The following is a 60,948-nucleotide window of genomic DNA, read 5'->3' on the forward strand; positions in this document are numbered from 1 at the left end:
TATATCATTATTTGTGATTATACAGTAACTCCTCACTTAAAGTCGTCCTAGTTAACATTGTTTCGTTGCTGCTCAATTAGGGAACATGCTCGTTTAAAGTTGTGCAATGCTCCCTTCTAACGTCCACCGCTTGCAGGAAGAGCAGCCTGTTGCAGCTAGCTGGTGGGGGGCTTGGAACCAGGGTGGACCAGCAGCTAGGGTTACCATATTTCAATACTGCAAAAAGAGGACACTCCACGGGGCCCTGGCCCCACCCCAACTCCACTCCTTCCCCGCCCCAACTCTGCCCCTTCCCCAAAGTCCCCGCCCCAACTCCACCGCCTCCCCTGAGCACCCCGCATTCCCCCTCCTCCCTCCCGCCCCCCAGCTGCTGCTGTGCTGGGGAAGTTGCTTCGGCCCCCGCTACGGTGGAGAGCGGCGGGAGCCGGGAAAGTTGGAGCCCAGGGAAGAGGCGGTCCCCTTACCATGCCTCCCTATTTTCCCGGACATGTCCGGCTTTTTGGAAATTCCTCCCGGACAGGGATTTGAGGACCAAAAAGCCGGACATGTCCGGGAAAATCTGGACGTATGGCAACACTACCCCAGAGCTGCCTGCCACCCGCCGGACCCCCCCAGGCCTCACCCCAGAGCCGCTTCCTCCCGCCCCCCAGACCCACCCCCAGGCCTCACCCCAGAGCTGCCTCCCGGCCGCCCAACCCCCCAGGCTTCACCCCAGAGCCGCCTCCTGCCCGCCTGCTGGACCCCCCCAGAGGTGCCTTCCACCCACCCACCGGACCCCCCAGGCCTCACCCCAGAGCCACCCGCTCTCCACAGGGCCCATCCTCAGCCTTCTCTAGCCTCAGTGCCCCCTCTCCTGACAGCCTGCCCTCCGCAGCCCCCCCACTCTCTACAGCCCCTGCCTCAGAGCACCCCACCCCCTCCCATAGCCCCCACCTTCCATAGCACCCCCACCTCAGTCCTCCCCTTCACCTCCCTCCATAACCCCTACCCTTCATTTCCCCACCTCCTCCCATAGCCCACCCCCTCCACAGCCCCTCACTCTCCACAGCCCCTGCCTCAGAGCCCCCCACCCCCTCCCATAGTCCCCTACCTTCAGAATCCCCCCCACCTCAGAGTCCCCCACCCCCTCCCATAGCCCCCACCTTCCATAGCACCCCCACCTCAGTCCTCCCCTTCACCTCCCTCCATAACCCCTACCCTTCATTTCCCCACCTCCTCCCATAGCCCACCCCCTCCACAGCCCCTCACTCTCCACAGCCCCTGCCTCAGAGCCCCCCACCCCCTCCCATATTCCCCTACCTTCAGAATCCCCCCCACCTCAGAGTCCCCCACCCTTCACCTCCCTCAGGGGAGCCTCCACCCCGCTCCCAGCCAGACCTGGCAAGGCTTCAGCAGCTCAAGCTGCAGGAGGCGCTGCAGCGCGGGCCCTTCCCGGGTCGGGGAGCTCGTGCTCCCGGGAGCCGCTGCCGCCGTGCGCCAAGAAACTTTCTCTGCGCCGCTTAACATTGTTTCGCTTAAAGTCGCATTTTTCAGAAACATAACTACAACGTTAAGCAAGGAGTTACTGTATTGTCAAAATAGCTTTTATGTTTTGTGTCCCAGATGTCCACTGTCCTCTGGTCTTTCTGATCTTATATTTGTCTGCATGCCTTTGCATTCAGAATTAAAACAAATATAATTTAAAAATAAAACAGTCACACTGAGACGAGATCTCCCTACTGTGATAAGCAGTGTATTTTTTTCTGTAGCTGTATAAACCCAGGGCAAAAAATAAGGCCTTCATAAATTCCTATATTTAACCTTTCCTCTTTATACCTATGCCCTCACACACACACTTTGCCATGAATTTCAAGGAAAATTCCAGTGATTCATTGTAGCGATTCAGGCTTATCTTTAAACCAATGGCAGCATATCTCCAAAGGGCATCATGCTTTGAGAGAGGGGAGGGAGTGGGCTGGGGATCATGCATCTGAATAGGCATACCACATGGTTGGCCCAAGATCTGCAAGGTTGGGGACTGGATTCAACACAGCTGGAAGGTTTCATCTCCGCTGAAACCCGATATACCTCATCCCTCAAGTGGGTGAAACTGCAGGATTTTTTCTATGGTTTAAAAGCCATATTTTTATTAGAGGAATCAAATTTCTGAAAACTGTGGTATCCTCCCAGTATTTTCAGGGTCAAATTCTGCTCTAACGTATACTGGTATACATCTAGAATAACACCATTCATTTCATTTTATTTTTATTATTACCCTGTACTCCTATGTAACAACAGTGGATAAACATAATCAGAGGCATCTACAGTTTACAGTTCTAAGATGCACAATCGGTATTAAAGATGAGTCTGATATTGGTTACCCTCCTTCAAATCATCCTTGCATTTCTTCTCTGTTTCCTTTGAAGTATTTGTAATTCAATTCATTCTGAAGGAAATATCTCATAATATTTATAGCATATTTTCTATTTTGAGGGTTCAGAATTCCTCCTCTGTGTTTATACATCACTTTTGTATCAAATCCTGACCTATCTCTATTTGCTGACCCTTTCTGATTACAGAATGGCAAAGTGATTCATAGAAAATTGGAATTCCAATGAAAAGACCATTTCATATTTCATCATGTTATTGTTTTGAGACAGGCAGTTTTTAAATGTGGATTGCTTTATCGTTACCAGAGGATGCTCAGTGCTACATGCTGTGTGCCCTCTGAGTCAGACTCCATGTAACTCATTATATTCAAAAACCTCAAAAACCACAGTACATGATGTTACTCAAGAATGGTGACACTAGATTTTTCTGATATCCAGTTTCTCCTGAAAAAAGAAGAACAGGAGTACTTGTGGCACCTTAGAGACTAACAAATTTATTAGAGCATAAGCTTTCGTGGACTACAGCCCACTTATCCGAAGAAGTGGGCTGTAGTCCACGAAAGCTTATGCTCTAATAAATTTGTTAGTCTCTAAGGTGCCACAAGTACTCCTGTTCTTCTTTTTGCGGATACAGACTAACACGGCTGCTACTCTGAAACCAGTTTCTCCTGAGATACTGTTGGCTCTATCTGTGTCATGAACCCATCTTCCACAAAGATCTCTGTGGCCTTAAAAGCTTAAGCCTAGAACATTTTTATTTACTTCATCCCCCTTTATTCGTTGTAATATTTCAGTTAAAATTTCTGGGCTGACAGCTTTTGACAATAATATGAGAGGAAGGTATTCTAGGAAATACATTACACTCTGCCCATATATGCATATACCCAAGCTTGATTCCTTTTATCCAGGTACTTTCATATTTGGAACTAACAGCTCCAAGAGGATCAAATGATGGTTTAGCACCAGCAATTAAGAATGTATAATGCTGAAGCCATTCTCTAAAGAATCATATTTGTATGCCCAGACATACATTTTCAAGAATGGCAACTGATTAAGAGTGCCCAACTTGAGATGCCTTGAGCTTGATTTGCAGAGCGCTTGATTTTAAGAGATATCTGCAACTCCCATTGACTGCAGTGGAGCTGTTGGTTCTGAGCTCTTCTGAGAAATCAGATCCATGGTAGTTGGCCATACAAAACACTGAAGCACCCAAAATCATTGGCCACTTTGGAAAATTTAGTTATTTGGGTTCCCTTGAAATCAGTTCTGCATAGGCTTGCAGGAGGGGTTCCCTCGAGCAAGCAGAAGGACCGCACTAGCTCTCCCAGATGGGAGAAGCAATTTAAATTTTTACTTTTTTAAACTAAAATACCACAAAAACAAAACATAATTGTGATTTTTCTAACTCCATCAGACAGATATCACCTTTGTGGTGAACTCAAGAGTGAGCAGAATGGTAATATTCATAGGCTGCAAAGGAAATAATGGATACATTACTCTTCTCACCGTCTACAGTACTAATCTTATCAGTGTTACCAATGGCTCCCAAGGGTCTCAACATGAAGTATATCAAATTCTCAGTCTGATTCAAACATACATCATTACTCCTAAAGGGTCAACTGCTATGGGGGCTTTTGTTAGGGCCTCAGGATCCATCCATTGCTTGTGAACTATCAAAAGAAAGGAAAGACAAAAACAAATTTAGAAGGAAAGAACCGTACATAATCAGGATTTAAACTGCAGTCCTGTGTTGATGCCACTGGGTATTTAAATTGCATGCTCTGGGGTTTCCTGCTAGTTCCCTGAATTTTGAGAAGGTTCCTTATGTTTCATATTCGCCCATCAGAAGCCCATGAAATCCACCTTCTATTTTGTAGCAAAAGGAGCAAACATAATCAGAAGAGGTGCCAAACATGCTCGGAAGTTCTATCCCTTCCTGCTTATATTCACATCACCAAAACAATCTGATCTGGCTCAGGCTGACAGCAGGGTTTGAAATCCAGGCTTTCAGTACTAAAAGCATAAGTGTCACAGCTTGTGCTAAATAACTAAGGGGCTGTTACGTGGTAGGGTTATGTGCACTACGGGGTTGCGATTTCTTAAGAGCATGAACGTGTTGCACATTAATTGGTCCATGCAGACCCTGCTGGAGTGCATGAAATCATACCTAATACACTTCAATGTAGCGCTCTTTGAAACTAGGGAACCTTTAGGGTACATCTACATAGGGATAAAAGACTCATGGCACAGCCGCGGCTGGCCTGGGCCAGCTGACTTGGACTCGTGAGCCCAGTCTGAGGAGCTAAAAATTGTGCTGGAATCTGAGCTCTGGGACACTCCACCCTCACAGAATCCCAGAACTCGGGCTCCAGCCCAAGCCTGAACGTCTACACAGCGAATTTTCAGACCTGGAGCCCAAACCAACTGACTTGGGCCAGCTGTAAGTTTTTTTATCCCTGTGTAAACATAACCTTAGTGAGCACTGGTAGGGTCTACGTGGACAAATTAATGTGCAACACATTAGTCCCACATTCATAGCGTGCATTACTCCACTGTGTAGACAAGTCCCAAGACTCTCAGCTGAAAACTTTAGCAAATTCATAAATCTTTTATGTGGATCAACTACTAAACGGAGACAAAGATCAATTCTCTCCTAGTATGGATTACATGAACAAGACTGAAGATTTCACAGGATCAACCACCTGGGGAGAAGCAATTGAACTCACAGATTTTGCACAAAGAAGTTTATGGGCCAGATCCTCAACCAATGGTGAACTGGTATCACTCCATTGATTCCAGTGGAGCTACAACAGTTTTATACTAGTTGAGGATCCAGTCTATGTATTAATAATAATGCATTACACTTAGATGGTGTTTCCATCCAAACATCTCAAAGTGCTTTACAAATATTAGTGAATTTAGCCTAATAACATCCCACTGAGATAAGCATGTAACGGTATCTTATTTTAATAAATAAGGAAACTGGTATACAGAAAGAGAAAGAGATTTGTTCAGAGTCACACAAGAAGCCTATAGCAGAGATGGGAATAGAAGCCAGATTTCTTGACTCCCAGTCCTGCGTCTTAAATCACAAAGCCATTCTTCCCCTTTCCCAGAACAAAGCAAGAGAAAGGAAATCTACACAAGTATTAAACCACCAAGGAAAAATAACTGGCTTTCTATAGAATCAAGTCAGTGAGGTCTTTTTGCTTAAAGCACAGTAGGACCATGCTAGAAAGGAAACTTGAGAAATTGGTCAATACAGTTCCTTCTTCTTGATCAGGTAGTCAAGGAGGATTGTCCTAATAAAGAGCATTAGTATGCATGTTCATATTGTAAGTTAAATATTATCTACAAATAGGTCAAAGGTGCTTATCTGGTTTCACATCTCCTTAGAGGAGCAGAGTTCCAGAAAAAAAAAATCTCATACAAGCACCCCAAAATTAAACAGGACAGATTTTGAAAACATGGGTATAGGAACAATCAAATACTGCACAGCATTGTGGAATTAAAACTGATACCTGGTGCATATATTCTAAATGCACAACCAGCATGTAATGACGTAGGCCATCTAGGAAGGATTAAGGATTAGTTATCATTTCAATCCAATGAAAGAATATCTATATTTTTCTTTTAGACATGTAATTCTCAGGAGAATAGTGCTTGCCAACATTCTGAAAAAATAATCTTTCAGAATTCCTGCAAGCTCAATGTGTTATGATTTCATCTCATGAAATATGACACCTTTACATTAAACCTCATAAAACTAAATCCTACTGGATCTCTTCCAGGTTCAGAGAATAAGCAGATATATTGGTGATGCTTAGAACAGTAAAACTTGGCCCACTGTTACATGCCATCTTCCCATTTACAAGGGGCCACAGGTCTGCAGGCAGCTAATTCACTTTATTACAAAATATTTACATATAATGAATTTCTCACATAACTGATCTAACAAATACTTCAAGAAATAAGAACACTTCACAAGGCTGTAGTGGAGATCTATTTCTATTGATACTCCTCCCCCCACCCCCAAAAAAATTAAATATGTGCAGAGCTGTCCTGCTTCTTAGTTTGCAGGAATTAATTTGGCTGTGCCTGGATTTCAGGTAATCAGGAGAGACAATACAAAAGGTTATTAATCTAACCATTTAGAACTACTGCTAGCTACATTCAGTGAGACCATACATCTTTTTTTAAATCTGATTACTTCTGCAATACAGACTGAAAAGTAAGACAGATTAGATTCAGTCTTGTCATTTCTTTCCAGGGTGAATGATGAGGGTATCATGGTACCCAGTATAGGCACAAGCACATTGTGCAACACAAACATGATACAAAAGCTATCTTCAAGTCATTCCAATCGGAAATTATTAGTAGTGTTCACTGCATGCAGCACATAGCCTAAGTGTAAATAATATTCTATTAGAAATACCCCCCCCTCCACACACACACACACACACACACACACACATATATATAACTGTATTGTAGCCCTAGAATCTGGAACGGCTCTGGCACATCTTAGTGTGAGATACGCAGCTATAGATATAGAAGTGCACACATCGCACATTCCTGAATTTTCAGATCAGATAGTGAGCTAATTCCATCTCAGACAAACCACAAGATAACTGAGAGACAAAGTGGGTGAGATAATATCTTTTAGTGGCCCAGCTTCTGTTGGTGAGAGAGACAGGCTTTCAAACTTACACAGAGCTCTTCTTCAGTTCCGTGTAAGCTCAAAAGCTTGTCTCTCTCACCAACAGAAGTTGGGCCATTAAAAGACATTACCTCACCCACCTTATCTCTCTAATATCCTGGGACCAACGTGGCTACAACAACACTGTATACACAAGATAATCTTCAATTTTGAGGCACAATCTGTTCAAGCACGAGGCAACACTAATGTTAACAGATACTGCGCTTCATCATATTCAGAAGTCTCTTAAGATTCCTTTCCAATGTTTCTACTTTGATCAGAGCAGAACATGGAAGAATGCAAAAGTCTTGAATTTTGCTTCTTATTACCTGGTGGGGGGCAATAGTTTTGTAAAATGTACATTGCTCTTGGCAGAACACACAAAAAAAGATCCTAAAGAGCAGACATGTACGATACAAGAGGCAACAGATAAGGCACACAGTGGGTGATCAATGCAAAAAGGGAAAGGAGGTTCCTGGGAGCCATGAATAAGGGCAACTTCACTGGAATAGATATAAAGGGAAAACTCCCTAGTAGTGAGATCAGTTAGATAATGGGACTGCAGGGCCAAGAGAAACAAAACAGCCAAACAAACAGATCTTCAGCCCACCTTCTGAGCTCAGTCCTCAGATCCTTCCGGGCTATCTTTAAGGCCTTCCCTGCTCTATCAGAGCACTGACTCCCAGGCTGCTTCCCTAGAGTCCCTCTGGCAGTCTACCTCTCGCTGAACTCTCCTGCTCTGCACCCCTACTCCCAGGCACTGCAGAGTTCTCTCTTTTTTTCTTTTAGGTAAGCACTGCCTCCCAGGGCTTTCTCCTTGGAGGCTCTTCTTCCTAGCAGGTTCCCACTGTCTCTGCTCCCTGGGGACTGTGGCAGCTTCTCCCAGGGACTGCTTTGCTTCTTGCAGACCATATCTCATGGGCCTCACACAGGGGCCTAACCTGCTTCTTGAAGTTCTTCCCGTAACTGGTAGTTAATTATGGTACACTGGGGCTCCATGAATAGGACTGGCTAGACTCCTGGCTGCTAAAGGGGCAGGCTGCCCTGTTATACTTATGTTTCAGTGTTGTCTATCTTTTCAGCCTGAGCACCTTCATTTCATGTAAGTGTATAATTTATTAGTCAGTAAACACTACACATGTGTGTGTAAACCAAGGTACCAATGTTTTCAATCTGTTTATATCACAAAGCTAAACAATGTAATTTCCCAATTCACTTGTTAAAGTAAATATTAATCCTAACCCAACAATAACATAGTTAATACAACTTTATTCAGTGGGAAGACAGTGATTTACAATCCAAAGTAAACCTCATGTGCCCTTAAGCTGTGGTTTGCAAAGTGTTCTGCATCTGAGGAATGTGAGAAAAGTGGAGAATTATATAGCCACCATCTTTTACACATAAATACATTTCATTTTTCATACGGCGAGAGCCCATCAAGACTGCACCATGCATTGACTGGGGATGTGGGTTATTGAAAAGCAATGCACCACACTTCCTGCCCTAGGAACTAATATACCGCCAACCACCCCAGGAAAGCAAGTGTAATTTAGACCTTAACATGATGTTACAAATCACTTTCACATTTCATCCTGAAGCATTTTCATATGACAAATAACTGTATTTAAATCTCAGAATAAAGGATAACAACACACTCTAGCCGTGTGCTGCCATTCCAGCTTATTGCAAGTTGATCTTGCAAGAAATAAGCTAAAGTGGAGACAGGAGAAAAACATATGATGCTTGCACTTTTTATAGATTACATCTGGGAAATACATAGGTCATCAAAGGAAGTCTTAGGTCAGCTCCCCAGCTGTGAATGTCTGTGGATATGTGCTCACACTCCCAGAGCAAGGGCTTCCAACGTAATCGTTCTGCTCTCTGAAATTTGTAAATGCTGGCTTAACATGTCAGAAGTACAAGGGAAACACTTAAAATAAAATAGAGAAAGTCACATTGGAAAGTTCATGACAACTACCTTAGAAACTAAAGAGTTTCTGGAAGCACAAGTTTATCCTTTCACAGTACATCTGTCGGGATCACCTTCTGAAAACCTTGTCAAGGTTTATTGATCTTATTAGCTTCTGCAATTCTTTCCCCCTTTCCTAGGCCTTGATACTACATGCATTTATGTATTTGAATAAAGTTAGACACATGAGCTAACACACTCTTCATTAGTAGAAAGCTCATTAGTGAAATCCTGGCCCTACTTAGGTCAATAGGAGTCTTTCCTATTGACTTTAGTGGGGCCAGGATTTCACCCAGTTTTTCTAGCAGGGCTGTGACATATAGGATGTTACAGCTGTGTCACTTTTATAAAGAGAAAAGATGACACTGCTTCAGGATTAAGAATTGCACACATCCTATTATTTTGTTACACTATCTCAGAGGTCGGCAACGTTCGGCACGCGGCTCGCCAGGGTCAGCACCCTGGCAGGCCGGGCCAGTTTTATTTACCTGCTGACGCGGCAGGTTCGGCCGATCGCAGTCCCCACTGGCCACGGTTCGCCGTCCTGGGCCAATGGGGGCGGCGAGAAGCGGCGCGGGTGAGCAATGTGCTGGCCGCGGCTTCTCACCGCCCAGATTGGCCCGGGACGGCGAACCGCGGCCAGTGGGGGCCGCGATCAGCTGAACCTGCCGCGTCAGCAGGTAACTAAAACTGGCCTGGCCCGCCAGGGTGCTTACGCTGGCGAGCCGCGTGCTGAACGTTGCCGACCCCTGCACTATCTTATCCATCCCACACCCCAACCTGCTTGTTTGTTTTAACCGTTGTGTCTTATCTTTTAGACTGTAAGCTCTGCAGGACAAGGCTGTCGTTTTCAATGTTATTAGAGTGCCTAGCACAACAGGGCCACAATCTGATTGGCCTTTAGGCACTACCACAATATAATTGTTTAAAAAAAAATTATGGTAACTGTCCATCTTGAAAGATGATGGTGTAAGTACCAAAGCAGTTCCGTTACTGTGTGTCACCTTCCAGCAATTCTCAACTGACAGTCCTTGCCACAAATGGGCATAAGGCGCAGGGCCAGAAGATGAAGCCAGGGCACTACTAGTGTTTGATGCCTACTTGTCTTCTTTAGACTGATAACTTGTGATGAATTCAGATTAACTAACACAAAGCTGCTATGAGCACTGCACCACGGGCAAAAATAAGTTATCTTTGCAGGTGTTTGACTTTGCTTTTTGCTCTTAGACATGCATCTGATCTTGTATGGGACATGTACATCCTCGGTGCTGGCTGAGAAAGCATGATGAAACAGCAGAGAAAAGAACATACCAGAGTGGTAGTGCCAAAATATTTCCTTGTTTGACACCACTGGGGGTTTCAAATCAGTCAGATTCATCACCATCACACTGGACTGTAGCCTTCATGCCATCATGGAAGGATCAAAGCAGACTGAGGAGGATTGGTGGGCAATCAATTCTCTCTTTTGCAACTGTAAAAGGCCCTTTCTGCTGAGCAGGTCAAAAGCCTTTGTAAGCTTTATGAAAGCCATGTAGAGAGGTTTCCTTTTCTTTTCTTGAATTGCTTTAATGCAAAGACCATCTCAATAGTTTACCTACCAGCATGGAAGCCACATTGACTCTGGATATACATGTTCAGTAAGGACTTGCAGTCTGTTGAGAAAGACCCGTGCAAATGTCTTGCCAGCAACATTAAGAAGAGAGATTCACCTGTAGTTGTTGCAATCACTTCAGTCGCCTTTATCTTTATGCAATGTTATGATGATGGCATCCTTCATGTCTTGCAGTATCCCTTCTTCCCTCCACCAGGCAAGCAAAACGTTGTGCAGATGTTTAAGCACAACCTGTGCTCCTTGTCCCATCTTTTCCTGTGCCTTTCCTTGTTGTATGGAAGGGACTGCCTTTTCAAACTCATTTTTAGATGGTTCTATAAATAAGGGAGGTTGTGAAATCTCCGTCATTGGGGGTTTTTAAGATCAGGTTAGAGAAACACCTGTCAGGAATAGTGTAGCTAGGTATTATATTGTCCTGCGTTGAGTACAGGGGACTGGACTAGATGACCTACTGAGGTCCCTTGTATCAAGCTCTTTAGTATTCAGGAGCCTGGGAATTATATTTAGGGCTGCTTCAGAAAGAGTGGCTTTGCGTGAACAGAGTTTGTGGCAGTGTTTCACCCAGCATTGTATCTGTTTGTATCATCTGTCAGTGATGATATCTCCATTAAGAGATTTGACTGGGGCAGACTTTACTGAAGAGTCAATTGTTTTTTTGAGTCCATGATACGTACCTCTTAGATCTCCATGTCCAAAGGACATTTATATCGTCTCTTGCAGATCGAGCTACTATGATTGAGTACATTGCCTTGCTGTTTGTTGCAACATGTTCTTGGCTTCTCTGAGGTTAGCACACCCAGGAGAGGGGTTCATATTGTACTGGAGGTGTTGTCACTTCAGTAACTGAAAGCATTTCTTCAGGAGTATGATCTAAACCAGTCTTTATCTCATACAGTCTTTTACTAAAAGCTAAGGTTGATGCTATATGGATATTCATTCTGAGTGTGTTCCATGCTGCATCAACATTCAAGGGAAGTTGCAATCGATGACATACCGGGGGGGGGAGGCTATTTATAGTGAATTGGAGACATCTTCCTTGGTCTTTTGGGCTGTTGATGTCAATGTGTGGACAAGAGCTTTGTTTGGTATGATGGAATTTATGTGGTAAAAGCTTTATTTTGCACCATACAAGTATGTAGTCTATGTCACAGTCTGCGCTGTTGAAAACTGGAAGTATGGAGAATCTCTTATAGGTGCTTTTTATCCAGTTGGTGCCACTGTCCAGACATGGGATGTTTCCATGAGCACCTTAGAAGCAGCTGTTGGTAATCCACAGTCCTTGTTGGGTGCAGAGCTCTATTAGTCTTTGCCCATTGTCATTCACTTTTCTCACTTCATGGTGGCTAATGCTTAGCAGCCACATCTCGTGATCTTGGCTGACTCTAGCATTGGAGTCCCCCAGGAGACAGAGTAACTGTCCAAATGTTAGTTTACATATGAGATTGTCAGGTTGCTGATAGAACAAGTTCTTCTCTTCAGAGAAGGAGGAAAGTGTTAGGCTCCATGTACTGATGATGTTGGCAAAACTACCTGTGATAGATATTCTTAGTAATATAGAATCATAGAAACGTAGGACTGGAAGGGACCTCAGCTGCCTGCACTGAGGCAGGACTAAGTATTATCTAGACCATCCCTGACAGGTGTTCCTCTAACTTGCTCTTAAAAACCTCCAGTGATGGAGATTTCACAACCTCCATAGGTAATTTGTTCCAGTGCTTAACTACCCTGGCAATTACAAAGCGTTTCCTAACATCTAACCTAAATCTCCCTTTCTGCAATTTAAGCCCATTATGTCTTATCCTATCCTCAGTGAATAAGGAGAACAATTTATCACCCTCATCTTTATAACAATCTTTTGCATACTTGAATACTATTATCATGTCCCTCCCCCCTCATTCTTCTCTTCTCGAGACTAAACAAACTTAAGTTTTTCAATCTTTCTTCATAGGTAATGTTTTATAGACTTTGAATCATTTTTGTTGCTCTCCTCTGGACTTTCTCCAATTTGTCCACATCTTTCCTGGTGTAATGCCCAGAACTGGACATAGTGTTCCAGTTAAGACCTTATCAGTGCTGAGTAGTGTAGAAGAATTACTTCTTGTGTCTTGATTACAACACTCCTGATAATACATCCCAGATTTATGTTCACTTTTTTGCAAAAATATTATATTGTTGACTCATATTTAGTTTGTGGTTTACTATAACACCCAGATTCTTTCTGCAGTACTCCTTCTCAGGCAGTCATTTCCCATTTTGTATTTGTGTAACTGATTATTTCTTTTTAAGTGGAGTACTTTGCATTTGTCCTTCTTGAACATTATCCTATTTATTTCAGACCAATTCTCTAGTTTGTCAAGATCATTTTGAATTCTAATTCTGTCCTCCAAACCCCTTGCAACCCTCCCAGCTTGGTATTGTTCACAAACTTTATCAGTGTACTTTCTATGCCATTATCCAAATCATTTATGAAGATATTGAATAGAACTGGACCCAGGACAGATTCCTGCAGGATGTAATTTGACGCGCCCTTCCAGCTTCACAGTGAGCCATTGATAACTACTGTTTTCCAACCAGTTGTGCACCCACTTATACTTTATACGTACATTCTGATGTTATAGTGGGACATTTGACCTTGGATGCTAATGAGTTTTTGACTGCATAACGCACTATGTTTTCATGGCAGTCTTGTTTTCTTCTTCCATGCCAGAAAAACATATAATGCTTCTTGTATAGAGACTCCGTGTCATCAGTCTGCTTCAGAGAGAGCAGCTATATTGATTTCAGAGTTCTCCAGCTCTCTGTCAATGATGGCAGCTTTCTAGGATCACTGACTTTCTGTAGATCATGACACAGCAGTGCACATTGTCCTCACATTCCAACAAGAAAGTTTGAAAAGGGTGACCATTATACCCATATCTTTTACATATACACCTAGGCAGAAAAAATGAGGGATAGGCTTGCCTTAAGACCAAATTCCCCCTCTAGGTGGTACTGACTTGGCCCAAAGGGTTGGATATCAAGACATTTGGAAGCCAGCACAGTTGCAGGACATGCCAATTGCTTGACATTATGTCCGCAGCAGATTTGGTTCAACCAAACCTTTGTTCAGCCAAGAACTAGCTGCCAGGCAGCTGTGCCAGATGGAGTAACTCATTGTGGATATTGTTTTTTATTCCAGTGAATATCTGGCAGGTTGTACTGGGTTATGTGGTACCAGTAGCAGGCCTTACATGCCTGACCTGACTTGAATGTTAAATAATAAATAATCATAATAAAGACTGAATTTTGCCAGAACTAGGCTTTAGGTTGGGGAAATGTTGAGAGAAATTCTCCATTTGGGGTGGGAAGAGGAAATTTTCTGTGTGACTGATGTACAGAAGCACTTTGAAGCTGCTTAGGATTTGAGAATGTTAAAATGAATCCCAGGAGAGAGAGATTAGCAGGCAAAGGTAAGTGAGGCAATCAAAGTTGCATGATAAATAAAGGTATCACGACACTAAAATTAACCACATGGCTATGACTTCCATATGTTGCGCATGGGCACACACACACATATGTACATGTTGTGAGAATAGCTTATATGGGAATACATTATATTTCAAAGCAGTTTCATCTTGAGATGCTGTAAAGAGAGAGAGAGAGAGAGAGAATATGCTAGTTGCTCTCAAAGACAGAGAGGCACAACTCATCCCAAGCTGTTCTAGGCTGATGGCTGCTACATCGCACACTTTACTACTGAGGCCACTAGCCTACAAACAGACCCAGGAAATCGTCTGACTCTTAAAGTGATACCATGAAATTCCAAAACAGACCTCAATATACCACATAGAAGAGAAGCTTATAACGTAGGTCCAGAATAGGAGGGAATAAGAAAATGGAGATAATGAAACTGCTCAGACATTTGAACTTATTTTTCATTCTGCTGATGAATGAATGTTGAGTGACTAGCTTTGTTGCCAGGCTTATTTTTTTCAGTGATTTTTAAAAGATTTTTTGATTGAACTTTCCATAGGCCGGTGATATAATGTCACCCTAAAACCTTTCACCCAGATAAGGCCATGCCAGCTTCCTCAAAAGTGGTCGCATTCTCTGGATTGTTTATCTACATGGGGGAGTGTCACAGATTTACAGTCTCTGTGGTTTGCAAAACACAAAAAATTTTTAATTGCTGATTTAAGCACAGTTTTTCCAAACTGATGCTTGCTAAAGGTGACCTGATTCAAACGTGATTGGACCAAGTTGCCTGTCTCCATTGTAGGCCTTGCACCTGATCTGTCTGAAGACCTTGGAGGGAAGTGCTATGAAGTGGAGTAAGTGAAGTTCACAAACCATAAGAATCAAAGATAAGGTTGAGAAGCCTCACCTTTTATCAGCAATCCACCTAAGGGAAGACTGATGTTCCAGAATCTCCAAGATCTTGCAACCTTGAGGAGAGGAAGCCTTTGACCAGTCCCCCTGCACCAGATAAAGGTCTGCTAGTGAGAAGTGGTTAGCCAGCAGAACATTGCCATCTGTCTCCTTGTTTGCGGTTCCGGCTTCTACTCTGTGAAACCCAAGAGAATGAGAGAGCTGAAGAGTCTGTGAGCCCCTGTTATCTTAAGTATTTTATTTTTTCTTTTTCCATTTTTTATTAGCTGGAAGATGTCCCAGTCCTTTTTATATTCTTTAATTTTGGGTATGAAAGGTAAAGCGTGGGTGCGAGCAAATGTGTGTGTATGAGCACCCATAAAGTCCACACAGGGAAGGCTACAGCCCCAGATATTGTCTATTCAGTAGAGTGTGTCCTGTGTTCTATATTTAAAAGTCTTGAGAGATTTGAGATTGTCATCTGAAGTTTCTGGTAAATAAGAATTGTCAAACTTCTGCTTATCAAGACTGTTCTGTAGAAGTCTGTATTTTAATATCGCTGTTTGAGAAAAGTAGAAGGAGTGGTCAACCACCGGAAAGAAACTGAAATCTAAGAAGGAAAGATTTATAAGGGTCTCTAAGGCTATGGTTCAGACATTAGATAATAGTTTGGTTTTAGTATTAACAATTCAATTCAGGTTATAGATATGATTGACTTTAGTAAGATTCAAACATTGGGATTTATATTTAAATGGACAGCCACCTTTTGGACTTCATGGAATTTATAAGGAATGACTCTTTTTGGCATAAATTTGATGATTTAATGCATTTGATTTAATTCTAATTTAATACTGAGACTGATTTGTTTATTTGACCTCGATGTGATATTAATTTTATAGTTGCTTTATTTTGAGTTTAGTTTAGTAACTTAGCTTTGGTGGTATGTTTTCTTAATTTTATGTTTTGTTTGTTTATGTGTTTTAATGAAATTTATAAAAAGATACTGGGTTGCATTTCTTTCAACAAGCCACCTGGGTCCAGAACCATTAAGGACCTAAGAGGATAACAGTCAACCTGAAAGCCTGATCAGCTCCCTCTAATTAGTCTTTGGTTCTCAAAATATATTTCTAGATCTCACATACACACAGTGTGTATACTAGACAATTCAAGGGCAGAGTAACTTTCTTTCTTTAAAATTCAGTGCTCTTGAAATCTGCAGACTGACCTTTGGAAATTAAAGTCCTCTGTTTATCCACAGAATAGGTACAACACTAGGCCACCTCTACAGATGAGAGAGAAGCATAATCATCCTGGCCACTTAATCTTTGCCCCTCTGTAAGACTGCTAACCATGGTGGTACCAGCTAGCAGCAATCATATTGATATTTTTTGTGATGTGATGGCATCCATCCATTAATTTGGAACACCAGTTCATTTGAGACAGGATACCAAAAGCAAGAAATAATATCATCTGTATGTAATTTCTATGGCTTCAGATTTAGAACTACTGAAATTCTCTTTTCTTGGAGATTTGGGAACAAGTCCTGGTCCCATTGAAGTCAATGGAAGTATTGTCATTATTGACATGAATGGGAGCAAGGTTGGGCCATAAAGTGAGGAATCAAAGAACTGGAAGGGACCTTGAGAGGTCATCTAGTCCAGTCCCCTGCACTCAAGTCAGGACTAAGTATTATCTAGACCATCCCTGACAGATGTTTGTCCAACCTGCTCTTAAAAATCCCCAATGATGGAGATTCCACAATATAGAAAACAATATAGCTTAGAGCGCTGGATGCATAAAGCTCTTTTTTTTTTTTTTTTGGCAATTTTAAAAAAAATCTTCAAACCTTGAGATTAGCAATAAAGCCAGAACAATCAGAAAGTCAGATTAAAAAACACAGAAGCAAATGGAAAGAAAGGAAACATGATCTACCAAGACAGTGGGATACCGCATCTAGCCTGGCCCAGGATTAAGACTCCTCAGAAGAGGAGGCAAATCATTGTTTGTATGATGCCCTCTGCTACAGAACACCTTGCCATAGTAAATTACAGTGAGCATGTTCAGGTTGAATGTAAAGTCTTCCCCTATAGCTGGAGTGGCAGCAGCCCACAGGACCAACCCATAATCATGAACAAGTAAAAGGCAAGAAGAGAACAAGGATGATCTTGTGGTTAGGGCACTAGACTGGGCCTCAGGAGATCTGGGATCTGTTTCCAGCTCTGCCATAGTCTTTTCATATGACTTTGGGCAAGACGTTTAATTTCTTGGAATCAAATTTTGTTTGCAAATTAAATCAATGGCACAATTCTTTCCCCGGTACAGCTCTTGTTGCAGCTCAGGTGATAGCTAGGGGATTCTTCATGATGGCTCCTCCACCGCCTTGTTCTCTTCCTTTGTCCCTCTGGGTTTCTACCCCGCACTGGAAAAGCACCAGGTTAAAGATGGATTCCAGGTCAGGTGACATGATCACATGTCACTGCAAGACTTCATTACCCACTTGCCAGCACACACATATACAGGAAGACTAACAGGTAAACACAGCCATCTGCAGACAATGGTCCTGGTTAATGGGAGTCATCAAGATTCCAAACCACTATTAATGGCCCACACTTTGCATAATTACAATAGGCCCTCAGAGTTATATTTCATATTTCTAGTTTTAGATACAAGAGTGGTACATTTATACAAATAGGATGATCACACTCAGATTATAAGCTTTGTAATGATACCTTACAAGAGACCTTTTGCATGAAGCATATTCCAGTTACATTCTATTCACTTCTTATGTTTTTATAAAACCATATAGACTGCACAACGTCACAAATACCTCTTACTATGTGTTTGTACAGCACCCATTATAATGGGGCCTCAATCTAGGCTCTGGCCTCTAGCTGCAGACATCATAAAAAGAAGAAATAATAAGGAAAAATAAACACTATACGGAGGAGGGAGAAAGGAAGGTACTTTAAATCATTAATATAATAGGAACTGGGATGGGAGGCGGAAATGTAAGATGATAGCCCTTTCAAGCATGCGCTGTGCTAACTTTAATTGTTGTCCAGCACTTAGATTAGACAGCTATAATGGGAGTACTAATCACAAACAGGAATACTGCATTAGGCAGAAATCCACACCATGGCAGGAACTGCAGCCAAATATAGATATACCACAGATAAATGAAAAAGATCACAACTGACAAAAACATTAAAGTGCAAATAAATGTAGATTTTATAAAAATTTATGTCCTACTCTTTTCATGTATCATTAAACAGACTGTGGAAAAATCATAAAGTGTAATGTGACATTAAATATAAATTACTTGAAATAAAACAATGATAGTCTGACAGTAATAAACGAAACTAGTACAATTTGTTTAAAGGTAGCAAATAAAGGGAAATTGTTGTGATGTGAATAACCACACTGGAGACAATAAAAATCTTATTTTGTGCCATTTGAAAATGATCAAAGTTCTTCTGAGCCTATGCAGCTCCTGAGCACAGAAATGCTTCTGTTATGTTGAAAACCAATCAAACTAGTCCTAAGGATTCAATCCCAAAAGCTTGTTTTCCTAGAGAAGATCAGGAATGCCAAAGTAATCTGAACAGCAGTAAAGTACACTGAAAATCAATAGCTGCTCTCACTGGCTGTAGCAAAAAATTACATTATGTGCACAAGCGCCACCAAGAGGTTCTTCCTTTGTATTTCATTCATCGCTTTTTTCCATTTCCAAAGCACATTGGTACTAACTGGGGGCACTGTTTAGCACTCCACACCCAAATACCACTACAGTATTCAATTAACAGCACTGTAAACATACAATAAAAACTAGAAATTAGAATATTTTCATTTAAAGCAAAAAAATATGTCAATGTGACTTTTAATTTTGCACAACTGGACTATAAAATATTGTGACACACACACACACACACACACACACTCATTGTCCAGCTTTAACCTTGGTTAAATTCCCCTCTTATCAGCCACCAAAGCCCAGCCAGCAATAATCTTACAATTAGAAAACAAAATTCTGCCTTCAGTTAGAAATTGTGCAATCCCCTTTTCTTCAATGGGCTAGAGATTTTTTTCAGAAGCTATACTATAAACAAAGCATGAGTGTGAGTTTCACATTTTAATACATGCAACACTCTTCCATCGATGTTCCTGTCAGTGCTAGATGTAATTTTTAATAGTAAAGGAGCATTTTCTGTCATCAGGAGAGGGCCATTTTTAAAGCCTATCAGCCTCAACATAGCCACATTATAGGTTGTATTCAATGAACTTGTTAAATGTGCTTTAACATCTGGAAAGTTACCACTTTTTTAACCTTGTGCAATGGCAGCTGACCAACCTGTATTTTTCTTTCTATTTGGGTTGCTAATCTGGAGACATAGGTGGTTCTTGAAAAGCCTACCTCACTTTTCCCAGATTCTATCAGTCCAACATTTACCAGAGGGTTAGGAACATTGGACCTAATTTTCATCTCATTTATGAGAGTAGAAATCATTCCACTGTAGTCAATGGAGTTACAGTGTTTAAGGGATCTCAGAATCAGTCCCATTATGTTTTTCTTTTGACTAGCACAACTTTCCATTTCTGTGGTTTTCTTATTATTTGGTGGGATTCGCATTTATTAGGTATGGCTGCGTTTCGACGAGTGCTATTGTTCATGCAGATTGATCTGTCTTCTGCAGTATTTTTCTCTTGACGGAAGGATACTTTCCCTCTTCAAGCACTATGGCTCTCTCAATCCTTAAAAAAAAACCACATTGAATAAGCCAATAAAATAGTTTAAAAGATGTATGCCTTCCTTTGCATACATTACATATTCCAGAGTTTGGCAGGATTAAAGAAAAAAACGTGCATAATTTAAATACATTTCTTTCAGAATTTAAAATTTTAAATCAGAATTCAAACTAAGGTAATGAAAGTGAAGCAAACTAAATTTCAGACCCCATAATTACATTTTAGTGAGATGACTCAATTCTGCAGATGAGTAGAGCAAAGTATTATTTATTTTTCCCCACTGCAACATAACATTAAAATCCAGCAAAGTATCCAAAAGGGTCCATTGCCTTTATGGCCATTAAATCAAAAAGACGACAATCAAGTAAGCATAATTTTCACTGAAGCAGAGCTTAGTGCCCATAAGATTCATCAAGGCATTGCTGCTTACCTACACACAGTATCTCTTGTAGCCATTGGTATTGCAGTTTTGACTAGCTTTTGTTTAGATTTGAGACTATATCATTTATTTTTTAAGTGAACCATCAAATTTAAATCTATTTGGTTTCAAAAATGATTTAGACAGAGTTTGAAGAACTACACCTGCCAATAGGCGGGTTTCCTAATTTTACAAAGGCTTTTCTCTTGCCTGTTGCTGTTTGAAAGAGCCACACAAACAAAAAGGCAAACTGACTGATTGACTATATGAGGGAATATATTATTTGGTTGGTCTTGCTTGAGCAGGGGGTTGGACTAGATGACCTCCTGAGGTCCCTTCCAACCCTAATATTCTATGATTCTGTGAATAATGGAACAGACTATACTACAAGCACAGTAAAATGAACAAAGTAGGTTTGGCAAGATGGTTGATTGGTTGGTCAAATAATCTCAATTGATCCTATTACTTGACCATATATTGACAAATATTCCAGCAAGAACGTCCTGACATAGGTGGTGGGCTGTCTTTCTGATTGCATTATGCAGACCCAGATTAAAGAACGATGGGACCCTGTGCACTAAGGAAATTGGGGCTCCCCACCTTCCTCAAAGCGCCTCCACCCCATACATACCCCACTCCAGAATGCCTCTCTATCCCCACCCTACACACAGACACCGGAATGCCCCGCCCGCCCATATATATCCCTACAACTCTCTACCAGACACATTTATCCGGACAGCTGCCACACATGTCCCAGCGGCCCTGACATCCATCCTGCTCACCACAGCACCCAACACATCAACCCCACTGGCCAAACCCCCCAGCAACCCTCACTCACACGCAATTCCTCACCCCACAGCAACTCAAACTCTCAGTACCTTACCCATTGCCCCTGGAGCCTTCCTGGCCACTTACTGGCACTCTCCTGCCCCCCGGTTCAGTGCTCCACTCCCATCCTGGGCTAGGGCAGTTCCTCCCAATCCCGGCCATCCAGATCTGGTCTCTCCCATTGCCTGTCCCACACTCACCCACCCCTGCACTGCTCAGATTTGGCCTGGCCACCCTTCCATCTGGACGGGTAGGTGACCAGGACTAATTTGAGTGAGTAGTGTTGTGATCTGACAAACAGCGTCACAGTGCCACTCGGTTTTGGTTTTCTTTTGTTTTCCAAAGGTCAACCCTCCTATCCCCGTGATAGGAGCCTTGTGCAAGTGCACTGTTGCATATTGGTTAATCTGGGCATGGCATTATTCTTTCAATATTCAGAAATTCATTTCATTGTTTCACATTTTTGAGTTAAAATAACTCAGTTAAGTAACTGGCTTTTTGTAATTAGGCATAAGTATCTATCTAAAGCTAACCCTACTGGAGACCATAAAGCAGTGGTTCCCAAACTATGGGTTGCGACCCCAAGTGGGGTCATGCCATCAGCAGATGGGGTCACAGCAATCCCTAGTGTGAAGGATGCCATTTTTGTTCTACACAGCGTAACCTCATAACCTTGCTCTTCAAAAATGGCATCTTCCATGCTGTCTGGGTCCTGGGAGGAAATGATCAATTAAAATAGGGTCATGTGGGGGAAAAAATTGGGAAATGCTGCCATGGAGTCCTACTGTTCTTTGTTACTGTAGTTACTATTCTAATAAACTAGTGCTTTAAAATATTTGGCCAGTCAAATGCCCAATCCTGGCACAAAGTTAAAAAAACCTAGCAATTTTTTTTTTCTTTACTCTCTTTTAATTATTTTAATTTTTGGTGCTACTTGTAACAATAATAGGGACAGCGTTCGCCAACAGAAGGGTGGGTTTTAAGTTGATGGTGTTCCTTTAATATATTTGAGAATGTCCTAATTGCTTGAACCACTCTTCCTTCTTTTTGCCTTATGCTTCTAACTGATTCAGTCTCTTCAGACAGACTTTTCATTTTCCCTCTTGTTACATGTTGATCGGTTCTCTTCCATTTCTTTGACCCCCATGTTAGGGACCAGGTTACTGGATAGCTCCTTACATCAAGGCACTGAGACTCTATATTGAGGTACCACCCATAAATGTGAGTTTTATTGACCCTGGTTACATTATGCACATATCCTTAGCCTTCAATACCCAGCCCAACTAGCTGGACCCAGCCCAGGGCATATGCACTGGAAAAAGAGACCAAGCCTCTTGACCCCACTGAGAAAAGAGAACACGCATCTAGCTGCTTCAGAGACTATTTCAGTCAAATGAAAAACATTGAAAGACCTGCTTTTTATAATCAGAAATTAACAATTTTACAATGATGCCCTAACAAAAAAATAGAGTTTGATGTACTGTGGCCATTTAAAGAATAATTTAGTGTTAAGAGGAGAAATACATATTTTTCCCAGCAGCGCTGACTAAAGAATATCTCCCTAAAATACACAACAGTCATCTAGGCATTGAAAAAATGTAAGCAAAAGACAGAGCATATTTTGTTCTGGCGTGATATGGCTGCTCAGATAAAAGACATTATAGCTCCTTGTGATCACTTTTGAAAAGCATAAACAAACAGACCCAAGGCAGGATTATGAATTCCTAGAGAGACCATGGCAAAGGCTAGGAGAGGATTTATTTAATTTGACAATAAAACCTATTTCTCAAGCCCTGAGAATAGCTATGTAACAGGTGTTACACACATACAGTGGCAAAGTGCAATAGAAAGCTGACTAATTAATATACAAATTCAGATGGTATTTTAAAGCAAAATCTCAGATCAGGTCAGGTCGTCAGATCAACTGCTAATAGCCCACAGTGAATTATGGGTGGGATTTTTAAAAGTGCTCAGCCTTGGCCTCACGCTGCTCCCATGTAAATCAATGTGAATTTCAGTGAGAACAGACTTAGGCCAACACTGAGTGCATTTGAAAATCCCACCCTATATTTCACAATGAGCAAGATCCTTCATTGAGGGGAGGAACAATGGAAAAGACTCATTTCCCCTGAGCTTTTGAATCTTCAGAGAGACTCCTGAGCATAAGGAGCCTTTTACTAAACCGTCTCCATGCATAACTGAACTGAAAGAAACACTAGGAGTCATTGTTTTTTATTATTTAATATAGAGTGGTGCCTAGATTTCTCAGTCAAGTTTGGAGCCCCTTTGGGGTAGGCCTTGTACAAACAATAGTGGGAGACTGTCACTGTGCCTATGAATTTAAAGATGATTCACCAAGTGAGATGAACAAACGAGAGGAGGGGACAATGGTGGGAAATTCATACAGTTATTGAGGTAGCTCCTGAACAACTTGATGGTTCCTGAAGAATGACAATAAAAATAGTAGGACTGGGCATACAATAGCTATGAATATTTCCTATACAAACTACAGAAGACCCGTCAAACAAACAAAAAAAACCACACTGATAGGCAGTGAGGATGAGTAGTGTTATGACTTCCTCACTCTTTATGTCACCATGTATTAAGTGTGTTCAAGGCAGTAAATTTGTATTAGTAAAAATGTGCAAAAAGTAAATGAATATAGTTGATATTATTCAGTATATTTCAGAAATATTACAGTATATTTCAGCAAACTGCTACCCATTTTTTGCCTGTTAGTCCACATAATGCACACACTATTATAGCCTTCAGTCCTCTTTTCCTTGTTCATTCCTCAACCCACAGATGTTTTTTCAATCCCTAAAAAAGTTAGTGGTGCTGTTTCTTTGACAATCTGAGATTATATAAAATTTGGGTATGGGGGAATAGGGAGAGAAATGGTTTTATAGAGATTGATAGTACACAGACCCACTATAATAGTCACTGTGTTCTATTGCTGCCTCTTAAACTGGACCTCTGTACCCGGAGATCAATTTTTCAGTCCCTTTATTCTCGCTCTCCACTCTCAAGTCTTAAAGTGATTTAAACACTTTACTGTCTTAAGGATTTAAGACATTTTAACAGCATACATTGCCTTATGATCTAAAGTGGCTTAAATGCTTATGCTACTTTAAGGATTTCATGTGGCTTAACTGCGTATGCCATTTTATGAATTTATGGAAGCTTAAAAGCTTATGCTTCCTTTTAAAAACAATAATAAAGTGGCTTAAAAGATTATGACATTTTAAGGATGTTTTCTTCTTTTTCTTCCTGCTTGTCTTTAAAAAAAAAAATCTAGCATATTTTTTCTTTCATTTCCTAATGTAACAGTAAGGTTGTACATTTAAAATAAAAATCACTAAAGTGCAAAAGCTAAGAGTCCTAAAACAGCATGAATTTATCCACACTGTTTCTATAGAGGATTTTTCTATTCCTCATTTTGTTTGATAAATAATAATGTGACCTTTCATAAAATATTCAGAATATACTGCAAAACTGAAAATGCTACTGTAGGAGGCCATTTCCTGATTATTGTTGTTTGAAACATGCAACCTTTGAATTATATCATCATACTAGACAGATCAATCCATCGATCAATAAATCAATTGATTTGGGTTTGCTTTGACAAAATACTTTCAAATTAGCTCATTGCATTTTGGGAGCCAGAGCAGCACAGTGGGCCCACTTTTTATGCTGAGCATGTCCTCGGGATTTACACTCAAAAGATTTTCCTGGAGAAACTCAAATTCCATCTGTTGCCTCTACCACAAATCGCCTTTATTTTATTTACTTTACTCTCTTGACGCTCTTATCTGGTGGCAATAAATTCCCACTAGAGTGGAACACCAACTTAGCCAGTGACCCCAGACAGACAATAGAGCAGGTCCTTGCAGACACTCTCAACTGATTTCTGAGCTGCTCGCTCTCTCTTTCTCGATTGCTTCGTTTGTGCCAGGTTTTATTCAAGAGTTCCGACTATGTGCAATTAGGAGATTCTTCATTTAAAGGGACCTCATGGGGGCTGCAACAGATCAGTGGAGCAATAAATTACTGGGGCTTCAGAAGCAGAAGAAGACTGGAAGACAAGGGGGTGGGGTGGGAGGTGAAAGGGTATATACAATCGCCTGGAATCTCAGAAGCTGACTCCAAGGTAAAGAAATTACTAGCCTTGTAAATCTCAGCACTTGGGTAATGATGGGTATAACAGAAGCTGCAAAACATATAAATTAACTTTGGGATGCTGGAACCAAGAGGTGTACGGTGGAATAATCGGCATCCTCATAAAAACAACAGGAAAAGAAATGCCAGCCATTTACTACCATTATGTTAGAGTTTGAGCAGAAAAACCAAACGACCCGCGTTTTTACAAAGCAGTTGTTCTAATGTCCCTAGGAGGGCTTCTTCGTCCCTTCGACTGCGCACGTTTACAAATCAGAGTAGCCAATAAAGGCGAGCTCCAGGAAGCTGGAAGGAGCGTATGCTGCCTTGGAGCAAAGCCTATGAGATGCTGAACTGGTGCTCGCGTTAACAAAGTTAAAAGATCATTCCTGGCGAAGACGAAAATAAGCCAAAGCCTGCAAAATGGACACGCGAGGAGGCTCTACTCTTTCGTTTCTGGCTTCTGTAGTAAATTACAATGTTATCCCCTTTTAAAGGAACATGATGTGAAATGGGGTTTAAACAGAGTTCAAGCGAATTGATATACATCTGAACCTTTTAACGAGGAACCAAGCTGCCACATAAATACACTAGCATAATATCACCAATCAATGATAAGGTGATTGTTCGCTACGTGCACTTTTTCAGGGCTACCTTGCCCTGGGATGGATATTCGCCAAGGCTCGTTGTTTGCACATGGAGATCGTCCTTTGGCTTTGTTCACGCTCAGGATTGTTGCAGGCTCTAGACAACTGCCTCTCGTTGAGAGGAACACAAGTGACCCACCCTTTCTGTAAGGCCGCGCTGTTTCCACGCAGCGTTGGAAGAGAGAAATTCCCTCCGCCTGTAATAAAGGGTTAAATCAAAGCTTGCTTGGCGAGTCAAAGAAGGACTTAGATTTACTCGAGTATGAAGTGGGGTCTAACGTGTTAAGTACGTGGGAAAATGCAGCCAAGGGCCATAAATATCTCATTAGTTTCATTTCCAATTAACCGTGAAACAGCAGCTGTTTATTGGAGTGAACGCGTGCAGCAGGGGGATCCTAGTGCTGAGTCCCCTCGGGCCATGGATGAGACTGGAGAGCAGGAAGAGTCTGTCTGACACGGACACCACTGGCTGTAGCTAGAGCAGTTACTTCACTTCCCCTTCTAGCACCTTGTTCCCTTCCTCTTGATGCCCTCTCCGCTCTCCTCCTCCACTTCAGAATCACTTCCCGTTCACTGCACCAGCCCCCTCTCTCCCTCCTTCACACTATACCGCTAGTAATTAACTCCTCACTGCATTTCCCCCGCCCCTCATTCACATCCAAATATAGCACTCCTGAGAAAGCAAACTGGTGGCAAGAGCATGTGAGGGTTTTGAAAGACTCTGACAGCAGCCTTTCCACCCCTTCTGCCAATAGATGCTTTTGGTGTAAATGGACCAAAGAAGGATTTTTCTTTATGGATTTTTAATACAAAGTGTTTATGTGGCTAATAAATTATCTGGAAAGTGGTTGAAATTGAGATGTCCGTCCCCCCCCGCCCCCCCCCCCCCCAAAAAAAAAGCTGTACTCAAAAGTGTGTGTGAATATTGCTTTTTCATTCTCTACAAATCCAGTAAATTCAGCCTCTCCGGAATAGGCAAACACGACTCCGTTAATCTACTATTCCACAGTTTGGGAACATGAGTTTTGCCATTGACTTCAGAAGCAAACTAATCTTCCACTCTAGGAACAACAAATCCAGCTTTTAAAACAGAATTAAGTCTCAAACCACACACTCAAGAGCTCATCACAAATCTGGACTCGGCCCATTTCTGTACAATTTGACATGTGGCACATTCACATTCCTTTTATGGGCGTGCAGCTTTTACAGCTCTTCCTTGAGCTTTTGAATTTCTTTACAGAGATATTCAGAAATTCTATTTTTCTTAGGGGAAAAAATGCTATTAACATTGGGGGAAATGTATTGCATCAAGGCTGCAGCCATTTAGCTTCACTCCAAATTACCTTAAGCACAATTTTGGTAACACCTCCTTGCCAAAAATACCTTACAGTTTAGTCACACAATTGCAGTGATGCATTTATAGCCACAGACCTAAATTTTCAAAAGTGACTAAGAATTTGGGGTGCCCAAATTGAGACCCCTTAAAGGGGCCTAATTTTCAGAAAGTGCTGAATACCTGCCTTCTGAAAATCAGGCCCCTTTAATAGGTCTCAAGGCACTCAAGATTACTAGTCACTTTTGCAGATGTAGGCCTCCGTGTTTTACTTGAAGGTATTCGCTTTATTTAAACAAATGCATTGCCAAAGCTCTGGTGTGAACTGTGTAGATAAAATTTAACACAATAATGTGTTGTTAGTTTCTTTGTAGTCTACAAAGTAATAAATACAAAGACACAATCAACTAGAACACTAGTTGGAAAGTTATATCACTACTGTTGTTTTTCACAAACCTGTAATGCCTTCCAGAGTTATGCTAAAGTCTTGCATGCTAATCCAGGTGGTGCATGTCAGTACTGTGTTTAAGCTATAAAATGTATGCACTGACAGTCCTGGAACATAACTTCACTTAGGAAGGGTTGAAACACAATACCAATTTTAAACAGTTAGAGTCTCATTCCAAATCCAATCCTGTTCTTAACCCAAATCATTTCATGAAAATCAACCAGAGCCAGACCGATTAAGAAGAGGTTGAGAAGTCTCTTCACCAGAAGCTGTAATTCAATATGTCAAACTTCCTAGGTATCTCTGCAAAAAGGACAAGCATCTCAGAGAGCAGGCCCCCGTGACTTAACTCCTAGTCAGTCTATTTCTAAACAAAGTTCTCATTCTCCTAGACTATTTTAAACAGCAACCTCTTGCTCTTTGTCTCTCTCTCTCTCTCTCTCTCTCTCTCTCACACACACACACACACACACACACACACACACACACACACACACACACACACACCCTGTAAAACTGATCTTGCAATTTGTGTCCCACTCAGAGAGAATATTTCATATCAAAATATCTTGACCCAGAGCTAATTCACGAGTTTCCAGTTTCAGCAAAGCTTTCTGATGTGCAAGAGTAATGATAGAGAATACAGGCATTTAAGCCTGCAGTTTAGGAAAGTAATACCAGAGTTTACAATCACAAGGACCAACCCTCAACCTTTCAATCTAAAGCACCCCAACATTTTCTATTAAAAGGATCAGCATGAGGAACATAAATATTGCTTGGTGCTGGGGGTTTTAAAATGTCATCTCACATTTACAGGAGACTGGTTCTCCAAGTCTGGTTTTAAAATGCTATTCTATTATCAAATCTAATCTAAAGTCAAGGCTCTAATCCTTGAAAAGCACAGTATGGTCCCCATCCTTTCCCTATTGAAGAGAATGGCAAAAATCTCATTGACTTAAATGATTGGAGGATCTTCTCCTACAATTTTATCCTCTTTGTTAGGAAACAGCTCCTCCTCTTGACCTACAGACAGTCTGAGCTTCATTCCCCACTGTCTTGCAAATGACTGATTACACAGCCTGCACCTATGAAAAGAGTGCATATGAGAGGAGAATTATGGTTTGGTCATGTTTCAGATCCACTTTGCACAAGTGTAAATGACAACCCAAGATGGAAGGCAGTGGCAAATGAAGCCCTCTAAATTATAAAACTACACAAAGTAATCAGAGGTCAGTAGTGCTAGTCAAATGTAGTGTTAGACCCTACTCTCCCAGTGAACTCACTATGCGTTTTGCTATTGACTCCAGTGGGAGCAGGACAGGGCCCTGAAATTAGATATCTTGTGGAAAAAAAAGAATCTGAAATATCTTATATTGCTCTCTAAGAGACTAGACAAAAAGCCTTCAATCCAGATACCACAATTAGTCTGAAGAACGCATTGCCACACAGAATACTATTGAGGTCAAAAGCTTAGTAGATTTCAAAAAAAGGATAGATATTAATATCGATAACAAGAATATCTAGAGTTATAGAATAGCTTTTTTAAAGAAAGCATTTCAGAAAGGATATAACCCTTCATGTTACAGGATGTAAACCAAGAAGGGAGTGAGGAAGAAACTTTCCCTGTTATCATTCCATAACTTCCTATTGTGAGGTTTCTTGCACCTTCCTCGGACAGGATTGGTGTGGCCACATTCAGAGACTGGCCACTGGACTAGATGGACCACAGGTCTGACCCAGTATGGCAACTCCCATATTCTGCAGGGGGGATACAATAGTGAGCCACTCTAGGAGTATGGCCCAGCCTGCAGTCCCTGAGCACCCAGAACTCCCAGTGACTTCTACAAATTGACTGATGCATTGGAAAATCTGTTTTATCAAGTCCTTGGTCAGATAATGTATACAAAAGGTGACTTCTTGGTTCATGTTCAGTTACACGGTGATGAATGCACAATGGTATAATACACCCTTACAGATATTCTATTTGCACTCTGCTTAACAAAACATGAACAAAGAAAATGACCCCCAAGATTTCTGAAACCTCAGTCAGCTAGCTAAATGTAGATGCATTACAAGATATATTCGTAATTTGCCACCCTCATGATTTCCAAGTCAAGCATCTAATACCAAATCTATAAGGAGATATTTAACGGTACCTTCAAATAGCAATGTTGTCATAAATAATTTTACTAAATCTCAGAGATTTGCAATTGCAAATAACAAAGAAGCCGTGTTGTGAATGAGATCCCAATGCCTCCTCCATTGGTTTTTGCCCTTGTAAATCAATGCAATATCCAATCCTGTAAGTATGTTTCTAGATGAAGACAGATGGTTAGAAAGCAACATACATACATTTTGTTCTCCCTATAGAACAATTCATTGTTTACCCTCGGCAAAGTTTTTACAGTTAATATTTCAAAGACAATCTAATTCTTGCAACTGGGCAAAAGACTGAGGTGCCAGTTTCTCATTGATGAAATACAACAGTGAGGTGGGGACAGCACAAAAGGGGGTGAACCTCCAGGCTTGATTCTGAAGTCAATGGCAAAATTCTCACTAACTGTAATGTGCCCTCTCTCCGCTGAAAGGGGAAGTAGGGTACTCTCTCCCAGCTCCCCTTACTGGTCGAGGTGAGTGCAAACTGAACAGCATGATTAGAGGGCAAGGGTTGAAAGGAGGTCTGAAATTATAAGCATTCTCTCCCAGTTTTGAACTATGTATTTCCAGACTCAGATTGCTCCCTCTCCATTAATTAGAAGAAAGGTTCAGTAATGAAAAACCTTCTTTAGAGTATGGATCAGTTACATAGACATATGACAGCTTAGTAGGGCAAGTAGCTCAGATTCAAAGAGGCCTCCCTATCGGGAAGGTAAAAGACCTGTTATCATATACCTCAGACTAGGATGTGTGGTGGGGGAGACAGCCTTCTTTGTCAAAGTCTCCTTGCTGTAAAAGACAGGCACTAAACCCCAAACCGGCTTAATCTCTAAAGCACATTTTGTGTGGCACCACGCCACCTCACCTTCTTCCCACTCACCACTTCTACCTGCATGTCATGCAATGAACAGAACTGGTCTCCCGTGCTTGGAGGCGAGAAGGCAAGGGGAGCTCATGAAGTCACAGCATCATCAGCAAAAATTTCCTATGGTTTCACTTGGGTGAGAAGAAAAGGATGCAACTAAAACAGAAACAGGTTACAGAAACCTTGAGAGAACCACCAACCATGCAGTACTTTATCACACCACCAGGGGCACTGCTCCTGGTGTCTAGCTCAGAACTAAGCTGCACTATTACATCCATTTTTAGGGGAACACCGCATTGTACAATTATTTCCCCCGTTTGATCACTAAGTATTCACAAACAGAAGTATTGGGAGCATAAGCTTTCGTGGGTAAGAACCTCACTTCTTCAGATGCAAGAGATGACTTGCATCTGAAGAAGTGAGGTTCTTTACCACAAAAGCTTATGCTCCCAGTACTTCTGTTAGTCTCAAAGGTGCCACAGGACCCTCTGTTGCTTTTTACAGATTCAGACTAACACGGCTACCCCTCTGATACTTAAGTATTCACAGATTCCCATCGTTCATTTGGTTTTTTCTGTACTTTCTCTTGAAAAGGGGTTGATTTTTCTTACTCTATGGTGGGAACGGGTATAATTAATTTAATTTTGTCGTTTTTCCCCCTGAATCCTGGCAACTATTGAGCCACATTTTTATTTTTATTTTAATTGTGTAAATTAATTTGCGCATTAGATTGGACGGGGTAGAGAGGCTTTGGGCGCTTATAAATGTGTAAGTTTGAGCAATAAATAATTACTATAAGGCAAAAAAATAGCATGCAAAAGTCCTTTCTGTGATACTAATGAATAAAGATTGATCCCTGCTATTAAAAGAAGATTGAAATCCTCTGGAGTCAGTTAATGCAGTACAGTCAAACTGCTGAGCTAGCGGCAGTTTTTACCCACTTCGCTATGAGAATTGGAGACAGGTTAACCATTAATTAGTCTCTGAGCGTTTTTCATTGTGATTTTTATACTCCAGATACACAATTAAAGCTGATTTTTTTTTCTTTATTGAAACTAGCATCAGGGGAAAAATCCTTAAGATGTGTGTGTGTGTACTAATCACCAAACGGACTACTTAAAATAAGGTCCAGGGGAAGTAAAGACTGTGAAATAGCTACACTTCGGTGCAGTGCTGCGAATCCAGTTCTAACGCCAGTTTTAAAAAAATACCCCTCTTGCAACAAATTCGAAGGAATTAGAAACAGGTCAGAGGTGAAGAGACTCAGTTGGGGTCAAACTCACAGAAAACAAACAAGTCTCTCCTGATGCGTTCCGCTGGAGAAGGAAGTACCAGCCCAGCGTGGTAACTGAGTAAAGGAGACTATTAGGAAACAGACCAGCATCTTCAATTGAAGGGGAAGAGGAAGAGTTCTATTTGCAATAGCTTTATTAACTGCAAAGCTCACCTTTAAAACTAAGCCACAACCTTAAAGCAGCTCTCTCTATTTGCCTGAACAATGAGCTCCTAAGTCTTTTGTGCTCTTTGTTCAGAGTTTTTTTAAAAAAAAAAAAAAACATGCATTGTAACATTTCTTTTAAGGATTGCCTGCCAAAAGCGAATCCCCTAAGGAAAACCAGACCAAGAAAGTAGTGACCAATCCTTTTCGGATTATTGTCAGAAGGCTCCTCCCAGCCCCTTCAATTTGCATAAAAAAATCCAGAAAACTCTTGTTTGCCCAGCATCTTGATCAGTTTGTCCACCCCTGTCTAACAGTCAGAGCCTGAGCCTCCTGGAAAGCTGCATGTAGCCTAAGGGGAACTGAGAGTTTCTCTCTCTGGGCTACAGCCTGTTTTCTGCCTTTGTAAGAAACTGGAAGCCTCGCTGGGGCGTTTTTTTTCACCCCCGTTTTAGAGTGTGAGTCACCAACCATGTACCAGGGATACTGGTCTCTGTTCCTGATCTTTATCGCCTCCCACTGCATAGGGTCCGTCAGAGGGCTCTTTCTTTTTGGCCAGCCCGAGTTCTCATACAAGAGGTCCAACTGCAAACCTATCCCCGCCTCCCTGTTGTTGTGCCGCGGTATCGAGTACCCAAACATGAGGCTGCCCAATCTGCTGGGGCATGAAACTATCCAGGAGGTTCTGGAGCAGGCTGGAGCCTGGATCCCTCTAGTTCAGAAGCAGTGCCACCCGGACACCAGAAAGTTCCTGTGCTCGCTCTTTGCACCCGTCTGCATTGATGACCTGGATGAGACCATTCAGCCTTGCCATTCGCTCTGTGAGCAGGTGAAGGACAGTTGCGCCCCAGTTATGTCTGCCTTCGGCTTCCCCTGGCCTGATATGCTGGATTGCAGCCGCTTCCCCCAGGACAACGACCTATGCATTCCCCCGGCTAGCAGCGACCACGTCCTCCCTACCCCCAGAGAAGGTAAGAATGATTCTGCTGCAGCTTCCTGCGATCTTGGGCATTATTATTTCAATGAAGGGTTAATGGATTTCCCCGCATATTGTAATGGCTCAAGAACCATAGCATCCCCTATACTCTGCAACACATGCCAGGGGCTATGGAGTCATCTGGGTTGCAGTTGTAGGTCCTATGGGAGAGGGAATATTAACTTTTAAAGCAGCCGAAAATGAATTGTTTCCTGCTGTGAACAGGTTTTAAACAGTGACCAAAGTTAAGAACTACAGAAGGTTGTTTTACACCTTTATTTACCATGTTAGTTTGTTGTAGGGTTGCTAAAAAGAGCGCGCTAGATAATGGAACTGAAAAAATGCCAACATTTTTGATTGATCAGCAAAGCATGGACGTGAAAAGTCCATCAATCGACAGTTATTACGAATGAAGAATGCCTCTTCCATTGGTACCCGCTTTTTGTGTGGGGGCTGGTTTTAATTAGCTGGAGAAGATCATGCAAAAGGAGAATTTCGCTAGTTATAAAAGGGGTGGGCGGGTGAGAGGGAGTTGCTATAGAAAGGGAACCTCGTGCGCTTGATACTCTTTCACAAAAACCCCCAGTGTGCCTGCCTTGATTTTTGTTCCTCGTGGGAGGGAAAGGGGGCTCCTTCATCCTTTTCAGGGGATTCAACAGGAACTTCTTTTCAAGCCCCTGCTTCATTCTAGGCAGATCTTAAATCAATTGCAAAGTTGCTTAGCAATCTTTTCTGACATGATGCAGCGTGACTTTCCAATCCTCTTGAGGTTAGATGGGTAATTCACTGGAAATGTTTTGCATTTTTCGAACATTTTCCCAACCCAAGCGATAAACAAATCAACGCGGTAGAAATGCTTTTATTCCTATCGCTTTTAGTGGGAACTGTGGTGGTTTTGCGATTTTACTTTGATGCCCTGGCTCTTTGCTGCTGTGCATTTCACAAATCTTCCTCTCCTTTTTGAAAAAGGAAGGACTTTGACCGGAACGTGATCTATATTATTACCATAGCTGAAAGAATACGCACACTTCACCGCTCATTCCTGTTTTAATGAAAATCCCTCTTTTCTTAGAAATAAAAAAAACAAAATAGTTCGTTTAGAGAGATTATGTTAACGAAGCAACCTCTGTGTGATCAGTTCTGGTGTCATCTAGGCAATGAAAGGTAAGTCAGAATTTAGTTAAAGGCAGCTGTGAGAATTCTATCAAGGGCACATACCAGTTGGTAGAAAATCTCGATTCGCTTCGATGTTCCCAAACGCCACCTGCTGTTTCTTTTTAACCAAACCTGCTGAAAGCTGCTTCTTACATTTCCAGCACCAAAGGTCTGCGATGCCTGCAAAAACAAGAACGAAGATGACAACGATATCGTGGAAAATCTTTGCAAAAATGACTTTGGTAAGTGGAAAAAGCCCCCTGGTTACAATTCCAGGACTGGGGTCCGCTCCTGTATTGATCAGGTTAAACTCTCATAGCAGGCAATGGGATTTCTGCTAGAGTAAGGACTCCAGTCAGGATTTAGCCTTATCTGCAAATCAAACGAAACTCAGTCCTTCCAAGATACTGTGTCAGAAGGCTTCCACCATGCAAATCTTAGTCCTCAGAGTGGACTAAAAAAAAGTGTTTTTAAGTCCTAGCAAAGTCAGATTTCTAGCAATTTCCTCCTCATCTCAAAAACCAACTAAATCGCCAACAATAAAGCTGTCTAGATGTTTAATATTCGTTTATATAGTGGACTCGGGCAAGTGGAGTAGTACAATGAACAAGAGCAATCTGTAGTCCAAAATTCTGTTCACGGGAAAAAGTGGAGGAAGGATTTCATATAGGGGTGCAGAAGAGAGATCCAAAACCCAGTCCCAAACATTTGTAAAGACTTTCATTGCAGATTAATAATGAGCCTCTACATACGATTTAACAGAGAAGGTGGTGCGTGGAGACTTATGTATATATACAAAACATGAAAATTCTGGGTTAGGATAGGAAAGCCCCTTTAACAGGGAGAACTGGGAACTGTACAAACTGGAACATGCTTATTTCAAGAGACTATTATAATAGGTCAATATTTATAATTGAAGGTGGACGTGTACTGTAAACCTCTAAAGTAATTCAAATGTGTCCTCAGAAACAAAGCCATTATGAGGACAATGTATTCATATAGCCTTTATTTATCCTAGCTTTGGACTGGCAAACAATGCCTGAGGTATTCAGCTAAAACCTTTTAGAGCTAAACACGTTGTGTAAGTCCTTAAAGAGCCTTGTATTTCCCTCTCCTAGTTATTTTATCAAATCAGATGCAGCTGTTAGAATAGATCACATGGAAGGAGAACTGACCTTTCAAACAGCAATACATGTGAAATATCATTTCCTTACAGGTTTACCTAAAAATCCTCTCCAGACTAATAAATTAAGTTTAAAGTTTTTAACCACAGAAAAGATCAGATTTCAAATTAGATTTAGATTCTTCCCCCTCCCTCCTTTTCAAATTCTAGGGTTTCAGTAAGAATGTCTAGTGCTGGGTTAAAAACTAGTGCATATTTAATGTACAAAATGTGCCCTCTCTGTGTTTGCAAATGTTAGGAAAACTAGAGAAAAGATGCATTTAGAAAAGACGAAGAAAAAAATCTTAAGGTTGATTCAAACTGAGATGACTTGCATGCACTTAGTGGCTTTAGAAAATGAGCCACCTGCTGCCCATTCTGTCAGCCCCTGACAGTTTAATTAGCAATAGAAGACCTCCCTCCCCAGGTCCCCTTTATGTGCACTAATGGGGAAAAAAAAACTCTCAATCTCTCTCATCCCACTTCTCCCTCCCCCCTCTCCCTATTAGCCCTGAAGATAAAAGTGAAGGAGATCACATACATCAATGGGGACACCAAGATCACCCCTGAAACAAAGAGCAAAACCATCTACAAGCTGAATGGGGTGACGGAAAGGGATCTGAGGAAGACAGTGCTCTGGCTCAAAGGTGGCCTGCAGTGTACCTGTGATGAGATGAATGACATAAATGCACCCTATTTAGTGATGGGACAAAGGCAGGCTGGGGAGCTGGTGATCACCTCCGTGAAGCGGTGGCAGAAAGGGCAGCGGGCATTCAAACGATTCTCCCGCAGCATCCGCAAACTGCAATGCTAATCACTTCTACTCTAGTCACTTTCACCCTAGTCACTTACACCAGATGCCCCAGTTCTGAGCTCTTCAAGCCTCTTGCACCTTCTTGTTTCAGCCTTTCTGAACCACAAGATATAGCAGGCATGGGAGACAATGGCTGTTTGTTTAAAATGAAGAGGAGGGGAAAACCCTCCCCTTCAAATTTTGTAAATATATTAAAACTGTAATAAAAATCATGAATATTTTTGTGAAGTATTAAAATATCTTGCTTAAAGCTAGTTTGTTTGTGTTTGGTTTGGTTTTTGCATAAGTGCAAATGTGACACTGGTCTCAAATTTTTCTTTTTCCTTCACATTGGGAAAGTTGATCAATTGATATCACCACCTTTCTCTATACACACATGTGTGTTTGTGTTTCTTTCTGATACACTCAGAAATGGCAACAAACATTTCTCCATTTTGTTGGCCTTGTAAATGGGGTCTGATTTTGTCCATGTATGAAATGGCATGCCATCTATTTTAACACTATAGAGGAGACCATTACAACTGCTACATGAGGTACATACGCATCAATAAAAGTAAGTTAACCATGTGCACATTGTATTTTCTACAAATCTGACCCCCCCAAAAAAAGTTTTGTAGCCTGATCTGAATATAGCTTTTAACTTTTTTAAACTTTGCAAATGTAATCATTTGTAGCCTAACTGTAATATACCGAATGATTAACCTGAGTTATAAAATATTGCTTTAACCAACCTTGTAAATATTCCAGATAAACATTATATTCTTGTATATAAACTTTACATCAGTTTATCAATTGTCTTCCTTTGGGGGCAGGAGGGGAGAGTTATTTCAATGAGTTTTGCAAATGAGAGAATTGAGAATCACCACCACAAACAGGTTTTTGTTATAATACAGCAAAACTTGCACCAAAGTCCCCAACTCCAATAAGTGAGAGAGAGAGAGAGAGAGAGAGAGAGAGAGAGAGAGAGAGAGCGCGCCCAATCCTGTGATTGGATCCATGTGGGTGGACTCTTACTTGAATTAATAGGACTCCACATAAACTTAAAGATTCACCCCTATCAGTTCTAAGATGTTTCTGTAGGACTTTTAAATGCCATTCTAAGATTAGCAGGGGTTTTTGCTGCTCCTTTGGGTGGCCACTTATGGCTTCACCATGTCTCCTAGGAAGACTTTGCTGTCTTGCTCTTCTTTTTTTTTTTTTTAAATGTATTTTTTTATTCTCCCCCTTCCCCCCAAATAAGAAGAGAACAAAAAAATGACAAAAAGAACAAAAAAGGAAAGGAAAGAGGGTAGGGAGGGGAAAGGAAAGTAGCATCTCAGGTCTGGTCTACACTACCGACTTATACTGATATAACTACATCTTTCAGGGTTGTGAAAAATCCACACGCCGAGGGACATAGTTATACCAACTTACCCCTCCCCCCACAGACAGCACTATGTTACTGGGAGAGCTTCTCCCACTGACATAGTTAAACCACCTCCCCAAAAGGTGATAGCTAAGCCAAAGGGAGAGAGCTCTCCCGTCGGTGTAGAGCATCTTCATGAAAATGTTACAGCAGCATAGCTGTGCTGATGCAGCATTTTAAGTGTTGACTTGCCCTCAGATTCCACCCACTAAGAATTAGTCAAAGATTTCCAAAAATTCAAAACAAAACAACTCTTTTCAAATTTGTCTGAGGGGAAGACTTCACACTTTATCGATATAGAGTTACAATGGCTTATCTATTTTTAAATGATCAGAATAAGGTTCATTTTCATACACATACAATTGAAAGAAAGAAGTATAAAAGGAACCGAAAGGCCTATGTGAAAATCCCTGTTAGTGCAGAATAATTAAGATTCTTTGTTTTGGGGTTTTATTTTATTTAAAATTTCCCAGGAATTTGTCAGCTTTTATTACTAAAATTAAAAAAAAAAGTGAAAATTGGTGCAAAAAATTAACTTCATGGTTTTCTTGGGTAAATATCAGGATTAATACTGGGAGCTTTGTCCGGCAGGAGAAGCAGACCAAGCTCTGTGACCTGGGTCTTCTCTCTGGGTGCATGTTTTAACCCTCTCTCAGGCAGTGCTGAAGGGCCCAGATATTCACAGGGGCTATCACTGGAGCCAGTACTCACAGGGGCAGCGATAGGAGAGGGCTAGGAAATACCCGGTGGGGTGCTTGACACTTGCGGGGCAGAGTGAAGGGGTTCTTGGTGGGGCAGGAGGCCAGTACTCACTGGACAGGGGGGTGACAGGTGCCCATACTTACAGGGTGCAACTGTTGCTGTACTGATTGGCAATGGTCTCGATGTTGCCACTCTGCATCACCATGATGTAGCAGTGGAGGAAGTTCAGGTCCATGCCAACCACCAACATGGCAGTTTCTGGTGCCTTCCACTCCCTGCAGACCTGTCGTAGCAGTGGTTGAGCAGTCTTGACTTCTGAGACCTGGTATCCTGCCAGTCTCACTGCCCCACTGCAGAGCAACAGCTACCCACCAGCAGTTACCCTGTTCGGTGCAGCCACACTCTGCTGTCTGGCAGGGACTCTACATGGAGGGACACTCTCCCCACCAGAGTCTGGACCAATACCCTGCTCTGGAAGGAGAGAGAACCACTTGGTATGTGTCATCTCTCGTTTCAGGGCAGGGAGTCAGGTGTGGGGGCACGGGGAAAAAATCAGTAAAAACAAAGAATGGGTTTTGTAAAACCCAAGACATTTTCAGTAAAAAACAAAACCAAAGGGCCTTAGAAATAATTAAAATGGTAAAATAAACAAAAAGCTGGTACTTCTATTTCATATATATTTTTATATACACTAATATTTTTATTTAGACAAGAAATAGCAACAAACATAATAGGATTTTTAAAAACAAAACATCACTGGGGTTAGCTAAGAGCTTAACTAGGAGACTATGTTAGCACCCATTCTTCCAAACAGTTACAGTGGGATGTGATTAAACGGTCATATTTTATCATATGTATCTTTAAATAATATAAATGGGCCTATTCCTCAAAGCTGCTGAACACCCAGTACTCCTATTGACTGCAGTGAGAATATTAGACTCTCAGGATCAGTCCCGGTCTTTTATTACTGACACAGAACAACATGCATATACCACACAATAATCAGTTTTTCAATGTGAAAACGAGAAAAGCAGCCCCATTACTTTCATGCATTCAGAATGATTTTTCCCTTGCAGCATACAAGGTTAAACCTTTTACTGTCTATTGCATAGAGCTTGTTTTGAACAGGATAAGATCCTGGGGCCCCATCCTGCATTCCTTGCATACTCAATACTTCCATTGAAGTCAACAATGCAGGACTGGCCCTTCACAGGAATATCTGCAGACAAACTTAAAAAGTAAGTGGCTCATACATTGCAGAAATTTTCTTACAGCTTTTCCTCTGAACATTTAGGGCTTCTCATGAAATAGGTCGGATCCTTTCTGTGCCTGACATTATTACTTGACTACCAACAATGGACTCAGCATTGTACAAACTCAACAATAAGCAGATGCCACACAGCTCTATCTATCCTTCACAACACATGATAGGACCACTGTCACTAACTTGATCCAGTGCTTAGACCAGATCAGCTCATGGATGAAGAACAGCTGGCTGAAGCGGATCAAGGTTGAAATTATGCTGATTGGCAGAGGAAAGCACTTAGAGAAGTGTGCAGCCATGGTTCAGTCTCCATTGAGTGAAGATGCACAATCACAACTAATCAATTCAGTCCACAGTTTAGGAGTACTCCTTGTTTTCCTCACTGATACTAAGCTCTCATGTAATAGCCATAAGATTGTCCCCATCATGTTTCCCCTCTGAAAACAATAGCTTTGACTTCAATGGGAGCACAAGCGAGCACCAAGTCACTTGCCCAGCGTCACACTGAGTCAGTGGGACTGTTTGCTCAGGGTCACATTGACATCAGTGGGATTACTGTCACGAATAAAGTATGTAGGATTTAGACTAGTGTCAAGAATAGCACTCAGGTCATTGAATTCCTATTTATTTCCCTGATTTAACTATGTTTCTTGCCATTTTAATGGCAACATGTTACTATAACAATCATTCACTTCACCAAAAAAGGAATGGTTTAGTCAGTGTTTGTATTATAAAACCTATTATCAGGGGTGTATAACCCAGCTATTGAAAATCCAGGTCAGTTGAAAATTTGCATTATAAAAAGGTCTCAACCTGGGAACAATCTTCTCCAGATGTGACCAAAAAAAAAATCCATTTAATCTATTTCATGATTTTTACATTTTAGGAAATCATTTTGTCTATAACTGGAAGTCTTTGGTTATGTCAGGTAAAAAGAGATTCAGGTAAGTAGCTAAAGGCCATGCAGATCTAGAACTTCTGATCAACATTGAATCATATACATTTGTTTAGAATTAGCTTTCTCATCTGATTTGTTAGGTTTCTAATTTAGATAACAGGGTTATTTGCAAACAGAATAAAATAGGGATTCACTTTCATATGTTTTAAGGGGGAAAAGTAATTTTCTAGACAATATTCTTTTTAATTAGAAGAGAACAAGAGTGTTAGGTAGTCAAGTACAGAAATCCCATTGTTAGTGCTTCCACAAAATATTTGTAAAATACCATTTGACTACAATGGACTAATTTATGGAAAATAATAATACTTGACATTTATTAATCATCCAAGTTTCTCAAGTGCTTTACAGTCGCCCTAATTTTATTGATCAGGAAAATCAGGTCCAGATGGGTTAAATAACTTGCTCAAAGTCACACAGCAGCCATTTACAGAGTTCTGAAAAGAATCAAATCTCTTGCCTCCAATTTCTGTGCTCTAACCACTAGACCATAGCAATCTGAATGGCTCATGGTAGTACATCAATGTTGCAATTGTATCATTTGGAAACATAATAGTGACTAATGTTCCCTCTAGCCTATTTTTCCCCTATGTGTGAAAAAATGAGTGCCCAAACTCAAGTTTAAAATTTACCAGCTAAGTCTTTTACAATCTCATTCTCTTCCTTTCTTATTGGATACCCTCTAATTCCACCTCCTCTTTCCATTTCACCCATTCCTGCTCCTTCCCTCCCCCCACCATTCCTCATTTATTCCATACCCCTATATTCACTGTTGCCTCCTCTCCACCACTCACTCGTTCCTTCCCCCTCATCACATATCCTCTCCCTCATTCTCAGTCTTTGTACAAAAAAGAAAGAACATGCATACCAATTCTACACGTTCCAAAAAAACAAAAGATACTTGAACAATTCAAAACTACCTAATCATCATCTCTCCCGCTCTCTGTTTTCTCTTGTACTGTCTATCATCAGAAAGTAATGGGCTTCTCCTCTGCAAGTGGCTGGCCTGCAGGTGGGTGTGGTTAGAGAGAGAGGCCCTGGGGGAATGGGAAATTGGAACTGAGCCCTTTTGTCTACTCTGGATTTGCCAGTACAGTGATAATGGTATAAACTGCCCCATTGGAAGTACAGCTTATACCAGCAAAAGAAAGTGCTTTTGCTAGTATAGTTTATATTGGTTCCCCAAAACATTTTTACAGGTATAAGTGCTTCTGCTGGTATCAAAATGTTGTAAAAATAAAATAAAGTAATCACACCCCTAACCAACAGTGCTATTCTGGCAAAACTTTCCTGTGTAGACCTGCCCTAAGTGTTCTTGAGGTGGGCAGGGTCATCATTGCCAGAGGTCCAGGGGAGGCAGATGCTGCTGTGTGAGGCTCTGATAGCATTAATATGGGCTGGATTTTTTTTCTTCTGGTAGCTCTGAGGTTACAATATTACATAAGCAGATCCAAACTGCAACCTTTTCATATTGAACAGAATAATCCCATTTTCCCCTAAGCAGACAAATATTAGTGACAATGCTATTGTATTTTACTCTAGGTCATAAGGATATGTATGTTACATTAAAGCAGGAATATGAATATGGTAATGAACCGCTAAACTTGATGGTAGAAAAAAAAAAAGTATTATACTTGGTTATCTAAATTTTTAGCATTAAGAAAACATCCCAATTTCCTCAAAGCCAAAGGAAAGATAAGAGTGAATTTCAAAGGAAGTTTGGATCAGTACCTAAAATACCAACATAAATCCTGGGGCAAAGATAAGGTTGGCTGGGTGCTCGTCTGGTCACGGAGACTGTTTCCATTTAATAATCCATGGCTCAGAACTGTGTTTTAAAATTAAAGACTGGAAACACTGGTCTACAATTTTTGAGAAGTCATCTGCTTCAGAGATAAAATGTGCTAGTTATTATGTATTTTGATGTGCTGAATTCAAATATGACAATTAAAACAACTGATTGGCTACTGTTTCTAAGATATTTAAGTTTTTACATTCTATGTCTATGTATATTGTGTAGATAGAGTTTTAATCATAAATTGTAAACCTAGGTCTTTTCATGTGTTTATGGTTGCTTTACATGATAATATTTCACCTGTCCTGTTTATGTAACACTTTAAAAATCAGCAAAAGGGTTATATAAATCAAATTGATTATGAAACAAAAAGGCAAAAAAGTATTATGTACATAGTTTAGTCCTATTCAGTGTCTACTCGGTGCTTCTTGGCTTGTCTCTTGTATTCATTAAATGGAGCATCTCTTGTCACTGTCCAGCAATAATCTGCAAGCATTGATGGGCTCCATTTGCCCTGATTGCAACAATGGAGAAACGCTATGTCCTGGTGAAATCGCTCGCCGTGCTCGTCGCTCACTGGTCCGCAGTTTGGTGGGAAAAAAAAAATCTAGATGAGAGTGCAAAAAATGTATCTTTAGTGACATGTTGCAACCAAGGCTTTTGTATGCCTTGAGGAGGTTTTCCACCAACAACCTGTAGTTGTCTGCCTTGTTGTTTCCGAGAAAATTTATTGCCACTAACTGGAAGGCTTTCCATGCCGTCTTTTCCTTGCCACGCAGTGCATGGTCAAATGCATCATCTCGAAGAAGTTCACAAATCTGAGGACCAACAAAGACACCTTCCTTTATCTTAGCTTCACTTAACCTTGGAAATTTTCCATGGGGGTACTTGAAAGCTGCTTGTGTTTTGTCAATGGCCTTGACAAAGTTCTTCATCAGACCCAGCTTGATGTGTAAGGGTGGTAACAAAATCTTCCTTGATTCAACAAGTGGTGGATGCTGAACACTTTTTTCCTCCAAGGCTCCAATGACTGTCGGAGTGGCCAATCTTTCTTGATGTAGTGGGAATCTCTTGCACAACTATCCCATTTGCAGAGAAAACAGCAGTACTTTGTATATCCAGTTTGCAGACCAAGCAAGAGAGCAACAACCTTCAAATCACCACAAAGCTGCCACTGATGTTGGTCATAGTTTATGCACCTCAAAAGTTGTTTCATGTTGTCATAGGTTTCCTTCATATGGACTGCATGACCAACTGGAATTGATGGCAAAACATTGCCATTATGCAGTAAAACAGCTTTAAGACTCATCTTCGATGAATCAATGAACAGTCTCCATTCCTCTGGATCATGAACGATGTTGAGGGCTACCATCACATCATCGATCTTGTTGCAGGCTACAAGATCACCTTCCATGAAGAAGAATGGGACAAGATCCTTTTGACGGTCACGGAACATGGAAACCCTAACATCACCTGCCAGGAGATTCCACTGCTGTAGTCTGGAGCCCAACAGTTCTGCCTTACTCTTGGGTAGTTCCAAATCCCTGACAAGGTCATTCAGTTCACCTTGTGTTATGAGGTATGGTTCAGAGGAGGAGGATGGGAGAAAATGTGGGTCCTGTGACATTGATGGTTCAGGACCAGAAGTTTCATCCTCTTCCTCGTCTGACTCAAGTGAGAATTATTCTGGTGCATCAGGTACCGGCAGTCCTTCTCCGTGGGGTACTGGGCATATAGCTGATGGAATCTTTGGATAATGCACAGTCCACTTTTTCTTCTTTGACACACCTTTCCCAACTGGAGGCACCATGCAGAAGTAACAATTGCTGGTATGATCTGTTGGCTCTCTCCAAATCATTGGCACTGCAAAAGGCATAGATTTCCTTTTCCTGTTCAACCACTGGCGAAGATGTGTTGCACAAGTGTTGCAGCATATGTGTGGGGCCCACCTCTTGTTCTGATCTCCAATTTTGCAGCCAAAATAAAGGTGATAGGCTTTCTTAACCATAGTGGTTATACTGCGCTTTTGTGATGCAAAAGTCACTTCACCACAAACAAGGCAGAAGTTATCTGCACTGTTCACACAAGTACGAGGCATCTCTGCTCACTTTGGCTAAACAGAAATGTGTCCCTTTGCAAAATCAAACACTGACAAATAAGAGAGCACGACACTGTATGATTTCTAGAGCTGATATAGGAAAATTTGTTCAGCAGAGTGATGTAAGCTTCGTTATGATTGCATCATCCAGGACTTCTAGGAATAACATGATGCAATTCATAGCATGTATGACGTAATACCAGCTTCAGATTGCATCATTCATTGTTTTGCCTAAAAAGCAAGTACTTTCCAAACCCAGTCACAGATTTATTCATAGATCCAGTCAAAGATGTATTTTAGTCATTTCTGGTTTAAATTGAGAGTCCTTCCCTTTATAACTCACTTATCCTCCGCCAGTCCCAAGTCAAGGGTATATACTGACCCAATAGCAGATCTTGAAAACTAGAGCCAATCAACAATTTTAAGCATCATTTTCGTTCTCAGTGATCCAGAATTAGTAAAGTTTGACTACATTTATTTCAGAAGCATTTTGGCTGTAGAGCAGTGAAATCGCAACCAGTTTTTGCAGGGTTTTATTTTGTTTTCACAGATGTGCTTTAATGGTGCATTTTCTCTTGAATGAACAGCTATAACTCACAGGCTCCAGAGATTGCGGGGCCAAAGGGCCATTGTCCTCCATTTTTTAAAACCTGAACACATTCATGGTTGGGAGGGAGCAGGACGCAGCCTGCCTGGTACCCACGTCCCACTCTGCGTCGTGCCACATGCCGGGCCCTCATCTGCTAGCTGCCAAATTCGCAGAGGCTCTTCTTGGTGCCAGTGGGTCTGGGAAGCAGGACAGTCGGCTTGCCAGCAGGGAGGGTAAAGTAAAGAGTAGGGTGGAGGAGGCAGGGGCTCCGGGAAGATAAGTCTGGTGGAGGGGGTGCTTCCTCCAGGGCTCTGGGAGTGAGACGTTTTGGTTGTTTGGCCCTTCCTCTTTTGTAGTCCTTCTGGTGCCCACGCTTTAACAACATTTTGTTTTTGCAATATCACAATAAAGATGCATTTGAAGCCTTTAACTACATTGTGTGTTTTAGAATCCTAAATATATCCTTAATTATTCAGGGGAAAGTAATTACATAAACAAGGTATTTCAAATATCAAGGTACATCTAGCATACTGAATGACTAAGGCCAGCTCTACAAGTTGTGCTGCTCTAGACAAACCAGCAAAATGTTGCTCTTACCAGCTTACAGTCATCCACACAAAGAGTTACTGAACATTTTGCTGTTTTAGATGCCTGCATGATACAGCCAGCCCTTTTGGTAACATTCAGAAGTACATGAGACTTCCATATCCAAAAAGGTTTGGTTAAGAATAGCTTGGCTGTGTGACAAACTTGTAATCCTTTAGCAATGGAAAAAATTGACCCAAGGGGGCCCTCAGTAGTGGAATAAACAACAGAAAGGTTTATTGCAACATCACATGAAAAAAAAAAAAAATTGGCTCTCAACAAAATACAATGGTTGGCTACCATTCCTCACCTATTTGTATAACCAATCTAATATGAAATTCCTCTCCACCCCCAGCAAAAACCACAGAACTACCCCCCCCCCAATCCACATATATAATGAATAGCTCAAGGGGGGGGGGGATGAAAAACCATTGCCCAAGACCTGAAGATGAGCACTGTGTAAGCTTGTCTCTCTCACCAACAGAAGTTGGTCCAATAAAATATATTACCTCACCCACCTTGTCTCTCTAATATCCTGGGACTAACACCACAATATCAACTCTGCAAACAAGACAAAAAATGGCAAAGGGAATGTTTTAATTTAATTTTCTGTGGGGGCGGAAGAGGAGAGCTATACACACACACACACACGTACATATTGGACCCCATCCTGCACAACCACCATGCATCCTCTGCAACATACAGACAATTACAGTGTAACATCCCTCACACGCTTCGTTTTATACCTCCGTCAGCCCCACTGTTGCACTCCTTTCTGACCCACCAAGTCCATGCTGCATCCAGTCACCCTAAAGCCCCACACTGCAAACCTTCAGCCATCCTGCTCATTTCTCTTTAATTTCTGGGGGAAGAGGATGGCAGCGAGGCCACACCTTGCTTGAAAGTTCTGGGGCATGGAAGGAGCTGTTTGTTGTCCCACTGAGGCCTCCAGGCATGGCAGCACAATTCCTTTCTGCATTCTTATAGAGTAGAAGCAAACAGTATGGCAAGCCCTCATTCCTGTTGCTTGTTTCTGCCACCTGGTAGCATCACATTGACTATACTAGCTTTGTGTGCATGAGTGATATTGCCCTCTACTGGCAACGCCACAGAAAGGATAAGAGACCTATTGCTAACAGAGCAACAGGAGTTCTCCCCTAGTTCAAGTGGTAGAGGCTTTTGTTCTTAGAGCTGAAGGATCATATTCTGCCAAAGGAAGAGTGAGAATGATGCCACAGGCCAGCGGCACTTATCTACGATGGGGGGTATCTAACTTCAAGTCCCTGTTCCAATAACTAGTGGAACAGCTTCAGCAGGAGAAACTGATACTCACCTGAGACCAGTGCAGTAGCCAGGGTACTCTCCTGGGAAATGGGAGACCTGGGTACAAATCCCTGCTCCACATCTGGCAGGGAGGAACTGAACCCCGGTCTCCTGCATCCTGGCTTAGTGCTCTAACTACTGGGTAAAAGAGCAGCACCTACTCCTCAGTTAGGGGAAAGGGCTAGGCACTCCAGGGGTTGGGGGGGGGGGGTTCATGGCTGTGAATATCAAGCAGAGGGAGACACCTACTTCCAGTCCAGAGTTAAGGGCTGGTCCACACTAACCCCCCAGTTCGAACTAAGATACGCAACTTCAGCTACGTAGCTGAAGTCGAAGTATCTTAGTTCGAACTACAAGGTACTTACCGCGGGTCCACATGCGGCAGGCAGGCTCCCCCGTCGACTCCACGTACTCCTCTCGCGGAGCAGGAGTACTGGTGTCGACTGCGAGCACTTCCGGGATCGATTTATCGTGTCTACACAAGACACGATAAATCGATCCCAGAAGTTTGATTGCTTACCGCCGAACCCGGAGGTAAGTACAGACGTACCCTAAGTGTCTTTGAGGTCATGACTTAGGCCAAACATCCCTCCTTGGCATTACCTATTGGCTAGCATAGGCGGCTCCTGGCTCAGCATGCTTGTGTTTGTGGATCCCATTCTTAGGCTTCTAACTCTCCTCATGCATTGTATAGGGAGCCTCAGCGCCTAACTTCCACTAGGAAGCAGGGTGCCAAAATATTAGGCATTGCAACACTGAGACTAAGGGTATGTCTACACTACCCACCGGATCGGTGGGCAGCGATCGATCCCCGAGTGCTCTCCCGTCAACTCCTGTACTCCACTGCCACGAGAGGCACAGACAGAGTCGATGGGGGAGCGGCAGCAGTCAACTCACCTCAGTGAAGACACCACGGTAAGTCGATCTAAATACATTGACTTCAGCTATGCTATTCACCAGCTCACCTCCACTCCACCTCCTCGCCTGAGCGGCCTTTTAGGCACCCCCAACCACTAGGTGCCCTAGGCAGCCGCCTAGTTTGCCTAAATGGTTGCACCGGCCCTGGGGGTACCTCTCTGCCCCTCCCCCAGCACGACATTCACCCAAATCCCCCCGGCTGCTGCTCAGGAGGTCTAGCCAGCTGCAGCAGCAGGCAGCAAGGGAGTGCAGCGTAGAGCTGCAGGGGGCAGCCACCCACTGCTCAGGGCAGGCAGGGACGCTCAGGGGAGTTGCGTGCGGGGGGGGGGGTAGGCGGCAGGGCTGGCTTTAGGCTGATTCAGCCGAATTGGCTGAATCGGGCCCCGCGCTAAGAGGGCCCTGTGCTGCAGCTCTCCATCCCGCCCCCAGCTCACTTCTCCCTCCTCTCCTCTCCTGAACACTCCGCCCCCTGCTCCTCCCCTTCCCCTGCTTCCCACGAATCAGAGGTTTGCGGGAAGTCTGAAAAGAAGCAGGGGCAGGCAGGCAGCACCAGGTAAGCTGGGGTGGCGGGGGGCGCGAGAAGGGCTCTGGGGAGGCGCGGCGCGGCCAAGTCCAGCCCCGGCCAAGCAGCTCACTCTGGCCCCGGTTCTGTCGGAGTGCGCTGGCCCGACCCCGGCCGAGCACCCCCGGCCTCAGCGGCTCTGACCCGGCTCGGCTCCGGCCCGGCCCCCGTGGCTCGGCTCCGGCCAGGCCCCCGCAGCGTGGCTCGGCTCCGGCCAGGCCGGCGCGGCTTGGCCTGGCCCGGCCCCCGCAGCTCGGCTCCGGCCCAGCCCCCGCGGCGCAGCGCGGCTCGGCCCGGCCTCCGCGGCCAGGCCTGGCCCCCCGGCCGAGCACCCCCGGCCTCAGCGGCTCTGACCCGGCTTGGCTCTGGCCTGGCCCGGCCCCCGCGGCGCGGCTCAGCTCTGGCCCGGCCCGGCCCCCGCGGCGCGGCTCGGCTCCGGCCCCCACAGCTCGGCTCCGGGCCGGACCCAAGCCCCGCGACCCTGGCTGGAGCTCCGGACGGAACACGGCCAGATTCCTGGGGGCGGAGCTTGCGGCAAGCCCCGCCCCCAGGAATCGGGCCCCGCTCTTGCTAAAGCCGGCCCTGCACGTAGCTGAAGTTGCATAACTTAGATCAATCCCCTCCCTTCCCCCTAGTGTAGGCCAGGCCTCGGTTTCCTTTGTGGATCTAGGCCCAGGAGCCTAAGTCCCATTTTCAAAAGTGACTTTGGCCACATTTTACCATTAACCCCAGTTTACAGACTGACTAACCAAGGCACAGAGTAGTTAACTACATGATTAAGGTCAAAAAGCAAGTCTGTCACAGAGCCTGGAGGAAGCTCTGAGCAATTAGACAAACAATTCTAACCACTAGACAAACTTATTAATACAAACAAAAAAGCTGGAAGACGAGAAGCTCCTGGTACAATAAACTCTAAAAAACAATTATTGTACATATAAAAAAAGTTATAATGCACAACTGCACATCCAAAAACCTTACTGTATTAACCACACTTTTTAAAAACTGAGATGATTCAGGTATCACAAAACAACATTAATCTTTTTGGGGTCATGTACAACCCACATTTTGATGCAAAAAAACACTGCAGTATGTTCTGATTGTAGTCAATGGAAGCAACATGCACACAGCAATATATACACAGACTATGGTTCATTAATGCAGAATGAGGGTAAGGTGGAAACAACATAACTGAAATCCAACACAATTCTTTGGCTATGTAGGGGTTAAATTCTGAAGTCAAAACACAAGAGTCAGAAAACTCGTAGTTAAGCATTAAACCTCCCATACTGAGCCACTATGGGGTGCCACTTTAATGTTCTCCAACACCTGTTATACTCAGGTAGGAGAAGATTAATCCTTCACTGACAATTTCCTTGCTTTTGTGAGTTTGCTTCAGATACTTAACATTATCTAAAAGGCTTTTTTGTTATGTGAATTTTGAACCATATGTGAGGATAAACCACATTTGGCTATATGGTTATGTAGGTGCTCTGTTGGATGTAGACCTTGCATCACAAGGCACACATACCATGTTAACAGAACTAGCAATCACTTCAATTTACTTTAAGGCACAAAAGAGAATTTATTTAATGAAGTTAGTCCTGACAAACTGTGTTTCTCTATTTAAGATAAAACTTGTTTAAAACATATTGCTCAAGATGAGATGGTAGAAAAAAAAGTTTTGATTTGTAGATCTTCATGATCTAGAGGAACTAGACATTCAGACAAAGCATGAAGATAAAAGATTATTTAAAAGCCAGGGATTTTTTTTTAATGGAAGAGCACAATTTTGATAAAACTTGGCAGCCTTACTCAGCATGTCTGTTCCCTTCACATACTGAATATCCTAATGTAGGGTCAGTTTCCAATACCTTAGCTCACTTTGAGTTATCCTTTACCTTGCAATTATCCCAGTGAATTCAATGGAGCTTTTTAAAGTAAGGGGGAAATTTTCAAGAACAGGTATATGACATAAGAGCAGGGGCGGGTCTATGCTTTTTGCCGCTCCAAGCACGGCAGTCAGGCGGCCTTCAGCGGCGTGCCTGCGGATGGTCTGTGGTCACGCAGCTTCGGCGGCATTTCTGCGGGTGATCTGACCGGTCCCACGGCTTCAGCGTACCCGTCGTCGAATTGCCGCAGGAACTGTGGGACCTCCCGCACGACTTCCCGCAGGCATGCCACTGGAGGCTGCCTGACTGCACCCTCACAGCGACCAGCAAGCCACCCCCACGGCTTGCTGCCCTAGGCACGCGCTTGCTGTGCTGGTGCCTGGAACCACCCCTGCATGGGAGCCTAAGTCTCACTTTTAAAAGACCTGGGTTCAAAGTTTTAAAAGGTATTTAGACACTGCTCTACCCAATGTTGCAAAGCCGAAGGGTCAGGTTTTTCTAAAGATATTTAGGTGGCTAAACATGCAGATAGGCACTTGGGATTTTTAAAAACACCTGACTTTATCATTGGGAATTAGGCATCTGTGGGATTTTCAAAATCCCACAAGGCACCTATCTGCATCTTTAGGTGCCTAAATACTCTTAAAAATCTGAACCTAGTCATCTAAATCACTTTTGAAAATAGGACTTAGGCTCCTAATTCAATTAGAACATTTTGAAAATGTTATCCTAAAGGTATTACTCAAGTTGGATAACAGAATCTGTGTCAAAGACTTGATTTTTTTTAGGTCATTTGCTAATCATCTCAAAGTTTCACACATGCAGTAGTCTGTGTGAGATGCAAAATAAGCTGTCCTGTGTAGATCTTTTTTGTGGACACTTGTCAGGCAACTTGGATAATTTTTAAATTATTATTGTGCATTTTCAACCCGACCAGCTAGTCAAAGTTCAGGGCCCTGAGCATGTTCCAGCTGGTAGAGGAAATTGAGAGAGTCTGGTATTTTCTTTGATGCAATCTTGGTTGTGGTTTTTCTTTGTTTGTTACAAGGAATGTACGAAATGCTGTGTCTTTCAGGCTTCCACAATTTTTTGTCTCTCAACACTTAGGCGAATGAAAGCAGTCGTAAGAAATATTTAGTTTCAGTCTCCACAATAAAAATGTCTCTGAATGCGGGCGGAACCAAGAACACAAGGAGCAATTTCTTAGCTTACCGTCCCCAAGCCTTTTAAGCCAACACCAGACCCAAAAGGTTTCTTGCTAGCTTTTTCCAGGCCTATACTGTGCTCACAGGCTACTGCTTGGCTTTCTTGCCTGTACTTCTCTCTCTGATTTTGTCTGTTCTCAGTTTCTGTGTTATCCTCTTCCCATACTAAAAACCCCTCCCAAAACAATACTCAGACAAAAGTTTCTGGGCAGTTTCACACACACCTTGTTTTAGGTGAGAGTTTATGCTTAAGCATAATCTCAGTAGGGTTTTAACTCAACCCATAACAAGATTTCACCCAGCTCATAACATTATGGACCCAATTTAATTACACTTGTGCAAGAAAATCTCCCATTAAAGTCAACCCTAGCTATTGAATTGAGCTTCCAGAAATCTTTCAGACTTCCACAATTTTTTTTGTCCCAACACTTAAGCGAATGAAAGCAATCATAAGAAATATTTAGTTTCAGTCTCCACAATAAAATGTGGCAGAAATTATACAGTGATATGTTGATCATTAACATTTTTAACTGTGGTAGTTAGTTGGCAGATAGAAAGAAGGAGGGATGGAAAAACCCCAAGAAGCACTGGGTTTCACAATAGAAGGTGCAAGGTGAAGAGGAAACTGTTTTTCTACTTAAATAAAATTCTTATTGTGAGGAGCATGGGAAATATCTGCATTATTAATTATTATATGTACCTCTGTCTAGATTAGTGGTTCTCAAACTTTTTTTTTTCCATGGACCACTTGAAAATTGCTGAGGGTCTCGGCAGACCACTTAATGATCTTTCCAATTGTTGTTTGTACCGTTAGCTAACTATTGTAAAGCGCTTTGGATAAAAGCACTATATAAAAAAAACCCTTAATAAATTTTTTTGTTCTAAAAATAAAAGCACAACTCATATTTTAATATCAGTAGTCTTACTTTTCTAATACAATGGATGTGCCCACTCTCCCCCACCGCGGCAGCCCCTGAGCTGGGGCTGCAAAGGAGGGGGGTCTCTCCCTCTCCCCCCCCACAGTAGCAGCCCCTGAGCTGGGGCTGAGAAGAAGGGGGGTATCTCCCTCGCCACAGCAGCCACAAAGCTGAATCTGGGAAGGAGGGCCATCCCTCCCCGGCAGCCGCAGCCCTGGAGCTGGGGAAAGTCACATCTTTCTCTGGCTGCCGCACCCCTGCACATCCCAAATTCCCCCCACCCCCTCTTCTCACCCCACTGCCCCCTCCCACCTACCTCCTATCCCCCCCCCCAAGGCCACCACCTCACCTTACATGTGCATCTTCTCCAGGGTCCTGGCACCTAATTAGTGGAGCCGCGCCTGCACAGATTCACTAATTAGGTGGGTGGCCCTTCATTCTCTCGTGTGTGGCTGCCCAGGCGCGCACCTTAGAGCAGTGGTTCCCAAACTTTAACAACCTGTGAACCCCTTTCAATAAAATGTCAAGTCTTGCGAACCCCCTTCTACAAATGAATATTTCCAGGGATTTTCTCCTTTGCCTGAGTATAAATTATAAAAGCAGTGATCTTGGAAATAACATTTGTTTTTATGACATGCTTATTACACACAATTTATTATTAATTATTATTTATCATTACAATATGTTTATTACATGATGAAAATGGCAACACTTTTCCAAGATCTCACTTTCGTAGCTTGTATCACTCTGATTAAGCCTGTTATAAGACAAGGCTCCTATGTTTCATCAAGGAGTATCAGATGTGAAACAGCAGGAAGGTATTTAAGACGTGAACTCAAAGAGTTCCTCCTACACAAGCATTCAGGTCTTGAGCAGTCCAGGCAAACAACACACATTACAACAAAGCTTAAACTTGTTTGTCATAATAATTTTAAAAACAGTACTAGCTGCCTATTTAATTTTAAAAACAGCAAAACATATCCACCTCCCTTTCCATTTCTTATAAGGAGTCTTGAAGTTTAGATCTCCTCAGTGTGATAAAGCAAGCATATCTGATCTGCTTAGCTCTTGGAAGTCCAGGGTCTCCTGGCTGTTGGCCCCGTGCTGCCCAGGGTCCTAGGGACAGCTCTGTCTGCCATTACGGAATTCCCCCGCCCCCCCCCCCCCCCCCCAAGACCCTCCTGTAACATTTCACAAACATGAACCCCAGTTTGGGAATCACTGCCTTAGAGGGAACTATCCACGGACCACCTGAATGGAGCTTGCAGACCACTGGTCATCTGCGGACCACAATTTGAGAACCTTTGGTCTAGATGATTCCTATCACAATGTCTGCTATATAGGGGCACAGAATTAACCTAGTGCTGGAGGGTTATCCATCTGCAGGAAGGCAGACAATAGTTGTAGATAGCCTAGTCACTTGATATGTAGCCAAAAATACAGGTGTCCAGACTTGTTATTGTTTTGTCCAAGTCCAAGGCAGGCACAACCAGCGTAGGACAGAGCCAGGGCCCTAGCAGGACAATGGAGATTACCAGTCAAAGGCTATTGATTTGTTGATGACTCTGATCCACTATAACAAACACAGAGGACTGGAGAATAGACAAATCTCAGTGGAAGGACAGATAGAGACAAAGGTATTAGAATCTGCTGTTAAAAGGGAGATTCTCTCTAGCAAGAAGTGACCAGACTGGACCAGAACCAGATGATAAGACTGAGCAAGAAAAGAGAAGGTGTAGAAGGATTCTGAACTTGTTTGAAGGATACAGACTAAGACCCAAAGGGCTCTAATGACAGATAAGGAAACTGAGCCAGGGTCTTGTGTTCAAGTATTAGACAGTTTTCCATACACCTGTAACTCTTGTGCTTTGTCTATAAGTAAAGTGGGTGTGGTTTAGAAATTCTTCATAACATTTGTGTCCCCCTTGCTTTAACTGCCACATAGTCCTTGAAGAGTTAAATGATAAACCAGAGAACTCACAAGGATGAACGTCTGGAGAGGTTATGTGTGAGCTACTGGAGAGTCTTGGAGGGTCAGCGCTGGTTTTGGTGCTTAGGATAGCTGGGCTGTAGGGCCTTACCTCCCAAGAAGGGGTACCAGCATTGATGTCTGTATCCCAGGAGTATGTCTGAATGGCCAGATATAGAGACAGTGTCTGGACCCAGCTCAGACCCAGTCAGTTTAGAAAGTATGTGGGATCCAAAGGCAGGGTCCCATATAGGTAGCTCAGAGAGGCTTGTAACACATTTTAAAATACATGAAAAAATATAAATCTCAGTATTACAGTCCTCTTGGCTGGATCCCCTGCTGACGATATTTGAGCTGGAAATCCTAACTGCCTGCATGTCTCTTTCTCTCGTCCCTTTTTCCTGAGAATTGCAATCTAGAAGAGCTAGAACTGCTGCATTCAGTTTTTGACACCTTGTTCCATGATGGACATTGGAGAATCAGAAAACATCAAGAAAAAGACACCACCATTTACTGGAGTCTTTGCTAAGGTGCGGGAAGCTTTCCATGTCAGTAGAGATTTAGTGTGGGATATTCAAGTGCTCACTGCTGACCTAAATTTTCTCTCATTGAAATCAGCAGTAAAACTCCATTGACTTCAATGGGAGCAAAGGTAGACCAAAACTGAGCACCTTCAAATATCTGACCTTTGAACACTAGGATTATTTAATTTGGAAATGTCATAAGAGAGGTACGGTATATAAAATAATTAATGTCGCAAGTAGGTCAAGTTGGCCTCTCCTGCTTGCCCTATCCCATAATACAACCAGTAAGCATTCCATGAAATTAGCAGGCAAACATTTACAATAGATGCATAAAAATGATTTCATGTAACATATTACTGAACTACTGAAGTTACCACTGTAAGATATTATTGATGCAACTATTTGATTAAATAATTAAAGATAAAGATTAAATAAAGCAAAAGGCACTAATTTTTCCACATCCTTCTTGTAGTGTGGGGCCCAAAACTGGACACAGTATTCTAGATGAGGCCTCTCCAATGTCGAATAAAGGGGAACGATCACGTTCCTCGATCTGCTGGCAATGCCCCTACTTATACAGCCCAAAATGCCGTTAGCCTTCTTGGCAACAAGAGCACACTGTTGACTCATATTCAGCTTCTCGTCCATTGTGACCCCTAGGTCCTTCTCTGCAGAACTGCTACCTAGCCATTCGGTCCCTAGTCTGTAGCAGTGCATGGGATTCTTCCATCCTAAGTGCAGGACTCTGCATTTGTCCTTGTTGAACCTCATCAGGTTTCTTTTGGCCCAATCCTCTAATTTGTCTAGGTCCCTCTGTATCCTATCCCTACCCTCCAGCGTATCTACCACTCCTCCCAGTTTAGTGTCATCTGCAAACTTGCTGAGGATGCAGTCCACACTTCATCAGATGCATGGAGTGGAAAATACAGTAGGAAGATACATATATACACACGTGGTTATCATGGAATAAGGTACCATATTAAAAAAAAGAACAAAAATTGTTGCTTGCATTGTTTGCATTGTGCTAGCCCATTAATTAGTTCTAAAAAGTTAGAAATCATGAAATTGAGATATGAATATGCCAATTATTGAATTTCAATTTGGATAAAGATACGAACACAACGTTTACTGAATTTGCTACATATAAACACATTATTGGAATAAGATTCTATAAAAGTAATAGAGCTATCAAGTTAACATTAACTCTTATCTCTTCTAACTCACAAGTATTAGACAATCCTATGATTATAATGGCGATCACAGGACACCAATCTTGTGAAAATTGAGTTCACAGCATCACAAAGGAATCCAAACAACAATTTAACCAATATATTCGATAATCTGCAAAACAATTAATCTGCATAAGATAATACTACCAAGTAATAAATCAAATTGCAGCTTTAAATCTGAACCTCAAATCAGCTATTTAGTTATTAAGCCTCTGATATGGGGTAGCAGCCAGATTATAAACTCTTTTCAGGTTACAATTTAGTTACGGTTACAGGGTTAAACAATGTACTCTCATTTAGTCCTCCAACTGGCCAGATTAACCATTATTTGTCACTACACTAGGCATATGCACCCTGCTGGTTGCTACCCTCCAGTGCCAAGTCATCTATTTCCCTGTTACTGCTAGGCAGCGGCTGCTCCATTCACACTCCAGACAGCTTCCTTTCAAGTGAGCATTACAAGCTCAACAACAGACTTCATTGTTGGAATTTCTATTTACACCACTATTTTTTGTTACTGAGACTGTGAAAGGAAACAACAAAAGATGGAGAGTAGATGGACTGCTAACACGCTAGACTAGAAGTCATCAACCCACAGTTCTTTGAAGTTATCTGCATGTAAACATAGAAAATATACAGATATGTGAAATAACTTTGTGGGCTTAGTTCAGTTCCCAGTGGACACATGTGTCTATACCACAAAAATCATCACCACAAGCAGCAATAACTGGCAACCTTGCCCTATGCTTACAAAGACTTGCAGTGTATTTATTCGCCCAATTCCTATAGATTCTAATGGGATTTGGCTGGATAAATCCCCATGTAACTCTGAAAATGCAGAGACTTGTGGGCAGTCTCAGCGCAAAGGTGAAAAATTAAACAAACATTAAGATGGAATGTGATCCCTTCAGGCTAAAGGTAAAATACCTTGGCAGCTCATTGTAAGGGAAGCTCACACTATTGCTGCTGTGTTGGACCTATTTCTAGGGTTGAAATTCACCTCTATGCAGAAGGTCAGTTTTATGCACCTACGGATACAGACCCCAATTCAGCAAAGCACTTAAGCATGTTTAATTTTGAGCATGACTTTAAATCCCATTGATTTCAATGGCATTCAAGCATGTGCTTAAGTGCTTTGTTGCATAGGGATGAAGTTAAGCACATATTTAAATGTTTTACTGGACTGGGGCCTTAAATGGGATTTAGATGGTTCACAGACCTTTACATGGGTAAATTAGAGGACTTCAGCTTCTAGATTTTAGCTCAGCCCCTTTCACGAGCTCTATACACTTAGTTTATTTTGTAAATTACTTGTATCTATTATTAACCTTTGACTCGGACATGCCATTCTAATGCCAACCCGTGGGTTTATTCACATGAGTAAAATTACACATGTGTAAATCTGAGCAGGAGTGAGGCCATATATACTAAATTGATAAGCGCTATCTAAAACACTAAGCTAAACAGAGATACACAGCTCAGCCTCAGTGAACCCTGCCCCACTCACAAACTTATCTACTACTCTATACTGCAGCTCCACCAAAGGCACACACTCCTATCTTCGGTGCTACTCTTCCAGTTGAACCCACATCCCCAGTGCTACCGCACCTTTCCATTCATTTCCCAGTGCTTCCCTGCTGCGTTCCTCCTTTTGGCTCTCATTCCACCCGATTCCCGCATCACCAGGCTCCCACGACCTCTTATTCTAATGACCACTTCCCATGAGTTATTGCTCCACATTTCCCATCCCCTGCTCCATCTATCCTATCTTCTTCACTCCATCCATAGTTGATATGGGGCATTCTCAGATTCTCATGATCTCCTACCTGTATGCAGCATTTTCACAAACTTTTGGTCTTATTCAAAATGGCGCCCCATCTCCCAATACCCAATACCACAGGGTGAGGTTATATTGCCTCAGATCAGACAGACACTAGTTCCCTACAGGGCCGGCTCTGGCTTTTTGGCCGCCCCAAGCAAAAAAAAAAAAAGAAAACCTGCGGGGCGCAGCCGGAGCACGGGTGCAGGGGGACCGGCTGGGGGGGGGGTGGGGGGAGGGAGTGGGCGGGAGAGAGAGAGAAGGGGGCAGCCAGGGCTACAGCAGGGGCGTTGCCACGCGGCCTCTCCCGCTGCACCGCCTCCTGCCGTGATGGCTCCGCTCCAGTCGACGGGGAGGGAAGGAAGAGGACTGTCCTGCAGGGCGCTCTGGTTCTCCGTGCCGCCGCCCCTTACAGAAAAAAAAAAAGCAGCCGTGCCGCCCTAGGATTGGGCAGAATGCCGCCTCAAACAATCTGCCGCCCCAAGCACCAGCTTGCTCAGCTGGTGCCTGGAGCCGGCCCTGGTTCCCCAAGACCTTGCTGGTGGAAGTAAAGTTGCCCATAAAGAAGATGCCTATTTCCCATCATTTTCAGTGGGACATAAGCCACGGGGCTGCCATCAGCTATGGCACTGTACAAAAACAGAGCAAAAAGATAGTCCCTGCCCCAGTTAATTATTCATCAAGTGCTTTGAGATCCTTGGACAAGAATATGTGCAGATTATTACTGAACATATTTATTACTGTACCAGATGGGATGTCAGTTCAGCCATTCAGCTTGTTACCCAGTCCACACCCCTGTCATTTCCCCCCCCCATTTGTTTAAAAAGTGATAAAAGAGGAAATGGTTAGGGCAAAATATAGTTTTTGCCTTGTACATTTCTACTTTATTTAGTGGTAAATTCTGCAGTCCCCCTGTCTGATATGGGACATTGTGTTGAACGGCCAGTGTGATATTTGTACTGGAGAAGTGCATCCAGTGGTCAATAAAAGTAAAACACCAGTACTTAAAAAAAGTCACCAATACTACTGAAGAAACAGCAAACTGACTGGGGACAAGGCAGAGCACTGCGTAACTGGAAAGCTTGTTTCTCTCACCAACAGAAGTTGGTCTAATAAAACATAATTACGTCAGCTACGTTCTCTCTCATTCAGAACACTAAGTTACTGGAAAAATCCTCCACTCCAAATATTATGCACATGTTAATGACGAATGAAAAGCTAACAGTAGCAACACCAACACAAGTTTATTTTAAAATACAGTGCGTTTGTCTCTTGTATAACTATTTTGCTACCCTAAAAACATAACCACAACAAACAAACACACACACACACACAAACAAACTGGGAGTGGAGGAGAGATGATAACCTTCTCCAATAGGTCATTTTTCAGTTAAAGCATATATTTGCACCCACCAATGTTACAGCACATACCTGTGTGCATGCACTAAACTGGCCTTCCCATGCCAAAGACGACATTTGTAGTCAAACTACATCATGAAAGGGCCTTTACCCAAATGTGCATATGCAGGCCACACTGCAATACGCGCCATCAGTTACCCAGCTTGTGCATGCAGGTTGTGCTGCTAGGTTATCTGTTACCCGCCTGCACGCTATGGGGACCTCTCCTGGCCCCGCAAACAGGGGCGATCAAGGCCAAATTTAGGCCCTGATTCAAGCTAAGAGGGGGCTCGACCAAGGGAGGCTCAAGGCCTTCCAGCCATTTCTGAAAATGGGCCCCCCAACGCGGCTGCCACTTCCCGTGAGTCAGCCCTGCCCTCCCACAGCTGCCAGAGCCCCTCTCCCGGTGCCACCGGGCTCCTAATCAGCGCTTGCACCCAGCCCCCTGCCTGGCACCCAGCCCGCCCGGCCGCTCCGCCGCGGGGATGCTGCCGCTGGGAGCCGCCGGCGCAGCTGCTCCGCACTAGAGCGCCGGGGAGAGCAGGGCCATGGCCCTAGCCACGGCGCAGCTCCGGGGGCTCCAGGCCCGGCACGAACAGATAACGGCGGCGCTGCAGCAGCCGCGCCCCCTCCGCGAAGGTGATGCGGGGTGGGGGCTAGAGGGCTGGACCCCGAGCCCGCCCCCATAGAAGTCAATTGAGACAGCTTAGAGCCAGGTTTTTCAACGGCGTTGTTGATTGTGGCGCCGGGAGGACGTTGCATACATGGGGGTGGAGCAGAGGGGAAGGTGTGTTATTGGGAGCAGGGTTTGTATCAGCTGGGGGTGGGGGTTGTGTAGCATGGAGGGGGTGCTGTTTTAGTATGTTCGGGGGGTCATTTGAGGGGCGGATCATAACATGGGGAAGTTGTACGAATATGGAGGAAGATATTGGTTCTTAGGGGTTTGTATCAATTCACTGTAATTTCGCTGTTATTAATCCCACTTTATTAAAAATTTCCAAGTTGTGTAAAGAGAAACGGAACTCCGCCAGAGAGATTTGACTCAGTGTCTTTTTGCTGTAGCGATTATTTGTCAGTTTCCCCTGCCTGAATGTAAGCCAGATCTGCAACCCGTTCTTATCTGAGTAGCACTTACTCGCCCAAATCATATTGCAGGCCTTACGCTATAGCTTCTACTTACATTTGGGCCCCAAATCACAACCCTTGTCTAAACAAAAATCAGAAGCAAGAAGCAAAAACTACAGCGCAGGAAGAAACCCCATGAATAATTCCTTATGCTCCAGGGGTATAACAAACTCATGAGTTGAGTGAGGGAGATTTTAACAACTGCAGGTTACGGGTTTGATCCTGAAAGCCTTTACTAACATGTAGAAAGGTTTGCCAAATCAAGCCTGTTCTTTCCACTAGTATCTTCCATCCCAACATCTCAAAATTCTTTACAAAACAGTAATTAATTAATGGGATACTAGATAATGTTTTCACCTCTCTTAGCCAGTAGGCCGAGAAGCGAGAATGTCTCATTTAAGCACATACACCCAGGGGAAAGACTTAAAATGTGCTCAAAACAAATCCCAAATATAGGAATTTTCCTTACCCCTGCTTGAGGGAACACTTAGCTTTTGGGTTTGTGGACTGCCAGCCCATGCAGCAGGACTTTCTGCCTC

The 60,948-nt window shown here is 42.6% G+C and overlaps 1 protein-coding gene across 1 annotated transcript; it reads left to right on the plus strand.

Annotated features, from left to right (window-relative positions):
• The first annotated feature begins 32,315 nt into the window (after positions 1-32,315).
• Positions 32,316-36,392, plus strand: SFRP2 (secreted frizzled related protein 2). The gene is made up of 3 exons (XM_054030225.1): positions 32,316-33,002; positions 34,324-34,404; positions 35,834-36,392. Exons 1-3 carry the CDS (start codon positions 32,504-32,506, stop codon positions 36,136-36,138), a joined length of 885 nt encoding a protein of 294 aa, XP_053886200.1. The 5' UTR covers positions 32,316-32,503; the 3' UTR covers positions 36,139-36,392.
• The last annotated feature ends 24,556 nt before the right edge of the window (positions 36,393-60,948 follow it).

Source organism: Malaclemys terrapin, chromosome 5 (assembly GCF_027887155.1).
Source record: "Malaclemys terrapin pileata isolate rMalTer1 chromosome 5, rMalTer1.hap1, whole genome shotgun sequence".
NCBI classification, from domain to species: Eukaryota; Metazoa; Chordata; order Testudines; family Emydidae; genus Malaclemys; species Malaclemys terrapin.

Bases quoted from the DNA above. Each gene is read 5' to 3' on its own strand.
- SFRP2 (XM_054030225.1), top strand. From the start codon at position 32,504: ATGTACCAGGGATACTGGTCTCTGTTCCTGATCTTTATCGCCTCCCAC. The intron at 33,003-34,323 runs GTAAGAATGATT...TTACATTTCCAG, and splicing joins CCTCCCTACCCCCAGAGAAG to CACCAAAGGTCTGCGATGCC. The intron at 34,405-35,833 runs GTAAGTGGAAAA...TCTCCCTATTAG, and splicing joins TCTTTGCAAAAATGACTTTG to CCCTGAAGATAAAAGTGAAG.